The sequence below is a fragment of the Vicia villosa genome, linkage group LG3, assembly GCF_029867415.1.
Source record: "Vicia villosa cultivar HV-30 ecotype Madison, WI linkage group LG3, Vvil1.0, whole genome shotgun sequence".
Taxonomy (NCBI): Eukaryota; Viridiplantae; Streptophyta; class Magnoliopsida; order Fabales; family Fabaceae; genus Vicia; species Vicia villosa.
The window spans coordinates 136,353,345-136,425,433 of NC_081182.1; the positions used below are offsets into that span (position 1 = coordinate 136,353,345).

Consider the following 72,089-nt stretch of genomic DNA (forward strand, 5'->3'; position numbering starts at 1 on the left):
CTAGAGAATCTCACTTAACAGCTGTTAAGAGAATTCTAAGGTATCTGAAAGGTACTACTAATGTTGGTTTAGTCTACAGAAAATCTGAAGATTACAACTTAGTAGGATATTGTGATGCTGACTATGCTGGAGATAGAGTTGAAAGGAAAAGCACTTCTGGAAGTTGTCAATTTCTTGGAAGTCACCTGATCTCCTGGTACAGCAAGAAGCAAGCTACCATTGCCCTCTCAACAACAGAAGCAGAATATGTTGCTGCTGCTGGTTATAGCACACAGATGCTCTGGATGAAGAGTCAGTTAGAAGATTATCAGATATATGAGAGTAACATTCCTATCTTCTGTGATAATACTTCTGCTATATGTTTATCTAAGAATCCAATCTTACATTCCAAAGCTAAACATATTGAGATTAAACATCATTTCATTAGGGACTATGTTCAGAAGGGTGTTCTTTCTTTAAACTTTGTTGACACAGACCATCAATGGGCTGATATCTTTACAAAACCCCTTGCTGAAGATAAGTTTAAGTTCATTCTGAAGAATATCAGTATGGATTTATGCCCAGAATGAGAAGATGAGAAGTTCTGACGTATGGACAAGTTCTGAAATGTGTTTGGATTATCTTCATATAAGAAGTTCTGATTGTGATCATTTAGAAGTTCTGATTCTGTTATTACTAACGCTTCATTATCTAAGTTGATTCAGAATCTCTTTTAAAGTAAAACAGCTGTCACCAGTTGTTCCAGAAGATGAACACGTGTTCACTCTTTTTGGACAAGCATGCGTACAGTTGAGGAGATGCTGCCCTAGGTAACTGTGCAAATCTTTTCAAATTTCACATTATCTCTCCTAACGTCATCTCTCATTAAATGCACTTGATTCCATGTTTTCTGTAATCATATTCATTCAAACACGTATTGCATTTCATTTCAAATCCGTCACTTTATATACTCATCTTCACATTCATTTCATCTTTTTACATTCTCTCTCTTCATTCATCTCTCTCTCTTTCATTCATTGTTTGCAGAAACCCTTGTTCTTAACCGAACCTCAGAGAATCTTCATGCTTTCTTCATCAAGCACTCAAAGAAGAAAAATGTCATCTGCTCATCTTGTTCAACGCAAGTACAATTACACTCCTTTGAAGACATGTTCTATTCCATCAACAGAACTGGAAGTTCTTTGTGAATCATCGGTAGATTTTGAAAACCTAAGGATACATGGTTTCAATACAAATGCTGAAACGATGGAACAAGGTTGGTCAAACTATCTTGAAAGATTGTTTGGACCAATATATCCTGCATTAGTAAAGGATTTATGGGTTCATGCAACGGTTACTCCAACATCTATCATCTCTTTTGTATTAGGGCATGAGGTTGTGATAACTGAGAAGTTGATCAGAAAGCTGTACAATCTTGAGGATGAAAAAGGTATCACAGGTGCTCTTCTTGGAAGAGTTGATTGGGAAACAGTTGATACAGAAATCTCTACTGCTTCTGGTGTTGCATCTCATCAAACTGGTTCGTCGAAGCCGTTCTACAGAGTTTGGGCTGAGATTATTCTAGGATCTCTCTATCATAGAAAGCGATCCTTTACCTCTACTTATATAAATCAGGATCAGAAGTTTGCTCTTTTCTGCATTGGAAAAGGAAATGAAGTTAATATCTCAAGCATTCTTTTTCAACATTTGAAAACAAATATTGAAGAATCACGAGATGAAGAACGCAAGAAGTATCCAGATTTCAAGAAGAATGCCATTCCTCTTGCCAGAATGATTTCAGAAATTCTGATAGAAAGTGACATGTTGGAACTTCTGAGAACTGTTGGTACGCCAAAGTTCTTTTGTGTCATTCAAGGACACATTCTGAATGCTTTTGACCTACAAAGGATGTGTCTGATTGAGAAGGTAACTTCTGTTCCCAGAATATTTCCAGATATCTTGACGAGAAGAGTTCCTGTTGAAGGTTTTGCTCCTTTGTTCAACGGAGAGCTTGACAAGGCTGTTAAGCGTTATTTGACGGCTTCTGTCAAAGCTCAATCTTCTGTTGATCCTGCATGGATTCGAGGAAGAGTTATTCCTTCTCTGGCTGAGTTGCAGAAGAAGGAACTGAAGAAGAAAGAAGCAAGATTGAAGAGAAAAGCTTCAGAAGAAGAAGCTAAGCAAGCTAAGAAGCAAAAGATCACTTATGATCCTTACAAGGTAAATTCCAAAGAATTTCAAAAGAAGTGCATCAGGGAATCTTTTCGTGCTTTAAGAGCTGCTAGTTCCTCTCAGAAAAAGCCTCCTCCTTCTGAACTTCAAAATTCCCTCACCATCCCAAACAGTTTCCAACCACCTCCTTCTACCCCTATTCTGAACCCTGAACCACTAAATGCCATTCCCCCAACACCTTCTGATATTCCATCTTCATCTACCCTCACCACAGAATCTCCACCTTCTTTAACACATTCTTTACCATCCAGAAAATCCAACCCTTACTCCCTTCTGTACCCTGACTATCGCTTCACTTTTAACCCTCCTGAACCCACCATTCCTATTGACTTTGCTTTGTTCCATTTAAAGTTCAGAAATAGGATGGAAATTCTGAGAGCTGCTCATGACTCCAAGCTGGATCATGTTGCTACTCGAGGTTTATGGAATCACTTCAGAAAGGATTTTCAGAATGATGCACTGAACATCCAGAAGAGATGTGTTGCTGAAGCATCTGGATCTTCTGGTTACTGCTTAGATCTTGATGATGGTAAGTACTATCATCCAATCAGAAATTGGAGATCTCTTGAGGATAAAATGTTTGTGGATGAGTTGGAGATTTCAAGAAGAATGCCATTCCTCTTGCCAGAATGATTTCAGAAATTCTGATAGAAAGTGACATGTTGGAACTTCTGAGAATTGTTGGTACGCCAAAGTTCTTTTGTGTCATTCAAGGACACATTCTGAATGCTTTTGACCTACAAAGGATGTGTCTTATTGAGAAGGTAACTTCTGTTCCCAGAATATTTCCAGGTATCTTGACGAGAAGAGTTCCTGTTGAAGGTTTTGCTCCTTTGTTCAACGGAGAGCTTGACAAGGCTGTTAAGCGTTATTTGACGGCTTCTGTCAAAGCTCAATCTTCTGTTGATCCTGCATGGATTCGAGGAAGAGTTATTCCTTCTCTGGCTGAGTTGCAGAAGAAGGAACTGAAGAAGAAAGAAGCAAGATTGAAGAGAAAAGCTTCAGAAGAAGAAGCTAAGCAAGCTAAGAAGCAAAAGATCACTTATGATCCTTACAAGGTAAATTCCAAAGAATTTCAAAAGAAGTGCATCAGGGAATCTTTTCGTGCTTTAAGAGCTGCTAGTTCCTCTCAGAAAAAGCCTCCTCCTTCTGAACTTCAAAATTCCCTCACCATCCCAAACAGTTTCCAACCACCTCCTTCTACCCCTATTCTGAACCCTGAACCACTAAATGCCATTCCCCCAACACCTTATGATATTCCATCTTCATCTACCCTCACCACAGAATCTCCACCTTCTTTAACACATTCTTTACCATCCAGAAAATCCAACCCTTACTCCCTTCTGTACCCTGACTATCGCTTCACTTTTAACCCTCCTGAACCCACCATTCCTATTGACTTTGCTTTGTTCCATTTAAAGTTCAGAAATAGGATGGAAATTCTGAGAGCTGCTCATGACTCCAAGCTGGATCATGTTGCTACTCGAGGTTTATGGAATCACTTCAGAAAGGATTTTCAGAATGATGCACTGAACATCCAGAAGAGATGTGTTGCTGAAGCATCTGGATCTTCTGGTTACTGCTTAGATCTTGATGATGGTAAGTACTATCATCCAATCATAAATTGGAGATCTCTTGAGGATAAAATGTTTGTGGATGAGTTGGAAGATGAACCATGCCTAACTATGGCTGTACGGAAGCCTCAATATCCTTCAATTGATATTGATATCCTTCAATATTCTGTTCTGACTGGAGATTTCCAATGGCTATTCAACTGGCTAAGGGTGAATCCTTCTAAGAAGGCACCTAACTTGGTCATTCCTAAAGTTGTCTACCCTTCAGAAGTTGTTGCTCCCATTCCTTCAAAGAATCTGGATGAGATTCTTCAAGCTCTAGAGAATGAAGATTCTGTGATCCCTGGTCCAGAATATGCTGAAGATGCTTCTGTGTCAGACTCTGATGTTGAGATGGAAGATGCTGAGAATCATCCTTCTAAGGAAAGTCCTGTTCAGGAAACTCAAGAAGATGTTCTCACATTGGATGCTGCTACTGGTAATGCTATCCCTCTGAATGATAGTTGTGCATCTTCTTCTGCTGAACCCTCCGTTCTTTTGAACACTATCAAAGCCCTTCAACAGAATCAAGATGTTCTAGCTTCTCGCTTAGATAAGCATGATGAAGCACATGAAGAGTTCAGAACCTTCATGAAGAAACAGACTGAAAGCACCTCTGAGATACACGACCTTCTGGCCAAGATAGTTTTTAAACTAGGCTAGTCGTAGTCCTTTGGTCTTAGTTGTCTCTTTGTTCTTGCATCTGTTTTTTTTCTTCATCTTCTTCTGTATCTTCTAATAATTTTCTGATGAAATCAATGAATATTATCTTCTTCTCTCATATTGTTTGTTTTCATCTGAATCTTTTATGCTTTTTGATGTTATGACAAAAAGGGGGAGAAAATGTGATAAATGACTTGATTAATTATATCAGTTCTTGGGAGTAAGTCTCCACATTTCTAACAGAATATGCAATTTCTATGTCTTTGAGATTTTTGCAGGATTGAAGACATTCTGAAAAAGCTCAACATGAGAAGCAAAGACATGGGGAAAAGCAATTCTATATAGAAACATGCTCATGGAATTTAAAGCAAGCTTAGAGCTATAAAGCTTCAAGATCAGAAGAAAGAAGGAAGAATGTTTTGATATTCTCGTGGCATAATATGCTCTAACACATTCTTATCCCTTATATGTTCTGATGCAATTTATGTGTTCTGACACATACTATATGCTCTGATACATATCTTATGTTCTGATTCATTCATGCTCTGACTTTTGTCGTTTAGTTTGTTCTGAAACATTTCAGGATGTAGAGATGCTCTAATGATGCTCGGGTACATTCAACAATGTTCTGATACAATCTAGCATGCAATGATTCAAGAAGAAATTCAAAGCTCTAAAGCTGTCCTATGGAAGCAAGAAGCAGAAGCTCTGCATGTTCTGAAGTTCTAAGCATATGTGATCGTCTCAACTGAAATGGAAAATACTCAAGGAAGTCCTTTATTTATAAGTTTCTTCCAGTATTTATTTCAGGGGGAGATTATTCATCTCAGGGGGAGATTGTTAATCTCGGGGGGAGACATATTCACACATTATGTTTGTATGCTTATGCAATAACTGTGTAATTGTCTTTAGCCGTCTGATATTCTGATTGCAAATTCATATCATTTATATATGTTTTTGTCATCATCAAAAAGGGGGGGATTGTTAGAACAAGATTTGTTCTAATCAATATTCTTAGTTTTGATGATAACAATGTATATGAATTTTGCTTGAGACAATGTGGTACTCTAATCCTATGCAATTTCCATTTCAGGAAATATATATAGAGTATGCACAAAATCAGCGTAAGAAGCACTGACTCATAAGGTTCAGCATGCAACATCAGAACATGCCCTGGCAAGACATTAGAAGATGGTCAAGCAGAATCAGAACATGGTCTATTGAAGCATCAGAAGAACTTGAGATCAGAAGCAGAAGCACTGAAGTTCTCATGGTATCACGCTAGAAGCACTTCAAGGTCTGAAGACAAGAAGATGCTCTGCACCAAGCTGCTATGACTCTGATATATTCAAACGTTGTATCTACTAAGATCATATCAGAAGCAAGTACAAGATGGCAGGCTATGCTGACTGACAAAAGGAACGTTAGAAGCTATTAAAGGCAAAGTCAGTTAAAGCAGGAAAAACAAGGCTCGAGGTAGTTGACAAAAGAGTGAAACATTAAATGCAAGGCTGTACGGATCACGCAACGCATTAAATGCTCCCAACGGTCATCTTCTCAAACGCCTATAAATAGAAGTTCTGATGAGAAGCTGAATACAACACTTTCCGCAAACATACAGAAACGCTGTCAAATTCAAAAGCACTCAAACTTCATCTTCAACCTCACTTCATTACTGTTGTAATATCTTACTGAGATTAAGCTTAAACTTTAAGAGAAATATCACAGTTGTAATTATAGCTTTTTAAGAAGCATTGTAAAACTCTTGTAAGAATTTGTTTACATTCATTTGTAAAGAACTAGAGGAGATTAAGTTGTGATCGGATTCTCTAGAAAGTCTTAGAGGGTATATAAGCATCGTGTTCCTAGAGTGATCAGGTTGTGATCAGAATACTCTAGAAGACTTAGAGGGTATCTAAGTGGAAAACCATTGTAATCAAGATTGATTAGTGGATTAAATCCTCAGGTGAGGTAAATCACTCTAAGGGGGTGGACTGGATAGTTTCGTTAACAACGAACCAGGATAAAAATATTGTGTTCTTTGTTTTTATCTTAAGAGTTTTTAATGTCACACTTATTCAAACCCCCCCTTTCTAAGTGTTTTTCTATCCTTCACTTTTCACAATAAACCAGATGAAAATCTTTCTTTATAAAGTTTGTCCCTTGGATACTCGTTTCCGCTCAAAAAATGTAATGAACGCAATCGAATGCCACAAGAATTAGGAGATGAAGAAGGAATAATTAGACGTATGTCCTTTTATTCTGAGTACTATGACGCCTATTGTATAGCTTGTCATTTGAATTCTCACTTCCATCCATGGAATTTAATTCGATTCTATTCAAACACTTTTTGCAATAAAAGGGATGAAAAAGGACGAGATGGGCGTATGTCCTACCCTTCTCCCTAGTATTTGGGTGCCTGTTGTATAGTTGGCCTTTCAAATTCTTGTCTCCCACCTAAAATCAAACTTAACCAATCAAACCTCCTTTTTTACCCTTAGCGCGGCTCCCAAAACCTTTTCTTAAACGAATGATACTTTCTCAATTTCAAAGCGAAGCTCAAACTAGCGCTTTATTCTTCTCATGTGTAAGTAGCTAACAACATTGTCCCTTGAGTGTGATTAAATGCATTTTATTTGTCTCCAACCTTATTTTTCATTTTATTTCTTTATTGTTTTAAAAATAGCAATTCATATTCATACTTTTTTTATTTTGTTTTTTTCTTTTTTAAAATGAAATCATGTAGATCAGAAAATGAACCAATTGAATACAAAATTGCTATAATCCAATGTAACTTCGAATTCCCAATTAACTACGTCAACGAGAATTCTTAGGATGATTGTGAACTTCCCCATGAGCTAGCAAGGTTTCAAAAACATGATAGGTTTGGGAATCGAAGATGAAAGTGAAAGATAAAAGTTTGTTGAACTCTTGCAAGAATATTTGGATGTGTTTGCATGGTCATATCAGTATATGCCAGGATTAGATACAGAGATAGTTGAGCATAAGTTACCATTAAAGCCAAAGTGTGCCCTAGTTAAGCAAAAGTTGAGAAGGATTAGGCCTGACATGTCGCTCAAGATTAAAGAAGAGGTCAAGAGGATATTCGATGCAGGATTCTTAGGTGTAGCAAAGTATCTGCAATGGGTTGCCAACATCGTTCCTGTTCCAAAATAAAGATGAAAAAGTGTGAATGTGTGTTAATTAACGAGATCTAAACAAAGCAAGTCTAAAAGATGATTTCCCTTTGCCTCATATTGATGTATTGATAGATAACACTGTTCAATTTTCACTCTTTTCCTCTATGGGTGTTTTCTCCGGTTATAATCAAATCAAGATGGCCCCTGAAGACATAGAAAAAATGTTTATTATCTCATGGGGAACTTTTTGCTACAAGGTGATGTTGTTTGACTTGAAGAATCTTGGGGAATCTTATCAAAGGGCAATGTTACCTCTCTTTCATGACATGATGCATAAAGATATAGAGGCTTGTTAGACAAAGGCAATGATCTAGAGGAGGGTGAATAGATCCCCAATAAAAATTTTGATTTAAAATTAAGTTTTTAAAAATATTTTCTATGGAAAGCGAAGGTTATTTCGGATCGACACTTTTTCTGTTTTGAACCATTATCAAAAGATTCAGATATGTGTCTTAAACTATAATGCTGTGATTTAAATGTACCACAAATAACGAGAAAACAAATCAATTAGTTTTTCTAAAATACGTTTGAATAATTTTTCACTTTGATAATCAATTTCCAATGAAATAAGAAACAAAAAACTAACCAAGACAATTTATCAAACACTTGGTTTGCAATAAACATCAAGTTGAATTTCCTTTGTGTTAAAGATATGAAAAACCAATTACAATTTGAATAGATTGCAATTTTCTTACAAAAAATTTAAAACGCTTCAACAAAAAAGGATCAAGATAGAATTTTATTCAACAATTACCGAATCATTTTGGGGGATGGGGCGAATGTGATGTTTTGGCTTGATAATTAGAATTCTCACTACTGTATCAAAGATTTATTTCCGGACTTGTTCGCGCTTAGCTCTGAAAAACTCGCGTTGGTAAAGAGCTTTGGTTTTAGACAGGGGAAGGATAGGCGTGGGGGAATTTTGGTATTCCTGTAACAGCTCAAGATGCGGCTGCCGCCAGTATGCAGGCCCTGCGACAGTCTCTAGATGGCTTTACATTTGGTGTTGGCTCGGATATTGCGATGTGGAGTCCTAGCGTTGAGGATGGCTATAGCGTTAGTAGTGGTTATAACATTCTAGTTTCGCAACAGACACAACAACAAGTTTTGTCTTTGGGTAACAAGGAGGAGGATATTTTCGGTCAACTGTGGAAAGTTTTGGTTCCTTACCAGATCAAGGCTTTTGGATGGCGGATATTTTTTTATAGAATTGCGACAAAGAGCAACATGCTTCTTAGAGGTATTATATATTCTGCTTCTGACCTTGTTTGCCCGTTTTGCGAGATTTTAGACGAGTCTTTGTATCACCTCTTGTTTTCTTGTTCGGTATCGAGGGAGGTGTGGAGTCGGATAACGCTGTGGATTTGTTTTGTTAATAGGATGGAGGTTAATATTGGGGAGCATTTTCTGAAGTGGAATGAATTTTTCAAGATGAAGAAAGTTAGATTTGGTAACAAAAGAGTTGTTTGGTTGGCATTTTGTTGATCCTTATGGAGGGCGAGAAATGGTTTGATATTTCATAATAAAGCTCGATATTTATCGGACATTATTTGGGATATTAAAGTGGTAGCCTGTAAATGGTCTTTTATTGGGAATATTTCTTATACTAAATGTAACTTTTACAAATTCTGCAAAGACCGTTTGTTGTATTTAGGTTAAGTTTTATTTGGATAGCAGTATCTCTGGTCTGGACTAATTTCTTGTGTTGGACTTGAGTACCCCTAATACTCCAGTTTGATTATATTATTTCTGGCATAAAATAAACAAAAATGAAAATTTATTAATATATTTTAAAAACATCACTTTAAAAGTGGTTATAAACATCTAAAGAGGTTGGACCAGCTTTTCAATTATTTATGTCTTTATGTAATAATAACAATTGGATGTCACACTTGCAACTTGACAATTTTGTTTAATTTATCTAATAATAATAATAATACTTTAATTTAAGTTTAATTATAAATTTTTATAAAATTTTTATTGGTGTTGTGGTCTCATGTCAATTTGTGTCTATCTATATGTCACTGTTGAATAGAGAAGCATAACGACCTTAAGTCTTAACATCATAGTCAAGTAATAACAATTTAAATGTAATCATGCAATGATATATATTACGACCTTCTATCAACTAGTCTCTTTATCAAGTAGTATTTCATTCTCAAAGTATTAGAGTTCCACACGTACAAGCAACAAAATAATGTAACCGAACAATTTATTTCGGAAGAGAAAATTGATAAAAGGAGTAATTTAATGTTTTAAAATACATAAATGAATAATCAAATGGCTATTAACTATAAAACTATAGAACCATGAAAGATACTAAGTAACTAGAAATAAACCATGCTAAATGATCATATACGCGGATAAGTTTTAATATAGGTAAAAATATATAATAGCTCATATTACTTAAAACACTAAAGCAACAAAATGTAATTGGGTAAAAGAAATTAGAACAATGTTTGTTTAATGTAGAAACGAATGATGGATCAACATATGTTAAATCTCATGAATTTTAAATTAGTTCACCCCCATATCAAACATAACACTTTTTGAATGTTGGTCTTATTTTTATTTACTATTGCAAAAAATATATATCACTTCATTTCATTTAGAAAAAGGATTTCATCATGATTACACTCCTACGGAAAACACATATGAAAACGATTGTGAAACACATATAATGACGGATATACGTCTGGTCCATTGTTAGATTGTGTGTGATTGTGTGTATGTTGGTTTCTACAACAGGCGCGTGACCGGAGTGATAAGCTAGCTAGCACATTACATATAACAATGGTTGAGGAAAACAATCGCTGTGATATAATTTATAAGTCTTGAGTTCGATTCCCAACAATGCCATTATTGAGTTTTAATATTCTAGATAACGTTCTACTTGTAACAACGATTGAATTAGACAATCTCAAATAATTTTTTGAATTTAAGGTTGCTATATTTTCTCAAAGGATATCCCTTTATTCTATAACATATAACCTCAACCTTTTTCAAAAATGTTGGTGTAGTTTTAGCCAAACCACCATCCAACCCCACAGGTCTTGGTCAAACCATAAATTATATTAATGCAAAATTACTTACTGATACAAAATAATTCAGAAGTTTAACTGATAAATTACTTTATTTAATTCACTGCCCGCCTTACATGATCTTTTTTGTCTGCATGCTAAGTCACTACCTCTCCAAACCCACATAAAGACATATGCAAGAAGTTATATGGATTTTGTGATACATCAAGATTGCTTATGCATTATGACTATTATTCAACCAAAATTCAGATCTAAACCTCATATGTTTTACAAATTCAAATTAGGGTGTAGGGTCGGTCCTGACTTTTTAGAGGTCCAAGACAAATAATAAAAATAGTATTTTGAGGCCTATCACACGGGTTCAATCCTTACTATAAGTAGTTTTGGTATTTTAATTAAATACCTAATGAAAAACATAAAAACAAAGCCTTAAGTCTCGAACCAGAGACCTCAACATGAAAGGCAAAAATGCTTGGCCCTCTAGGAGGTTCATCTTAGCGAGTAGAGTGATATATAGCTTTGGAGGCATTCTAGTGATGGGTCTCTTTCGGTGGCATTGGCCTATTAAGTCCTTGGTGTTATTTTTCAGACAACGAACCCTCCTTTAGTTAGGGACTTTCTACCTCTTCCTCTTATTTGAGATAGTTGGACTCTCCCTTTAAAGTGGTGAACTTCTCCTGGAAGCTTCTTTTGGATAGGTTCCCCTCTAGAGAAAACATCTTCAAAATGAAGGTTATCATTGATCTAGAGGCTTGAATCGGCCTCCCAATTGTTCGTCACTTGTAGTCTTTCCTCTATTGTCTAGTATATGATCGTTGGGTGGTTAGGGGTTTAAGTGGCTCTTCTTATGGACATCAGAACTCTTTTTGAATTATTCATCTCTTTAAAAGCTTAGTCTAAGTCTAGGAGAGTCTTTGATGTGATTTTTCATGCTAAAGTATGGTCCATTTGGTTAGCGTTGAAAGAGAAATACTTGTTTGGTAAGACAACAAACGTAAAAGAGTTGGAAGAGAAGAGTGTTTTTTATTACTTGAAGTTGTTGTTGTAGTCTGTTACATGTGAACGTCTTCTCTTTCCCCGTCTAACTTCATAATCATATCCACTGTCATGACCAATAAAAATGGCTATTAATTATAAAATTATAAACCATGAAAGATATTGAGTAACAAAAACTAAACCATACTAAATGATCATGAGGGTAAGTTTAAATATATATATCAATTCATTTAGAAAAGGATTTCGTTATGGTTACACTACTACGGAAAATACATATGATAACAGTTGTGAAACACATATAATGACGGATCTATATCCGTTGTTAAGTCGAGTGTGATTTTATTTAGGCTGGTTTTCACAATATGCGTGTCACGGTGATGATAAGCTAGCTAGCGCGTTACGTATATAACAATGATTGAGAAAAACAACCGTTGTGATATTATTTATAGGTTCTAGGTGCGATTCCCAACAACGTCATTATTAGGTTTTAATATTCTAGGTAGCGCTCTACTTATAACAATAGTTGAATTAGACAATCTCAAATACTTTCTTGGATTTAAGGTTGCTAGATCTTTTCAAGGGATAACCCTTTGTCCTAGAAAGTATAACCTCAACCTCTTGCAAAATGTTGATGTAGTTTCTGCCAATCCACTATCCACTCCCATGGGTCTTGGTCAAACCATAAATTGTATTGATGCAAAATTGCTTAATGATACAAAACAATTCAGAAGTTTAATTGGTAAGTTGCTTTATTTAATTCACTCCCCCCGCCTTACATGATTTTTTTGTCTGTGGGCTAAGTCACTACCTCTCCCAACCCACATAAACACATATGTAAGAAATTATATGGATTTTGTGACACATCAAGATTGCTTCTGCATTAGGACTATTATTCAGCCAAAATTCATATCTCAACATCACTTGTTTTACAAATTCAGAGTCGGAACATGCTCTTAAATAAGAATATCAATAACTAGTTTATGTTTTTGTCTTGACTCATCTATAATATATTAGAAAAGTAAGAAAGAACTTATGGTATCGATATCTTCATCCGAGGCAGAATACAAAGCACTAGCAAGAATGTCTTTTCAAGCCCAATGGTTCCTGTATCTGCTGCAAGATTTCTCTATCCTACGCAAAAAAATTATTATCTTCTTTGATAACATAAGTGTCATTTAAATCGACACTGATTCGATTTTTCATGAGTGAATAAAAATATTAAATCGGAGTGTCATGTTGTACACGATAATGGGCGAGCATGAGGCATTCATCTCATGCTTGTTGATTCATCCAACCAATTAGTTGACATCTTTACCAAGCTGATAATCTTGGTTCTTCTTAAATTTAGCTCACAAACTTAGGTTGATAGACATACACTCTATTTTGAGGTGGTGTGAAGGGGGTGCTAAGATCTCTTGGGTGAGGTTGTCGGATGTCTATATGTCTAGGAATGATGGGTGCTTACGGGTTAGAGATCTTTGATTAGAAAATCTTTCCCTCTTACTCAAATGGACATGGAGACTTCTTATGGGCGTCTCTGGTTTGTGGTTCGACATTCTTTCTTCTAGGTATGGTGTATCCCTTGTCTCATCCATATATGGCGGAAAGTCCTTAGGTCTTTAGTCTTGTTCATCTTGGTGGAAAAGGGTATCGCTCCTTGAATAAAAAAATGATGATCCCCCAATTAGGTTTGAGTTATGTTTTGTTAACAAGGTGAGAACATGTCTCCAAACTTCCTTTTGAAATGATCCTTGGCTACTAAATACTCCTCTTAAAGCCAGATTCCCAGGTCTCTTCTCTATTTCTAAGGTTTGGAAATGGGATTGTTAGTGAAGTGGGAAAATGGGAGAATTTCATGGGATCTTAGGTGGAGAAGATCATTTTTCATCCGGGAAGGACCTATGGTTTTATCCTTTTCTTGGCCTTCTAAGTGGTTCATCTTAGTGAGGAGAGTGGTATGTGGGTTTGGAGGCATTCTTGTGATGGGTCTTTTTTAGTGGCATTGGCCTATTAAGTTCTTTGTGTTATTCTTTAGACGTCGGACCCTCCTTTAGTTAGGGACTTTCTATCTATTTCTTTTATTTGGGATAGTTGGGCTCCCTTTAAATTGGTGATCTTCTCCTGGCAGCTTATTTTGGATAGGTTCCCCTCTATAGAAACCCTATTCAAAAGGGAGGTTATCATTGATCTTGAGGCTATCTATTGTATCATATGTAGGGACTGGCTTGAATCGGCCTCCCACTTATTTGTCACTTGTAGTCTGTCCTTTATTGTCTAGTATATAATCTTTGGGTGGTTAGGGGTTCAGGTGCTCTTCTTAGGGACATCACGACTCTTTGAATTATTCATCTCTTCAAGGAAACATGAAATTCTAAGAGAGTCTTTGCTATGATTTAGCTTGCTAAAGTGTGATCCACTTGGTTAGCGTAGAACGACAAGTACTTGTCTAGTAAGACAACAACCGTAAAAGAATTGGAAGAGAAGAGTGCCTTTTTGGCTTGGAATTGGTTTTGTAGTCGTTTACCTATCAACTCCTTCTCTTTCTCACTCAGGCTTCAGAATCATATCCAGTGTCTTAACCAATAGCAGAGCAAGTGGTCCGGCCTGCTTCAGAGTTGTTTAGTGGTTCTTGGTTTAACTGTGCTGCTTTTAGCCTATTGATAGTGGATTTGGAGGTCTGAGATCTAGCAGGTATTTCGTTGGGTGGACATTCGTTATGCGATTGCTGTTTTAAGACTTTTTCATGTCACTTGAGTTCTCATTGTGTTGTTTATTTTTGGGCATTTTTGTTTTTGTTTTTTCTATTTAGCTTTTGTTTGTTGTTTTGATATTTATTGTGTCAGTTGAACTTTTGCATTCATATTCAAAGTTGGATTTTTTTTCTTTTATTATATATTTACATTATTTTACTAATAAGAAAACTCCAATTTAAAAGAAGATATTAAACTTCAATATATAACTAGCTTGTTAATGAATTTGTTAGAGATTTTTTCTCTTAATATAATTAGGCCTATATAATAAGATGACCATCTTATATAAAAACTAAACATTTTAGTATACAAATGTTTCATTCACATTTCATTTCATTTTGTTATTCACCATACAATTTGCCAAGTAGTGCTAACAATTTAGTTTCATTTTTATTTTTTTATCTCTAAAAAACATAAAGTTAAAACTAGTCATACTAAATTTTGAGGAGTCAATGTATCAAATGTATCTACCATCATATCATTAATTTTATTTATTCAAACTTACAAAATCTTCATTTCCAATAAAACTATTTCAACACATTCTGTTCACTACCATACATTCACACGCCTAAAATACTCACATAACTTGTATATGATATTTGTTTTTGTTAATGCATATCCATTTCAATTTAAATCCATTTGATGTTAACTCTTCTCCCTCCTTCTAACACATAAATAGACACAAACCTTATCAAAAAAAATTGCAAACATCTTCCATTAACAAAAGAAAAGACACACCCTTGTTGTGAGTACAACTATACCATGAAATTTATCATCATATTTGTTTTGATATTCCATACTCTTTCCATGAATCTTGCACATGGGAAGAAGGTTAATATTGATCACAAGGAAATAATTGTAAAGAGTGGTTGTGATTTGTTTAAGGGAAGATGGGTTTATGATGAATCATACCCTTTATATGAAACTTCACAGTGTCCTTTTATTGAGAAAGAATTTGATTGTCAGAGTAATGGTAGACCAGATCAATTCTATCTCAAGTATAGATGGCAGCCAACAGGATGTAACTTGCCTAGGTACACATTTTTCATTTAGTTACTTTTATTATTTTTAGTCATGTATATTTTATTCATGTTATTTTATACACAATAGTGAGAGAGATTTAGGGTTCGATCCGGAGTTCCATTCTGTCAATGACGTCCAATTTAGTAATATTGATTTTGTTAATTATTTTAAGATTTGCTTGACACATTTTATGAATGTTATTCATTGTTTAATCTTAAAATATATTGTATAAGCTTTTAATTAGATTTGGTTTAATCGTAACAAATGTAAGATCTAATGTTGTAGCCCAACTTGTAAGCACTCAAAAATTTGTTGTACTCGTGCATTCGATATTTTTTTATTATTAGATCAAAATCAAATGATTAAAATGTTAAATTAAATATTTTTTATTCAATATAAATTAAAATTATATTTAAATTTAGACCATTTGATCTTAATCCAACGATTAGAAAAATGTTGAATGCGGTTAATTGTAACCGCAGTGGGTCTGATTTTCTTAGGATGTTCAATTGAGAGATTAGAAAATCAATCTTTGATCTATGAAGGGAAATGTACTTGTTTATGAACAAAATTTAAGAAGTTTCACTAGCAATCATATAGACATCAATTACAAAATTGTGTCACTTTTCTCTCCAAGTATGGTTTTTACTATACCAAATTAATGTAACACGTTTGAGAAATAATTGAATTGTTTAATTATGAAGTTAAGGTTTTAACCTAGTGGATGTGGATGTTTTTTCAAAGAATAAGGGGTTGTAAATGGTTAGCTACTTAAATAAAACTCTATCTTGAGAAATAAGCTATTTGTTAAATCTATCTTTAAAATTTGAACTCAATTTATTTTTTGTTAGGATGTCTTTTTAATGGTTGTCATACTCCAAACAATTAGTTAAAGGTTGTAATTAGACTTAAATACACGTATTTCCTTGACCTACCAATATGACTTATATGTGAAGAAGTTGAAATTGAGATGATCATATTGTGAAGTAACTTTCAATCATTTTGTCTACAAAGAAGGATTACTTGTCATAGTAGAATCAAACAAAAAGTTCATTTAATGATGATTTAGACTATGCAACTTTATTTGGATCCACTTGTGATTTTGAATTTATTTTATTTTATAGATTCAATGGTGAAGATTTCTTAAGAAGACATAGAGGGAAGAGTCTTTTGTTTGTGGGAGACTCCTTGAGTTTGAATCAATGGCAATCACTCACTTGCATGCTTCACATAGGTGTTCCACAAACTCACTATACCTTAGTGAGAATTGGTGATCTCTCCATTTTCACCTTTACGGTTAATCTCTATTCTTTTTTTAATCTCCTATTTGGTTTTTGTCTTATTCAATACTATAACTAAATCTATCATAATTCTAGTAATCAAAATTCAAAAAAAAAAAAAAATATATATATATATATATATATATATATATATATATATATATATATATATATATATTTAGATATATCTCATAACACATAAAATATCATTGCTCAGAAACCATAAAATAATTTCTTTTTGGTTAAATATACAAAACCTCTTGTAATGTAGACGAAATTTATTTTTTTCATGTAAATTTTTTTTCAAACACTCCTTAAATTATAAAAATACTATGTCTTTTGCCTCCTAAATATAAAATTTATCTCTATAATATTTTTTTGTTTGATTTCTCCCATAGATTTGGTGTTTAAATTGCACACTTACGAGTAATCTAAACAAAAAAATATTAGAGAAACTAAAAAAAAAATATTACCAGGAAATAAAGTGAATTTCGCCTATATTATTTTTTTTATTAATGATAAAACTATAAAAGTAACTTATAACTTATAGTTTTTGTATGACATGATTTGCAGAGCTATAATGTTAAGGTGATGTTCTCTCGCAATGCATTTTTGGTGGACATTGTTGGTGAAAATATTGGTAGAGTTTTGAAACTAGATTCTATTCAAGCTGCCCAAACATGGAAAGGAATTGATGTCTTGATTTTTGACTCTTGGCATTGGTGGCTTCACACCGGAAGAAAACAACCGTAATTAAAACTTATTCCTTCTTTTTTTTTTTTAATCTTTCTAGTACATACTTTGTATATATTCTTTTAGCACTTTTATTTTGTTCATGCAGATGGGATTTTATTCAAGAAGGGAATAATAGATTTAGAGATATGGATCGTTTGGTTGCATATGAGAAAGGACTGAAAACATGGGCCAATTGGATTGATACAAATATTGACATTAATAAAACAAGAGTGTTCTTTCAAGGAGTCTCTCCGGATCATGTTAAGTAAGTATTTTTTGATATTAAGTTGACTATGAGATGAAAAATAAAAATTATGATTTTTAAAATAGTTTTAAATTGCAATTATAAATGGTGTGATTCTGACTATTGTGATTGATGTGATACCTACCGCAAAGTATTGCTTTGTAAAATTTAAGAACTCATAAAAATTACAGTTAAGAGACGGTTAAAGTAAAAAAAAAAAAATATTATTCATTACATTGTTGGAAATTTAAAGTTTTGGAATTCTAAAATTTTAATTTTTAATAAGAATTCAACGTTGTATTTAAGGATGTGAAAGACATATTAACGCACAACCTAAAATTTAATATTATTAAATTAAATTAAATTGTGGTCAAATAGAAATTAATAAAATATTTGTCATAATCAATCTCCGAAGAAATATGACTATTTATTTTTAAATTGTAGCTAATCAATATAGAATTTTCAAAAATTTAAGACAACTCTCGAAGACATGTGATTTTTAATTGCAATATTTTTAATTACATCGCAATTGCACTCCGATTTGATTTTAAAAACTTCTCAAGGGCAGTGTCAATTTGAAAGCAATTTAATAAAATAGCTCAATTATGAAAATCTTCATTTTCTAATTATTTGCAGCTCAGAGCAATGGGGAACACCAACAGAAAGTGCAAAATTTTGTGAAGGACAAGAGAAACCATTATTAGGAACCATGTATCCAGGAGGCCCACACCCAGCAGAATTGGTTTTACAGAGAGTTCTAAGTACCATGAAAAAGCCTATAAATTTGCTTGATATTACAACTTTGTCACAGCTCAGAAAAGATGGTCACCCATCAGTTTATGGACATGGAGGACATAGGGACATGGATTGCAGCCATTGGTGCCTAGCTGGTGTTCCTGATACTTGGAATCAACTTTTATATGCAGCTTTAATTCAAAATTGATTAATGTATATTTTGAATCAATATTTGTAAAGATTATTGAATAAGTTATCTTATTGCAAAGAGTGGAATTTTAAGTTGGAATTAGAAAAGTTGGCAGAGCATTGAAGATTTTATAAGAATTTTTTATTTTTGTTTAAATATGTTTTTGTCCTTATAAGCTAATAAATTTTATATTTGATCTCTATTAAAGAAATAGATATGTTTTGATCCTTGCAAAATTATTATGGACGTTGTTTTAATCTCTAATATTAAATTAATGTGTATCTTTGAATGATTTTTATGCAGATATGTTTAGAACGTTATAAAAAGTTTTTTTTTAAAAAATAAATCAAAATTTAATTTCTAAGACGAAATTTTCATTACTTTTATCTTTACCTTTTAAAATTTTAAAAATTTAAATTTAATTCTCATTTTAAAATATTTTAAAATTTGATAAATAAATATTCTTCAGTATTCTAAATCAAAGTCGTCCTTGATTCAAGGAAATCAGGCTGATGGTCCATGGTCTCAAAAAATGAGGAGCTTAAAATTAGAAAAATAAAATTAAAAATTATAATAATTAATAAATAATATATACAAAATTGTTTTCAAATATAAAAAACTAAGTGGGGGTAGTTGAGTGAAAGTTGGTGAAATTGGAAACCCAGTAGTTGTGAGTTCGATTCTTGGTTTAAGCTTTATACTTAGCATTACATTTTTGTTTTACTAAAATAAGCTTTTTATATAATTTTACATTTTTACTCTTTAAAAAATTTGTATTAATATCACATTTTCATTTTATTAAAAATACAACTTGTATTAATATAATTAAAAATATCATATATGTACCTTTCAATTTTTTTAAAAATAAATTTTAAATAATATATATATTTAATTCATATTTAAAGATTCAATATCAACAAATTCATTTATCATTAATTTTATATGATAAAATATAATATATTATTATTTGTGTCTAAATCTATCATTTTTTTACTTTATTTTATAAAAAATATTATTAAATTTTATTTTATAATAATAAATTAAAATTTAAAAAATTCAATATTATTTTTGTGTAAGCGGATCTTCAACAACTATTTATGTCTAACAATCTGTAACTCAATACTTTGATTTGATTTAATTGCATTGATGTCAATATAAAATTGACATATTCTTCAATACATTTTCATATTTTCTCGTATTTTTTTTTATAAGCAAGAATGATTATATATAAGGAGTACAAGGGGTACTCAACCCAACAACAAGAAGCGACCAAAAGAAAATTACAACGAAACCGCAAAAATGCAAGCCAAAGGAACGACTATCCAAAACAATCTATTACAACAAGGATCCCCCTTAGTCCTAGAACAAAACCAGTCCCGAGCTAAAGATTTAGCCAACTCCACGAATTCCCAGACCCCTTTGAGACCGCCCTAAAAAAGATTATCGTTCCGCACTAGCCAAATCGCACAAACCACATCAAACCAAAAAATAGAACCGAAGGACTTGGTCACCTTGCTACTAAGGAGGCGCATGAGATCCTCAAAATGGTTGGAACCCGACACGAAGGGCGCAAATAGACCAAGACCAATCCACAAAGAAACCTGATGCCACACCTGAACCGCTACCGAGCAATTGAAAAAAAGATGAATGAGGTTTTCTTCCGAACCTAAGTAAATCGGGCAAACCCAATTCTGCAGACCCGAAATGATTCCTCTTTTCGCTAATTGATCCTGAGTTTGCAACCTATTATGAAATATTCTCCAAGCGAAAACTTTGATTTTACTATGAACTTGAGACTTCCTTAACCGACTGAAAACAGATTCCATATGAGAAAAGGAACCTGCGGGTGAAAGGCCATAAAGCCTAGCAGTCGCGGCTTTCACCGAGAAATTGCCTGCATCCCTCCACCATATAAAAGAGTCCGGCCGCAGAGGAATATGAGTACAAGAAAATTAGATTGAAACCAATCAAATAGCACGGGTATTTTAGTTGGATTTCAGTTGTTTACTTTTTAAGTAATTTCTTGATACAAATGCGTGTAACACAACGGTATATTCGTGCGAACGCACGAGTATTTTCTATAATTAAATAAATAATTTAAATAATAAATAAATATATAAAATATAAATAAATAAATAAATAATGGTGAAATTACAATGTATCACACCAAGTGAAAGCACGAGTAACTCATCAGTAATGTGTGAACGCACGAGTAATGATTTATTATCTCTTTTAAAAAATATCAATTATTTTGGTTATGCATTTTTTTGTAAAACTGAATTATTATCTCTTTTAAATCGATTTATTATCTGTTTTAGTTTAACATACAATATTTTTTTAGATAATATATGAAAATTTTTGGATATTTGTTTGTCTCATTTATTAAATTTTATAAATCTTTTTAATATTACAAGTACAACTCTATCCAAAGTAACAACAAGTACAACTCTATCAACCCTAAAAAAAAAAATTTTCTCTTAGCAATAGAAATTTTTTAAAACTTATACAACTATCTTGCAGTTTATTTTTTTTCTTCTTTTTTCCAATAATATTTTGATATTTTTCAATTTCTTTGAATTCTCATGATAAACTAGTGACATATCCGCGGTCCACACCATAACTCGTACAGACGCACGGGTAACCATTCACAAATTCGCGCAAACACACGGATTATTTTATTTTTTGTACAACATTAAAGTTCATTTTTTTTATCATTATGTTTTTGGACTTCAGAACATCCATTCAATTGCCTATTATTCTTATTCATGTTTAGTAAGTAGAATCTAAACAATATTTACTGCATTATTTTTTTATTAATATTATACCATATCCTATAAATAAATACTACTTTTGAATTTTTTTTATCAATTTAATAGTTTTGTTTAAACAATATAATTTTTATATTTCAATTTCATATATATATATATATATATATATATATATATATATATATATATATATATATATATATATATATATATATATTTTGATTTTTTTACTTATAGTACTATATGTATTTGATAAACCCGGTCCATCTCACACCAAAATTGTGCGGGCGCAAGGGGTTTCCCATTAGTTTTTTAATACATTCTATAGATTATTAGCTAACCTCAGGAAAAATCAAAAATATTTCTAAATATCTAAAATATATTTTTGGATATATCTTATTTATACACAATTCATGTATTTTTAAACCACGCTTGATTCTAAGAATAAATTTATTTGCCGAAGAGTCATCGAAAATATATTTTTAGAATATACGGAACCATAAAGAAAATAAAAAATTAGAAGAGAATTTAAAGTTAAATAAACCTATAATTTAGTTTTAACTAGGGGTGGCAAAACGGGTCAGGCCCGCCGGGGCGATTCGTTTGACCCGCCATTTTGGGCGGGCTGGGCTGAGGTTTTCGGCTCGGTACCTTAAGTAGGCCCGCCCCGCCTAACCCGCTTAAAAAACCGGGCCGAGGCGGGCGGGGCGGGTTTTGCCCGCGGGCTTTTTGTTAAAAAGATTTTTTTTTATTTAGAATTAAAACAACTTTAACTATAAAAATAACACTCTTCTCTTAGAATTATATTGATTGAATTGTATTCTAAATTATTATACATACAAATTGAATTATAATTGTAACGTTCTTTCTATAACTTTCTAATACATGTGTTGATTGGAAAAACTTGAAATAAAAGAAAAGTTGTATAACATGCATAATTATTACATTGTTAATACATTAGTTCACATGTTTTCTTTATAAATAGATGTTGATTTTAAGAAAAGGAGGAATTTGATGAGTCTATAAGTGTGACAAATTTTAGATTTAACTATTAAGGAATCGGTTAATATAAAAGTTTATATGAAGTAATTAGTGAGAAAGTTAGGTGTTGATATTCTATGCAGTACTATTTTATGCACCGTGATGTATTATGCGGTGTAATTGTTATCCCTGTCTATTTTATGTAAATGCTTAATTGAGTTTTTTAGTAGTTAGTTTTTAAATAAGATTAAAGTGATATGTATTATTTATTTATTTTGATACGCTTTTTTATTGTGGTTGAGTTTATTTTGTTATTTTTTTGTTATAATTGATCTTTATTTGTTTTATTTTTTGAACTGTTTGGACTTAAGATATGTTGAAGTTTTATTGTGCGTTTTTTAAAAATATATTTTATCAACCTTTTTGGTTATAATTAATTTTTTTGTAAATTATGTGGTAAATCAAATTATAAAATAAATAAATAAATAAAAATTGGCGGGCCGGCCCGCCAACCCGCCAACTCGTTAGTAAACGGGGCGGGCATGACTTTTGAGCTCGGACACCTAAGTAGGCCCGCCCCGCCCCACCCCGCTTTTGGACGGGCTTAAATGGGACGGGCCTAAACGGGGCGGGCCGCCCACTTTGCCACCCCTAGTTTTAACAATTGAATCAAATGAGATATGCACATGTTGTGCAGATTACACAATCATATAAAACTATATTATATTTTCAGACTTCAGGGATATGATATCTATAAGGAATATGCATTGAAGTAAAGAAAAGAACTAATTGAACTTCTTTATTTGATATAAAATGCCAATTATTATAATTATTTATGGGTGACAAAACAGATAGATTGAATGATATGGATTGGATTGTTAATGAATGGATCAAAATAATTTATTAGTCCATTAACAATTCATTAAAATTTATTTAAAAATATCCAATCCAATCTATATGTTAAGTAAAAAATTTATCAAATTCATCCATTAAACATCATTTTAATAGATGGATATCCATCCATCTAAAAAATAATTTAAATATATTCAAATATTTTGCAATAATATTTTTTTTTTTACGTTTTCAAATTAAAATCGATATTTCATATTTCAGAAAAACAAACTTGTTTTTTCAAAAAAAATCGATTTTTCATTATCACGAAAAAAAATTGAATTTCCGTATTTTCGGAAAAAATTGTTTTTTTATATTTTTGAAAAAACACGATTTTTCGAAGAAAACAACTAGATTTTTTCATTTTTAAGAAAAAACTCATTTCTTTTGTGTTTCCAGAAAATCGGGTTTTTCATAATTCCTCTTTTTTTTTTTTTTTTAAACTCATTTTTTTAAGTTTTTCGAAAAAACCTGATATTTTCGCATATCCGAAAACTCAATTTTTCATTTTTTCAAAAAAACTCAACTTTTTCTTACTTTCGAAAAACTCGATTTTTTTGTTATTTTCAAAAAAACTTGGTTTTTTTTCATGTTTTGCAAAAACTCAATTTTTTTTCCGGAAAAACGCGATATTTTCATATTTCCGAAAAATTCGGTTTTTTCGTATTTTCCAAAAAATCAATTTTTAATATTTTCTTAAAACTCGATTTTTTATTTTTCCAGAAAAATCGATTTTGTGTATTTCTGAAAAACTCGAATTTTTGTATTTCTGAACAATATTATAGATCATCAAAATGTGTTGGATAAATTGGATCCATCCATGTATATTAAAGGATGGATTTAATCCAATACACTATTTTTTTATAAGATGAATGAATTAAATGTATTTTTTAATGTATAAGATGAATTTTGTCTTAATATATTCAACTGTCACCCTTATGATTATCTACTATCAAAAGCATCAAAGGGGAAAAAGCAAACTTATATTAGCCACCAGTGAAATCAAGAGGAATATGAAGCAAGTTTTCTAAACATGATAGTATCCGAAATTATAATTCAAGGATTAGAGTAAATAATTGTTGAAATAAAGCAAAATTATGAAAATAGGTCAAAGCTATATGAAATAGAAGTAGACAAGAATATTGTTGAATTTCTTTTATTATTATTATTATTATTATTATTATTATTATTATTATTATTATTATTATTATTATTATTATTATTATTATTATTATTATTATTATTATTGTTATTGTTGTGAAAAACGATACCAAGAACAAATTATAATAGGGAATTAGGGAAGAGAATAAGAACACAAGAATTGGTTATAACTGCTATTCTTTTACTTTCTCTTAAAACAAGATTACAAGTTTACAAGAATAACAAATAACCTCTCTCACCCTAAATTAGGATTTGCAGCTTAGCAATGATGAGAGACTAGTATGCTATTTATAATAAAACCTAACATACTAACTAATGGGCTTTTTCAGCAAGGCCCATTACACAAGCCAACTTAATAAACAAGCTAACTTAACAAATTAGGGTTTAAACACTAAAACCTAATTTAACATGCTAACAACCCTAGCATCTTCGACATCTGCATGCTAAACCCATCTTTGACTACAGCATGCACACTTCGACACCAGCATGTGAACAATCCTTCGACTTCATGCTTAACTCTATCGAACTGTCGAACCAAGAAGCTACCCTTCGACAATACTAGAGTTCGATCCAATATCTCACAAATCTCCACCTTGGACCTAACTCTACAACGTCAAGGAACAGACTAGCTTTCTTCATGCAGCTTTATCAACTGCATACAGTGGAAAAACTTGTAACTCGGCAATGTCTTTGTGATCATATCAGCAGGATTGTCTTCAGTCGAAACCTTCAGCACTTGGACTTCTCCACGCTCGATTACTCCTCTGACGAAATGCAGCCTCACATCAATGTGCTTAGTTCGCTCATGATAGGCTGAATTCTTTGACAGGTGTATTGCACTTTGACTATCACATTTAACAGTGATACCTCGACCTTGAAGTTTCAGCTCCTTCGCAAAACCTTCAAGCCACAATGCTTCTTTCACAGCTTCAGTGAGAGCAATATATTCCGCTTCAGTGGTTGATAGAGCAACAACCTTCTGAAGAGTTGCTTTCCAACTAATTACTGTGCCAAACATAGTGAAAACATATCCAGAAATAGACTTTCTAGAATCCATACAACCTGCATAATCAGAGTCGACATATCCTTCTATTGCTGCTTTACTATCTTCACCCAAGGCTCCACCATAAATTAAGACTCTGTTTAGAGATCCATTTATGTACCTTAAAATCCACTTCAATGCTTGCCAGTGAGCCTTTCCAGGATTCGCCATGTACCTGCTTACAAGACTTACTGCGTATGCTATGTCGGGTCTAGTACAGACCATAGCATACATCAAAGAACCAACTATATTAGCATATGGGATGCTATTCATATAGGCTCTTTCGACATCAGTACTGGGACACTGATCAATACTCAGCTTGAATTGAGGGTTTGTTGGAGTCACAACTGGCTTCGAATTCGACATACCAAACTTTTCAAGAATCTTCCGTAGATATGCCTCTTGAGATAGGCATAACTTCGACTTCTTTCTATCTCTTCGAATGTCAATTCCAAGAATCCTGGAAGCAGCTCCCAGATCCTTCATATCGAACTCCTTATTGAGTTCAGCCTTCACCCTCATCACATCTTCAACACTGTTGCTAGCTATGAGAATATCATCCACATAAAGCAACAAAATAACAAATGAATTTCCAGGTCGAAATCTGAAGTAAACGCAGTGGTCGAACTGACTTCTAATGAAACTTATGCGTGCCATGAACTTGTCGAATCTCCTATTCCACTGTCGAGGAGATTGTTTCAGCCCATACAAAGATATCTTTAACTTGCATACATAATCTTCCTTCCCCTTTTCGACATACCCTTCAGGTTGCCTCATCAGGATCGTTTCATCTAGATCACCATACAAGAACGCAGTCTTCACATCCATCTGTTCCAGTTCAAGATCGAACTGTGCCACCATGGCAAGCAACATTCGAATGGACCTATGCTTCACAACAGGAGAAAACACATCATTGAAGTCGACACCTTCTTTCTGAGTGAAACCCCTTGCAACTAACCTTGCCTTGTATCTTTTCGACGTCACTCCTTCAATTCCTTCCTTAACTTTGAAAATCCATTTACAGCTGACTAACCTTGTGATCGGAAAATAGCAAGTGTACTACTTTTGTTACCGATGTAGTTATTAAAATGGAGTTGAATCCAAGTATCGATCACAAGGACTGCGAATAACGTATAAGCCAGTACTAAATTTCAATTGAACAAAAAAGCTATTGTTGGGTTTTTGATTTGCTTGATGAAACTACTAACTGTTTATAATTAAAAACGATAAGTAAATGATGATTTGGTTCACAAATGAGAAAGCATGCTAAGGTTGATGTATAAATCTTATGTAACCCCTTGAAAACACCGTTGTTCATGAAAAGATGTGACCACAATCGAGTATCAATTCTATAAAATAGTTTTCCCTAATTCCTTAGTGGAGAACTTCTTAATACTTAAAAGTCAATTTCAATTCCTCAATAATTGATTTTAGTATTAAGGCATTATGCATCGTGTTCTAGAATGGATGATCACTATGGTGAAATCCTTATTCCTAAGCGATTTACCGGTAATGTTTTGATTCAAAACGCATTAGAGTGGTGTGTCAAGCCTAACCCTAATCATAGATCAACAAAATATTTTCCAATACAATGAAGCATGAAAATCTTTGAATCATAAACTCAAATTATAAAAACATCAAATTCATCACAACGGTTTTAACAAGTCATTACATGAAAAGATTTAGGGACATCACCCTAGCATGAAATAGTTTAGCTACTCATAATGTTTAAGAAAATAACAAGAGTAATTGAAGTCATTACAAGAAATTAGTGGTTGATATGATCTCCAATCGCTAGTGCTCTTGAAGATCTTCTTCCAAAACCCTTGACTCTTCTTTCTCTGTAATTCTCTATGCTCAATGATCCCAGATGCCCCATTCCTTCCTCCTGTTAGGTTTTAGTAGTGTTGGCAGTCATCCCTCGTATCCGAAAGGTCCAAATTACCCTTAATGAGTTCAAGGCTTTCAAAATAATAAAAGTTGGAAATCTGCCCGCGCCTACCAACACGGACCGTGTGCAGGAACACGGGTGCCCGTGTTGGTCAACTGCTTCAGCTCCACAAATTCACTTTCTGCGCAGCTTTTCACACGGACCGTGTGCAGGAACACGGGTGCCCGTGTGAAACCTCTGTTTTCTATCCAAAAACCAACTTTCCAGCCATCTTTTGACACGGCCGTGTGCACACACACGGGTGCCCGTGTTGACCTCAGTTTTGGCTCTTTTGGCTTCTTTTCTCGCTTGTGCGCGCCATAACTTCGACCTCTCCCGTGCATTAACCTGACCACACACAAACTAACAACCAACGCATAAAACGGCACTTGAATAATACTCAGAACACACTAATCATGCAACAACATCACACAATCGAAAAACAAGAAACTTACTTGAAAAACATATGACAATGCCACTTAGTATTACCAAGATTGCGAATTTCGGTCGGAAAAAGATGCGGAAACTTACTAGAAATGGTGACCGATCACAACCCCACACTTATCTCATTGCTTGTCCTCAAGCGATGTATCGAGGCAAAACAGAGGTCACCACGAGATTCTTTTCTCCACAACACAATCAGGTTTTTCGCAAGATTCCTTCACTTAGCAATCGAGTTTCTGATTTCCTTCTTCAAACTATCAACTGCATTCTCACTTTCGAGCACGTTTTCACCTGCAAGCTTTTCACACTCTCACCAAATCTCTCCGGGTTAAAATGTCTACACTCACAGTATCAAGGCATGCATATTACTTTCAACTTTGAATAAATTCTCAAATCACTACACACACGGATTGCACACACTTCATAAGGTCTTAGGGTTGTATCGCGGCTTGGGTTTGGTGGGTAAACAAGAAACGGGATAACAAATGGTTTGGTGCTTGGCATTTATAATGGATTCACTTCTCTACTCAAACTGATTTGAATCGTAAAAGTGGGGTTTGGACCTTATCCGGTCTTTCTCAAAAGTGGGCAAAGGTAAAGATTATTCTTGCTTTGAATTTTTAAAACCTCTTCTTTTTTTTTTACAAGATCCATATTCATCTTTTCTCTTTTTTTTTCTTTTGAGATCTCATTTTTCTTGCCCTTTTTCAATAGTTTACAACCCCACACTTAGATCCTTTAGTGTCCTTCAAGTGATTTAACATGAATATCGAGCGATAACATGAACAATGAGAATGCGGGTGGTAAAAAGAATAACAACAATGAACAAAACACGCATTACGGCTCAAAAGGGGGTGACGATGGATATGATGCATACGGGATGGTTAGAAAGGCTCGGGGTTACAAAAAAAACTTGCCTCAGTGTGCGCTTTCGTAGTGTGCTTGTGTTATGAGAGCGTACGCAAAATCAAAGTGAATAGTGCCATACCTGACTGGACTCTCATGTGGAATTATGAATTTGGCTCTGAAATCTCACCGGGTCGGTTAAGCTTGCATGCTTCAAGGTGCTCTTGGTGTCCTGCAGTTTCCTTTCATCTAAAGTCTACCATACTCCTCTCTTGGTTTAGTGTCGACTTCTTGCGTCCTACCTTCTTTTCTTTGATTGTGTCAGCTTCCGTGGTGCCTGCGGAGATCAAGTGTGGAATGTGTTGTTCAACCACTATCTAGTCATTTTCCCCCCTCCGACTTGTATCCAACCTGGTAACACCATGGCAGCACTACAAACTTGAAATAAACACAATAACAGAAAGACAAAAGAAAATGGTTCAAATTAAACAAACTAAACTATGAATTCAAAACGGAAAGCAAAACAATAAAGCAACTAAAATAAGAACCTCCCCCACACTTGAACTAAACATTGTCCTCAATGTTTTAGAACCAGCCTTGGAGAGGTTTCTTACAGAGGTATTGCATTCCAATGATCACTTCCTAGCTTCCACTAGAGATGCTCTCTTTTATTTCCTGAAAATAAAACAAACAAACAGAAAAATTAACTATTAAAACCGTGGGTTGCCTCCCACGAAGCGCTTCGTTTAACGTCGCATGGCTCGACGGTCCATTAACCTTTGTTATGGAGGGTATTTCCTTTTCCAAACCTTGTTGCTTGCCACTTCCGCAACCGCGAACTCATGAAGATGAAAAGCCTGGATAACTTTTCTCTTCAATTTGCTTCCCACATTTTTCTCTACTTCTTTAGCTTTCTTAGGACTTTTGACAGCTACATAAGTTGGTTCCATCATAGAGGCTATGCTAGAAACTTTTTCTTGGAGATTTTTAAGATTTTTGTCATCTTGTTCACCTTCCGTCATACCAGTTGAGGTTTTCTCATTCACATCTGACCTATGTTTCCTGACTCCTAACATCTTCAAGGTTACTTCTTCATCAAATGATTTCAGTGTTAGCGTCCCTTTTTCAATGTCAAAATTACAGCGGCCTGTTGACAAAAAGGGTCTCCCAAGAAGGATAGGAGTTTCTTCATCTTCCGGAATGTCCATGATGTGGAAGTCAACAGGGAAAACAAACTTATCAACTTCCACTAGTACATCTTCAGCTACCCCATAGGATTTCTTAACGGTGTGATCGGCGAACCTTAACTGTGTCTTACTTTCACTAATCTTTTCTAATTCAAGCTTTTTGAAAATGGATAAAGGCATTAAACTCACACTAGAACCAGAATCGAGGAGTACCTTTTTAAATGCTATATTCTTGATAGTGCATGGTATCGCCACCGCCCCAGGGTCTTTCCTCTTAATTGGGATCTTTCTTGCTGAAGAGACTATACCACACTTCTCGATTACAATTTTTGGTTCTCCTCCTAGTGATCTCTTTTTCGCCAACACCTCCTTCATAAATTTCTTATACAAAGGCATGTGTTCAAGTGCTTCAAAAAAAGGTAGATTCACCTCTAACCTTTTGAACAATTTAGTGAACTTCTTAAAGTCTTTCTCTTTTGAGTTCTTCTTTGTTACTCTTGAAGGGAAGGGTAGTTTAATTACCGGTTCAGCATCTTTTTTAATTTTTCCTTCAGCTGGTTTAACCGGTGGTATCACCACTTCTGGCTCTCTTGGGTTCTCTCTTATTTCCAAATCTACCTCTATCACCATAGGGTCATCTATCTCTTCTTTTTCTTTTTCCGATTCTAACACCTTTTTACTCCTTGTTGAAACAGCATTGATCTTCTCTAGATTTTTCTGATCTTTCACAGTTTCGTTCGGAAAGTTTCCTTGTGCATGTAGAGTGAGATGTTGTGCTATTTGACCCATTTGAACTTCAAGATTTTTAATTGAAGCTGTGGTGTTCCTGAGGTTGGCTCTTGTCTCTTCTTGAAACTGAGAGTTTTGGGTTGCCACTTTTTCAAGAGCTATCTCCCAATCTTCTTTCTTTGGTACCTGTTGTTGAAATTGTTGAGGATGATGTTGGAATTGTTGCTGATATGGAGGTTGTTGGTATGGTTGTTGTTGCGGACGATATTGTTGCCCCTGTGGTTGATATTGTTGAGTCTGAGGTTGATATGGTTGTTGGCCTTGAACCGGCTTCTGGACGTTTCCTTGCTGGTCTTTCCATGAGAAGTTCGGATGATTTTTCCACCCCGGATTATATGTGTTGGCATAAGGATTATTCTGCCTCAACATATGAATATGCTCAACCTGTTCTTGAGTTGCCACACAATGCATAGCAAAGTGCGGTCCACCACATATTTCACAAAGAACCGCTTTAACTGGTTCCACCTGTGCCACTGTCTGAGTTCCAATATTCATCTTTTTTAACCTTCTCTCTACCTCTGCAGCAATCTGATCCTCCATCTTAACAACCTGCTCTGGCAACTTCAAATCAATTTTGCCCTCCGGTTGGCTCATGGTTCGATCATACAACTCAAGATGCTCATTAGCAGCAATTGCCTCTATGATCCTTTTCATAACAGTGGCTGTAGCAAAATTGGTTGAACCACCCGCAGCGGTATCAATAAGCTGCTTTGTCTTAAGTCGCAAACCATTCACGAAATTCTGCATCTGCTCGGTAGCGTCCATGTTATGAGTAGGACATGCAGTCAAACACCTTTTGAACCTCTTGTATGCATCCCCCAATGATTCCCCTTCTTTTTGTTTGACATTGACAATATCGTATCTTTTTCGGATAAACACCGACGCAGGAAAATATTCATTGAGGAATGCCGTTTCCATCTCTTGCCATGTCGTGATACTTGCAGCCGGAAGTGAGTAAAACCACTCCTCTGCGTCATCAGTAAGTGTAAACGGAAACATAACAAGTCTCTTGGCCTCCTCTGAATGACCTTCGATCTTCAACGAAGTTGTCGTAGTGAGAAATCTCTGAAGATGCTTATTTGCATCCTCGTTAATTCTTCCGGAGAACGGCTTGCTCTCTAACTGGCGAATGGTGGATGGATGCAATTGAAAATGTGCCACATTCACAGGTTGATTAACAATAGTCATCCGGTTGGGGTGAGCATTTGCCCCTCCATAGTCCCCTAACAATCTTTCTGCAGGAGGTTGATTTCCAGCCATGTTAACTGGTTCCTGAACTACCTCCCTGTCAAAGTCAGAGTCGCTGTGCTCCGAATGCACAGACACTTCGTCGTCGCTTTCCTGATGTGGAACACTAAGACTTGCACTTGGTGCTGCCAGTCTTTCAATTCTTGCCTTGCGGCGTCTCTCGTGCAGAGCTCTTTCTGGTTCTGTGTCAAAGGAAAATTTAGCTGAGGTCTGACCTCGCATAAACAGTTAGACAACAGTTAGAACAGATACAACTGCAATGAAATTAAAATAACGGATAAAAATAAAATTTTGGTCGCAGAGCAACAAAATTTCAATTGACTTAAAGTTCGGCTTATAGTTTGGCAGTCCCCGGCAACGGCGCCAAAAACTTGATCGGAAAATAGCAAGTGTACTACTTTTGTTACCGATGTAGTTATTAAAATGGAGTTGAATCCAAGTATCGATCACAAGGACTGCGAATAACGTATAAGCCAGTACTAAATTTCAATTGAACAAAAAAGCTATTGTTGGGTTTTTGATTTGCTTGATGAAACTACTAACTGTTTATAATTAAAAACGATAAGTAAATGATGATTTGGTTCACAAATGAGAAAGCATGCTAAGGTTGATGTATAAATCTTATGTAACCCCTTGAAAACACCGTTGTTCATGAAAAGATGTGACCACAATCGAGTATCAATTCTATAAAATAGTTTTCCCTAATTCCTTAGTGGAGAACTTCTTAATACTTAAAAGTCAATTTCAATTCCTCAATAATTGATTTTAGTATTAAGGCATTATGCATCGTGTTCTAGAATGGATGATCACTATGGTGAAATCCTTATTCCTAAGCGATTTACCGGTAATGTTTTGATTCAAAACGCATTAGAGTGGTGTGTCAAGCCTAACCCTAATCATAGATCAACAAAATATTTTCCAATACAATGAAGCATGAAAATCTTTGAATCATAAACTCAAATTATAAAAACATCAAATTCATCACAACGGTTTTAACAAGTCATTACATGAAAAGATTTAGGGACATCACCCTAGCATGAAATAGTTTAGCTACTCATAATGTTTAAGAAAATAACAAGAGTAATTGAAGTCATTACAAGAAATTAGTGGTTGATATGATCTCCAATCGCTAGTGCTCTTGAAGATCTTCTTCCAAAACCCTTGACTCTTCTTTCTCTGTAATTCTCTATGCTCAATGATCCCAGATGCCCCATTCCTTCCTCCTGTTAGGTTTTAGTAGTGTTGGCAGTCATCCCTCGTATCCGAAAGGTCCAAATTACCCTTAATGAGTTCAAGGCTTTCAAAATAATAAAAGTTGGAAATCTGCCCGCGCCTACCAACACGGACCGTGTGCAGGAACACGGGTGCCCGTGTTGGTCAACTGCTTCAGCTCCACAAATTCACTTTCTGCGCAGCTTTTCACACGGACCGTGTGCAGGAACACGGGTGCCCGTGTGAAACCTCTGTTTTCTATCCAAAAACCAACTTTCCAGCCATCTTTTGACACGGCCGTGTGCACACACACGGGTGCCCGTGTTGACCTCAGTTTTGGCTCTTTTGGCTTCTTTTCTCGCTTGTGCGCGCCATAACTTCGACCTCTCCCGTGCATTAACCTGACCACACACAAACTAACAACCAACGCATAAAACGGCACTTGAATAATACTCAGAACACACTAATCATGCAACAACATCACACAATCGAAAAACAAGAAACTTACTTGAAAAACATATGACAATGCCACTTAGTATTACCAAGATTGCGAATTTCGGTCGGAAAAAGATGCGGAAACTTACTAGAAATGGTGACCGATCACCTTGCCCCAACAGGTTTATTGATCAGTTCCCAAGTATGATTATCATGAAGAGATTTTATCTCATCATCCATGGCCTTCAGCCATTCAGTCTTATTTCGACTCCTCATAACTTCCTTATAGTCTCTGGGTTCTTCATCTAGAACCTCACTTGCAGAGATTAAGGCATAAGCTATAAGATCTGCATATCCAAGTCTTTGAGGTGGCTTGATGACTCTTCTCGACCTATCTCTCGACAATAGGTAGTTATCGTCAGTTTCCTCAACTTCAGCATCTTCTGCTTCTTCTTCGACTTCATCTGGGATATGCAATTCAGCATCAACATGCTCCACCTCAACAGGAATCTCTACCTGTTCCAGCTCTTCGTCAGATGTTTCTGTACTTCGACCAACATCATCAGTTTTCTTAAAAGCCATTTCAGCTTCATTGAAAACTACATCTCGACTGGTGATACACCTCCTGTGACCTGGCTCTAGGCACCATAGCCTATAAGCTTTGACTCCTTCAGGGTATCCCATGAACATGCATTTCAGAGCTCTAGGTTCGACCTTGTATTGCCTAATGTGAGCATAGGCTACGCAGCCAAATACTCTCAGTTTGTCGAGATCTGGTGGATGTCCCGACCAAACTTCTTCAGGTGTCTTCATATCTAACGCTGTCGAAGGACATCTGTTTATCAGATATGTTGCTGTCGAAACAGCCTCAGCCCAGAACACCTTTGTTAACCCCGCACTAGTCAACATGCATCTGACTCTCTCCAAAATAGTTCGATTAAACCTTTCAGCCAAACCGTTTTGCTGTGGAGTACCTGCAGTAGTTCTATGCCTTGCAATACCAGAGGCAGCACAAAAACTGTCGAATGCCTCATTGCAAAATTCAAGGCCATTGTCGGTTCTCAACCTCTTGACCTTTCTGCTAGTCTGATTTTCAACCAGAGTCTTCCAACTTTTGAAATTCTCAAAAAGTTTCATCCTTAGTCTTCTGGATGAATACCCATAATTTTCTGGAATAATCATCTACTATGGATAGAAAATACCTTGCTCCTGAATGTGATGGACACCTTGCAGGCCCCCAAAGATCAGCATGGATGTAATCAAGGGATCCATGTGTTCTTTGTTTGCCTTTGTTGAACTTCACTCTGCAAGATTTTCCAAGTACACAGGGTTCACAAAACTTCAGCTTTTCGATTTTGTCTCCACCAAGCAGATTTTGTTTCCCTAATTCGACCAAACCTCTTTCACTGACATGGCCCAATCTCATGTGCCAGATTTCTGTTTTCGACAAAGGTTTCGTGGATGCAACATTTGTCGAACCACTTACAACTTCAGCCTCAAGGGTATACAAGCCTTGTTTCTTCACGCCTCTCAAGACTTCCTTCGAACCCTTCATGACTCTTAGGATACTTTTCTCTCCTTGGAAAACATATCCTTTCTTGTCGAATTCACCAAGAGAAAGCAGATTTCTCTTCAAATCAGGAACATACCTGACTTCAGTTAACAACCTTATTGACTCATCATGGAGCTTGAATCTCACAGATCCAACACCTGCAATCTTGCAAGCCTTGTTGTTTCCCAGCAATACTGATCCACTATCTTGATCACATAATTCCTCGAACAAGTCTTTGTTTGGAGTCATGTGCCAAGTGCAACCTGAATCCATAATCCACTCCTTCTTAGAGTCATTGCTTGAAACCACAAGAACATCAGATGATTCGAAATCATCTTGAACAATGGCAGCGTTGCCATTATCCTTACCTCCATGATATTTCAAGCGTTCAGGGCACACCTTTCTTGTGTGACCCTCCTTCTTACAATGGTAGCATCGAATGCCAGATGCTTCGCCACTGTAAGTCTTCGACTGGCTTTTGCCTTTCTTCTTGTCGAACTTACCATCCTTTCGTAAGAGTTTTCCTTTAACGGCCAAACCTTCGCCAACAGTCGAAGGTTTATGCTCTTTTCGTTCATTCAAGTCCTTAGAGTACAAGGCTGATTGAACTTCTTCAAACGTCAGGGACTCCCTTCCATACAAGAGAGTTTCTTTGAAGTGAGCATGTGATCGAGGCAAAGAACACAATAGTAACAGCGCTTGATCTTCATCATCGATCTTCACATCAATATTTTCAAGATCAAGAATCAGCTTGTTGAACATATCCAACTGCTCAGCCAATACTTTGTCTTCAATCATCTTGAATGAATACAAAGCTTGCTTCAGGTAGAGTCGATTTACCAGCGATTTGGTCATATACAAACTTTCAAGTTTCACCCATAACCCTGATGCCGTCGTCTCCTTTGATACCTGCCGGAGAACCTTATCACCAAGGCTCAACAAAATTGCGTTGTGTGCTTTCTCGATCATATTTGTCTTCTCCGCTGCCGTCAATTCTGCATTCATGGCTGCCTCTCCCTTCAACGCTTCCAAACAACCCTGCTGAACCAGTAGGGCTTTCATCTTCAAGCGCCACACACCGAAATCATTCACTCCGGTGAACTTTTCAATCTCATACTTTGTTGAAGGCATCTTCTCCACGCTCACCGCACCAATTTGTTGTGAAAAACGATACCAAGAACAAATTATAATAGGGAATTAGGGAAGAGAATAAGAACACAAGAATTGGTTATAACTGCTATTCTTTTACTTTCTCTTAAAACAAGATTACAAGTTTACAAGAATAACAAATAACCTCTCTCACCCTAAATTAGGATTTGCAGCTTAGCAATGATGAGAGACTAGTATGCTATTTATAATAAAACCTAACATACTAACTAATGGGCTTTTTCAGCAAGGCCCATTACACAAGCCAACTTAATAAACAAGCTAACTTAACAAATTAGGGTTTAAACACTAAAACCTAATTTAACATGCTAACAACCCTAGCATCTTCGACATCTGCATGCTAAACCCATCTTTGACTACAGCATGCACACTTCGACACCAGCATGTGAACAATCCTTCGACTTCATGCTTAACTCTGTCGAACTGTCGAACCAAGAAGCTACCCTTCGACAATACTAGAGTTCGATCCAATATCTCACAATTATTATTATTATTATTATTATTATTATTATTATTATTATTATTATTATTATTATTATTATTATTATTATTATTATTATTATTATTATTATTATTATTATTATTATTATTATTATTATTATTATTATTATTATTATTATTATTACTTCGGCCATATACATGTTTCATTTATTGAAAAGGAGACAAATAGAACAGGCAAGAAACAAATAGATTTAAGTAAATAATTGGCATTTAACTTCTAGAAATATTACACCATTAAGTATCTCATCCTTTCCTATTCATTAGTTTAATGAAGTATGTTACAATTGCACAATTATTTCCACACCCTTCATCTTCTCATTGATCTGTTACAAACTAAACCCCCTTAGCTAACTACTATTATATATACAAACCCTTAACAACTTTTCTCAAAGAAATCCATACAAATCATATACCATAACATTTTTCTTCAAATACTACAATGGCTTCCACGCACAAACTTTTTGTTCTTGTAGCCCTTGTGATCATCTCACTCATATCATCAACATCAATAGTGGAGTCCAGAAAACTCTCAAACCCTTCCAACTTGCCGAGCCTTGAAGCAAGATTGAAGGTGAATGGCACCGAGCCTTCAAATTGTTGGGAATCACTTTTCAAGCTACAAGCATGTAGTGGTGAGATTATAACATTTTTCATAAATGGTGAAACCTACTTAGGCAACGAATGTTGCAAGGCAATTAGGATTATTGGACATGATTGTTGGCCTAAAGTTGTTGCTTCACTTGGATTCACTAATTTAGAGACTTATACATTGGAAGGATATTGTGATGATGTTGAGAATGTTCATTCACAAACATTAACACTAGTTGAGCCTAAGGAGAATATTGTTCCATGATGGAATAAGATATATTATGTAACTTTGGCCTTTGGTGATTTTCCATAACACGTAATAACAAGGTTACAATTTTATTTAGATGCATTCTTTCTTATGCTTTTGTTTTGATATGTAACAAGTTTTCAATAAATAATTTAAATTCATCGCAAACTGATATAAATGAACATGACTATATACACTAGTTACTAACACATTATGTTAAGATCTTGTATCATTCTTGTTGAATTTTATATTTGGCAAGCTGAATTCAAACTTTTTCTTGAAAGCCTAGATCATAAATTTTGGGAAACAATTGTAAAAGGTCTGATTTACCCTTTTCATCAAATAGATGATGAAGTAATAGATAAACTTTATTTTCTTTGGACAGAAGAATAAAAGAGAAAGATATACATAAATCTTAAAATCAGAAATTTCATAATAATGTTTTTAGATGATAGTACTTTTTTCTTTGTTCGTCATTGTAAAACAGCTAAAGAAATTTGGGATACTCTAAAAAAGATATATGAAGTGTCTCCAAGTATCAAACTAGAGAAGATGAACACACGAAACAAAGAAGAAGATGCAGACACTAGTCTTGGATGCTCTTTTATTTTTAGAAATATAGGAACCCATGATAAAAATTGTTTCACTAACAAATATCTATGAATTAAAAATTGGAAAATTAATCCAACTCTTAAATCTATAGATGGAAGCCATTATGAATTTTAAGAAAAAACAAGAAAGAAATAATAGAGAAGATGAACGAGCTGATTCGACTGCTTAGATATGAACAAATCCAAATAGAAGAATCATCGTCATCATCTTGCTCCTATCATATAACTTCGATTCAATCTTTTGAAAGAACGTACTCAGTCGTTGAACGATCAACATCAAACGAAGGATTCTCTTATTCAAAGAAAAAAAAAAAAGAGAAAAAAATATTTTCAACATTTGAACAAAGAAGAGGAGGAGAAACACAACAAATTTTGGGAGAGAGGGGCTAAACTCTCTCAAGAAACATATGTAAGTTTTTTCTAAGAAATTGCTTTCCTCAAAATGTAAAAATAACACATTATTTAAACAAAGTAAAGTATATAAAAGATGACATATAAATCATACACACAAATCCTCATTATCATAAAAAAGACATTATTAAGTAACGTACATAAAAGATGACATGTAAAGCATACACACTAATCTTCATTATCACAAATTCACAATCTTGCTGATGTGAACAACCCATATAAATCCTCATAGAAAATCTTCTTGAAAAGCTCCATCAAATCAACTTGAAAATGCATACACACAATAACAGAACCATCCCCATCAGGACTCAATAGAATAATTCCCCTATCATCTGGAGAGACATGTCCAATACCAAAGTAAAATGGTTTTCCCCACCCAAAATCAACTTTATATGCAGGAAAATTCAACCAACTTGTTATCCGAAGATTAGGATTCCCAAAATATGTAGCATTCTTACCTTCTCCACCTATAAACAATTTCCTTGCATCATCCAAATGCTCAAAACCTCTAATAACATCAATCTGTGATCTTATATACTCATTTGTTATCAACTCATTTGCTTCTCTTATCTTCATTGCAACATAACTCAAAGGCTTTGATGTGATTTCGCCGATAAACCCTTTTGCTGAAGTTTGAATCAAAGCATTCCCATAATAATTCTTAGGAAGATTTGGAATTATTCTATTTCTAATTTCAACATTGAATCTAACAACACTTTGTTGATTCTCTTCAAGATCGCGGGCCCTAGATGCACTTTTCCATATATGTGCACTAATTGCTTCAAAGCTACTATAAGGTCTTGACCCTTTCGGAATACAAAATTCATTAGCCTTTTTCTTCAACTTTTCAACTTCTTCTGCCGTGAGTTTCAACAATTCAGCTGTTATACTCTTTTTTCTTTCAATATTTGCGTCAGATCTTCCTAGAATGAGTGGTGGTGGCTTTAACTCTATGTGTTCGAAAAGCGGTTCCAAAGGAGTGTGTAAGAATTTGAGAAGCTTTCTATCTAAAAAGGGTATTTCATTAGAATTTAATGTTTCACCTCTTGCTATTTTGGCCCATGAATTCAAGAAGTTTGAAAAACCAGCACCATCAGATAAAGGGTGAGAGTAAGCAACTCCTATAGAAAATACAAAGCTATCATCTTTGTTAGAGAATCTTGTAACTTGAACAACAAGCAATGGAATTTCCTCCATGGGTTGACCATAATCGATTTTTGGAATAAGCTTTTTTGTAGAGTCAGAAGGTGAAAAGTCACCATATTCATCAACTGTTTTTGACGTTTCAGCTTCTGTCAAAACAGCTCCTTTTGCATTGAGATTCAATTCAAGTCGACCGCTTTTTGTATAACAATATCGACCAGCTATAGGATAATAATGAACAAGAATCTTGCTGATAGAGTTTTTTAAGGTTTCAATGATTCTGTTTTTATGGTTTTCTTTTGGTTTGTAAATGAAAATAAGTGGTGTGTGACTTAGGCGCACAACTTGATCTAAATCTGAGAGCCATAAATAACCATTAGGAGTTGCTTCGCTTGGTGTGACAGTATAAGAAGCTTTGATGGTAACCATTTTTGAATTCTTGGAATATTTGTTTTTCTATATGATCTTGTGATTCATTATTCATAGATTTTTCATCATAAAAGTCACCGTAGGGGAATTTTCTTGTAGCGTGCAAGGCCGGTTGATATCTCTTTATATTATCTTATATGTCACTAGTTTTTCTTTCTATATTCATTTCCATTTTCTATAATATTTTGCTTCGGTATTGTACTGATACTTATCAAATATTCTACTTTTGTATTTAATTAATTAGTTTTTTTTTCTCTTTTGTTTGGCTTGTACTAAAAAGATGATAGCTTGTAAATAAAATTTGTATATTAAGTTAGGTAGGATTGTAATTATGTCAATATTTGTAATATAAAAGTAGAGAATATATGTTAGATTGATATGACTACTATTGAGAAGCTTTCAGTGTAATGGTAATGGTTATCTGATGAGGTAAAAGTAGAACAATTTAAAAGTAGAACAATTTAATATTCAAGTCAGTGTACTAATAAGGTAAAATTTATGAAATATTGTGGAAATTTATTTTTGAAGGTAATAGACATTTAATCAAGACATCAGCTTTTAATGATGACAACTAAGGGCAACCAATAATAAGTCAGGCGCAACGTTTAAACGGATAAAGATGCAAATATAAGTATTATGGTTTGTTGAACTTGACTATCCGAAGAAGGCAAACAAAGTAGAAATTATACAAAGCCTCAAAATGGTTTCAACCAGTGTCAACATAAAGATAGTATCTGATAAAGGGCTTGCAGGAAAGGAGTTAATCTCCTGATTTAGTAAGTGAGTGAACTTATCTAAGCAAATGGATTTTTTTCGTAAAAGTATATGGCTATAAGCGCGCGCGCACACACACTTAAACCTATTTCAAATTTTTTATTTATCAAGAGCAGACATCTTTAAAAATGCATTGGAGTTGATCCAAATGACATGGGAACAATAGAAATAGCTAAAGGAAAAAATGTGACTTATCTAATCAATTGGGTCTTTGGTCTAATCGATTTGATTAGTTCAAACTTACGCCCCAAGCCATTAATTATATAACATCTTAATGATATGCATTGTCTAGATATAATTTATTTCCATTAAAAGTACTTACAATCTACCATTTTTCAAATTCTAATCGATTAGATAATGAGAAAAACACAAGAAAGGGGGTATAAATTGAGTTTTCAAAACTTTGCCCTTCTTTAGAAAAATATTCGTTTAGATAAACATTAACGCATGCAAGAAATAGAAAGATGACACATTCAGTTATCTAGGTTCCCCTTAGAAAGGGTTAGTCGTGTCCACCTACAAGGTGATTTTGCCTCACTATGCCAAATAAGTACATAGACAGCGCTTTCTTTGGCCATAGACAGCCCTTTAAAGCGCTGCCTAAACCAGCGCTGCTATAAGTAAAGGGAGCGCTTTAGATTAATGTATAAGCGCTGCTATATACCCCCTTTAGGCAGCGCTTTGACTTTAAAAGCGCTTTCTTATACACCCCTTTAGACAACACTTTAGAAAGTACCCCTTTAGCAGCGCTTTCACTTTATACAGCGCTTTTGGTCATTTTTTAGGCATCGCTTTAGACAGCGATGTCTATTTCCCACTTTGGGCAGCGCTTTCCCACTTTAGGCAGCGCTTTTCCCCTCTTCAGACAGCGCTTTTCCCCACTTCAGACAACATTTTTCTCTTTAAGCGCTGTCTAATGTTCACGAAAATTTTCAAATATAAAACTTATTTTCACTTACAGAAAGCGTTGCCAATATATACAATATATTTTCACCATATTTTGCACCAGATTTGGTAGCTTCAATCCAATAAATATGCACTAAATTTGCATATACAAAAAATCTACATATATATATATATATATATATATATATATATATATATATATATATATATATATATATATATATATATATATATATATATATATTGATGATATATACAACCGCAACTTGAAAATTCTAAAATGCTAAATTGATGTTAAATCTACATATTACTATCTTCGGGAATTTCTAAAAAACAACAACAATGAACTTTTTAGCTCTATCTTCTACATCTGCAACTATAACGTGAAACAAAATCAAAGGATCGAAATTCATACCATGATAAAATAAAACTTTATTCGAATTTATACTCAAAACTCTAAAGTTATACTCAAAATTCTCATAAATGAAAGAAAAATAATATACCTTATAAAATTCTCAACTCCATAATGAATTGACACCATTCCTCCATAAGTTTATCGAATTGGTCTTTTGAGTAATGAGCACACATGATTCGTCAAAGTACTACATAATAATATAAGATAGTATGTGATTTAGGTAAAACACTATTTTATTTTATGAGAAATATTAAAATAATTCCTAAGTTAGAAATTTATACCGTGGATGGAATCTCTATTCGATCAAAAAGAAGAGTTTCTTTCATAAACCTCAAGATGAAATAACAGCAATCTATACCATTACGCTGACTAGGACACAACACATGGAAAAAATACGGATATATATATATATATATATATATATATATATATATATATATATATATATATATATATATATATATATATATATATCAGGATATACCCCTTAACTTATTTTATCTAGTATCATCACTAACATAATCAAAATTGTGAAAATTTACCTGCACTCTTAACCATGTAATGTTGTTGGCTCTACTCTTTGGTACTTGAATATCTCTTTGTGATCGAAAAGCTTGTAGAAAGCTATAATAAAATATAAACGACTATTTAGAACAATCTCACATAGATAAATAAATATACACACGAATATTTAGAACAATTTCACTTACGTATATATCAATCATTATCTTCAAATCTGGGTATGTTATCCAATCATTATCTAACGAATCCAGATAATATACAACTTTTCTTATAGGATTAATCGCAACCAATAACTAGTGTCCACTATAAGATTAAACAAAGGTTAGATGGAAAGTTTGTACACAACGTCAAAAAACAAAAAATTATAACAGATAAAGTTAGGATGAAAATCTAACCCGTTGTCAATATTATATGGTAAAATGAACAAACTTTTTGTATCTTTCCTGGCCACAAATAAATCGAGTACATACGCTATGACATCATCTGATTTTGTTTTAATTAACCCATCATTGATAGTGTTGGGAGCTAAGAAAGCGAATCTTTCTTCCAATCCACGCAAGTGCATCACTTTGTCATACATAAACCTTAAATAAAAACATCATTGCCATAAGACTATATTCATTGAAATGAGTAAATAAATTTTTCATTTAATTAAACAAAGTTGATCGGAGTATACCTGATGTATATATCGATAACACCGAGGCCTAATTGCAAATGTTTAAAAAGTTGATCCATATCCTCTCTACCAATTGCTTCCATGTATTCAAAACCAAAAATGTCTTCCTTCATAGGTATAAGACGAGTACCACCATCTGGAATATCTTTTATTCCTAGATATGTCCGAAGGCATGTCCTATACTGAGAAATAGGTTTTTTGCTAGCCGTGGTCTTCTTAGCATCAACATTTTTTCGTGTGGAAATGTTGCTAAATACAGGCTCATCACCCCTACTGACTTGTTCAATCTCTTTAGCATGAATCAAAATATCATAAAATTAGTTAGGTGAAGTATAAGATCAATAATTAAAATTTTCTATGCATAAATATTATATAATTGTGTTAGACCTCTTTTTTTGATGCAACTGACTCAGTTTTCGCGTTATCCCCTTATCTTTTGATTTGGGTTTTGTAGGAGTCTAACATTACCATGAAAAAAATGTGCGTAAAATGTTAGTAAAAACTTTGAATACCCAAAGGTTCATAATGGTTTTAAGCATACCTCGTCATCTACGCGAATGAGGCTTGACAGCCATGCTGTCATACCCCAAAATTTGTCCGATCAAATCTACGTCTGTTAAATCTATCAAGGGTCAAAATTAAGAGTCATGGGGTTTGACATTCCTATTGTCAAACCTGCTCTCTTATAAACCAGGTTGAGTTAAAACAAGGGCGTAATTAACAGATGTTTAGGACCCAAACGTTGGGCCCAATTATTACAAGGGTTTTATCATTTTTTGGGGGTACTTTGGGTTTTACTAACATTTGTCTTGATTAATATTATTTTATTTTTATCATGACTAACTATTAGTATTTAGCATTATTAATTTTTATTATTATTATTAGGTAGTATTAGGATTAGTATTAGCTTTTAATTAATTAGGTTTATTATTTTTAAGTATGTTTTATTAATTATATATTATTAGGATTATTAGTATTAATTTAAATATTATTATTATTATTATAGATTAATATTTTTTATTACTAGGCTTATTAGATTATTAAACTTATTTGTCTTTTAAAATATACTAGTAGTCACGTTTAGAATATTCTAGGTAGTTATAGTTTCTTTAATTTTTTATTTAATAGAAATAAAAGAATCCAAAGTTAATAGTGTATCAAAATAAAATCAGTAGAATCTTAATGTCTCAGGATTAAGAAAAAGAAAATGTAAAATTAAATAGAATCGAAAATAGTATAACATCAAAATAATTCATCCATCTCCAATCTTCATAGTCCCAAAATGCAAAGAAATCAAATCATTTAACTACATTTGCTTCAATTTTCCCAAAACAATACAAAATCAAATTCAATCTTTCCAATTCCAATTACACCAAAATGGTCAACAACATTAAATCCCAGATTTGTTTATTTCAATATAAAAGGAGGACGAAAAACTGCAGCTAGGAGGCCGGAACCGATTTCAAAAAGAACAAAAAAAAAAACAAGGAAGAGGTCAAGATCGTTTTGATGGTTGGAGATTGTTTCAGGGCGTTTTAAACATCTCAATCGATTCTTTGGTGCTTCCTGAAGCTATTGCAATAACCATCGTCCATCGCAACGTCCAGAATCACTCTCGCAGAGGCCACGGTTTGCACCAAAAAGTTTTGAATTCAATCATGTTCATTCACCAATTATAAACCACATATGAATATATATTGTGAATCGTGATGATGTTTAGAAGCCTTATGTACTATTTAATTTGTGTTTAGCTGCAGGATAAAGATTGTGCCATAGCTAGGGTTTATGTTCTTGATTTTGGGGAAATTGTTTAGAAGCATTTTTAGGTTGAATTAAGTGGTTTATGGGGTTCAGGATGTTCCATATATTCGATCTGGGTTCCTATTTGTGATTTATTATGTTGGTGTTGTGAGGTTGGAATTTGTAGATCAATGGCTACGGAAACAAACCGTTGCCGTATCTCGGTATATCGCGAGGAAGAATACGCTCCAGGCAGCGCGCGTTTCCCTCTAAATTCAAATTACAGTTTCGGTTATGTTAATTTTGTATCCATTATATGTTGTACATCAGCGCGCAGCTCACTTGGTAATTCCCATCTTCATTTGACCCCCATTGCCTGGGTTCGATACCAGGCTAAGACAATATTTTTTACATTCATGTTATCAAGTAATCCAGTGCGCCTTGGTTATAAGAGCGTTCGATGCACCCTCACGTGGTAACCGTATGATCATCATCTAGCATGATCCAATGTTGCTGGAAGCACAGGCGCATCATGGGCCTCATCAATCTGACCACATTCAATAAAATCCTGGTTTTTCTTCTATTTACTTTTTATTCTCTTATTTTACTTATTTGTTTTTTGTTAGAACTTAGTAATTAATTTAAATTGGGTTTTGTTTAATTAGAATAGTTAGATTAATTATATAGTTAATTTAATTTAGGTTTAATTTAATTAATTTATTTAATTAGGATTAAAATAATAGAATTAGAATGAGGTTAATGACTAGGGTTAGGATATTTTCCCGATTATTTCGATTATATCGATTTAATTTATTTAATTAGTTTTAACTGTTAAAACACGAAAACCCTAGAAAGGTTATCAAGTACTAGGGTTTGCCCCAATCCCATTGGTTATCCTTAATTAATTTTCTCCTCAATCCGACTATACCTATTAGTCGCATTGGCGAGGAATAAATTTAATCGAATTAATTTATTTATTAATGCTAATTCATATAATTCTTGGCTAATTCTTTCCTCGATCCGACTAAATCTATTAGTCACATTGGCGAGAGATAAAATAATAAAACGCAATAGTGAAATTCATTATCATGTAATAATCAAACCTATTGATTATGAGAGATAATGATAAAACTAATAATTTAATTACACAAAAATTAAAATACACTTCATTTGCTGCTCGTGACGACCGAATCTATCGGTCAAGATGGCCAGCAATACATTATTTAATTCGTTAATTATAATGATCAAATCTATTGATCATCGCACCTAACGAAAACACATCAAACCAGGGTTGTACGCCCAAATCTTAAAACACTCATTCAAACTACGGATTTTCATCACCTCGATCAGGCAACTCAAAATGCCTTTCAAATCACAACTTCTAAAACTACGATAGGCCATTCAAAAAGCCTTCCAACCATATCATATCAAATTCAGAGGCGTACAACCCTGTGCCCGAACTACGTTGACTCTGATTCTCCCTAAGGAGATACGTAGGCACTTGGATAACCAAGGCGTGTCCTCTTCCTCAAAATTCTAATCAGGTTTAAATCTAATCATTTACCCTATTAACTTTCTGCCACCTTTCTTTATGTTTAGCCACAAACCTTGACTTTATAATGCAAACCTTAGGAAAGGGTTGAGGGTGCCTAACACCTTCCCTCGACCTGATTATAATAATCTTACCCCGATCTCTTAATTGCGTAGGGTTTCCTATTCGCCCTGGTAGAATAGGTGGCGACTCTAAATCTAATTTTTAGGGCAGGTTGCTACACATGCAACATACACACCTATTGCCTCTCCCAACAATGTTGCATCAGAAACATCGTCTAGTATTGCTAATAAAGCACCTCCCTCTAAAGCAATATCAATTGATTCTTTCAAATATCCAGTAGGGAGTGGTTGGTGGTGAAGTACTTCTCCCAAAGTATTATGCACTTTTTGTTAGAACAAGAAATGTTCTGATCAATATTCTTAGTTTTGATGATAACATTATGTATGAATTTTGTATAAGACAATGTGGTACTCTAATCCTTTACATTTTCCATTTCAGGAAATCTATAAAGAGTATGCACAAATCAGCGTTCAGAAGCATTGACTCTGAAATTTCTGGATGGCTTCATCAGAACATGCTCTGGCAAGACATCAGAAGATGGTCATGCAGAATTAGAACATGAACTAGAAAGCATCAGTAGAATGAAAGTCAGAAGAACAAGCTTTGAAGTTCTGATGGTATCACGCTCAAAGCTCATTAAAGTCAGAAGACAGAAGATGCTCTGCACCAAAGCTGATGGCTCTGATATTCAAACGTTTTTATCTACAAATATGAGTCCAGAAGAAAGTACAAGATGAAAGGCTGTAACGTCAAATCTCTGACTGACAAAAGGAACGTTAGAAGCTACTAAAGGCAAAGTGAGTAAAAGCAGCAAAAGTAAGGCTCGAGGTAGTTGACAAAAGTGTGAAACATTAAATGCAACGTTGTACTATTCATGCAAAGCATTAAATGCATCCCAACGTTCATTTCCTCTCAAGCGCCTATAAATAGAAGTTCTGTCCAGAAGCTGAACAACACTTGCGCAAAATATACAGAAACGCTGTCAAATTCAAAAGCTAAAGAACTTCATCTTTAACCTCACAAACTCTTTGTAATATTTAGTGAGTGTTAAGAATAGAACTTAAGAGAAATATCACAGTTGTGATTACAGCTTTATTAGAAGCATTCAAACTCTTGTAAACTTTTATTTTACATTGATTGTAAAAGGATTCCTAGAGTGATCAAGTTGTGATCTGTAGACTCTAGAAGACTTAAAGGTTATCTAAGTGGAAAACAATTGTAATCAGTTAGATTAGTGGATTAAATCCTTAGTTGAGGTAAATCACCTTATCAAGGGTGGACTGGAGTAGTTTGGTTAACAACGAACCAGGATAAAAATAATTTTGTTCATTGTTTTTATCTTCCAAGTTTTTGAAGTTACACTTATTCAATCCCCCCTTTCTAAGTGTTTTTCTATCCTTCAATTGGCATCAGAGCGCCGGGTGATGCTCAAAAGAAAGACTTCAAGAATCATCACAAGTCTAGAACCATATTGTTAAATGCTATCTCTCATGCTGAGTATGAGAAGATAACAAACAAAGAAACAGCTCATGATATCTTTGAATCCTTAAAGATGACTCATGAAGGTAATGCTCAAGTAAAGGAGACAAAGGCCTTAGCTCTAATCCAGAAGTATGAAGCATTCAAGATGGAGGAAGATGAGAACATTGAAGCAATGTTTTCAAGATTCCAGACTCTGACTGCTGGATTGAGAGTGCTAGATAAAGGTTACACCAAAGCTGATCATGTAAAGAAGATCATCAGAAGCTTACCCAGAAGATGGGGACCCATGGTGACTGCATTCAAGATTGCCAAGAATCTGAATGAAGTATCTCTTAAGGAGCTGATCAGTGCCCTAAGGAGTCATGAAATTGAGCTGGATGCAAATGAACCTCAGAAGAAAGGTAAGTCTATTGCATTAAAATCTAGTAATAAAAAATGCACTAACGCTTTTTAGGCTGAAGAAGAAGATTCTGAAGAGTCAGAATCAGAATCAGAAGAAGAAGAAGAAGATGATGAATTGTCTCTAATATCCAGAAGAGTAAATCAACTCTGGAAAAGAAAGCATATAAAGTTCAAGAACTTCAAAAAGCCTGAAAAAGGAGAATCTTCTGGACAAAGAAGATCTGACAAGAAGAAGGTGACGTGCTATGAATGTAAAGAGCCTGGACACTACAAGAATGAATGTCCAAAGCTTCAGAGGGAAAAGCCCAAGAAAAAGTTTGAAAAGAAGAAAAGCTTAATGGCTACTTGGGATGACTCGGATTCTTCTAATCAAGAGTCAGACTCTGAAGATGAGCAGGCAAACATAGCACTGATGGCCACTGTTGAAGAAGAATCAGAATCTACATCAGACTCAGATTCTGAAGAGGTATTTTCTGAAATTTCTAGAGATGAGTTAGTTTCCACCTTAAGTGAACTTCTGGAAATCAAGGCTAAACCTAGTATCAAATACAAAAAGCTGAAAAAGCTCTTTGCATTTGAAACTAAGAGACTTGAAATAGAAAATTCTGAACAGAAGGAAAAAGTTTTAAAACTATCTTCAAGTTTAGAAAAGTCTATTCCAAGAGTGAACAATATTATAAAGGAATATGACTTGAGTTTCAGAAAGTTTCTATCTAGAGGTATAGGCAGAAGTCAGCTAGCCTTTATGATATATGATGAAAGTGGAAACAAGAGAATTGGTATAGGCTTTGAGGGTGAAACCCCATATAAACTTGAAGATGTTGATGAGATGATTATCACATACAAACCTCTGTATGATCAGTTCAAGTATGGCCATTCTCATGATATTAGGCACACATCACATGCTAAGAGTTTCCACATAACACACACCAAGAAACAGGTTGCTACACAATCTAGAAAATCTTATGTTAAACCTCATGCTAAATCTCAGTTCAACCAGAACTTGAGAAGGACTAACCCAAAAGGACCCAAAAGAATGTGGGTACCTAAGGAAAAGATAATTCATGTTGCAGATCTCCTTCAAGGCTCAAAAGACAAAGGCAAACATGTCATGGTACCTGGACTCTGGGTGCTCATGACACATGACGGGAAGAAGGTCTTTGTTCCAAGACCTGGAACTTAAATCTGCTGGAGAAGTAAAGTTTGGAGGGAACCAGAAGGGCAAGATCATTGGCTCTGGAACCATATGCATTGGTAATTCTCCCTCTATAACTAATGTTCTTTTAGTAGATGGATTAGCTCATAACTTATTGTCCATAAGCCAATTAAGTGACAATGGTTATGACATAATCTTCAATCAAAAGTCTTGTAAAGCTATTAGTTAGAAGGATGGCTCAATCCTATTTACAGGCAAGAGAAAGAACAACATTTATAAGATTGATCTTTCAGATCTTAAGAATCAAAAGGTTACTTGCCTTATGTCTGTTAGTCAAGAGCAGTGGGTCTGGCACAGAAGATTAGGTCATGCTAGTTTGAGAAAGATTTCTCAGATTAACAAACTTAATCTGGTCAGAGGACTCCCTAATCTGAAATAAAAATCAGATGCTCTTTGCGAAGCATGTCAAAAAGGGAAGTTTTCAAAACCTGCATTCAAGTCTAAAAATGTTGTCTCTACATCTAGGCCCCTAGAACTTCTGCACATTGATCTTTTTGACCCAGTCAACACAGCATCAATCAGAGGGAAGAAATATGGATTAGTCATCGTAGACGACTATAGCAGATGGACATGTGTAAAGTTCTTGAAACACAAGGATGAGTCATATATTGTGTTCTTTGACTTCTGCACTCAGATTCAATCTGAGAAGGAATGCAAAATCATAAAGGTCAGAAGTGATCATGGGTGTGAATTTGAGAACAGATTCTTTGAAATTTATTTCAAAGAAAATGGTATTGACCATGATTTCTCTTGTCCTAGAACTCCACAGCAAAATGGAGTTGTAGAACGAAAGAATATGACTCTACAAGAAATGGCCAGAACCATGATCAATGAAACCAATATGGCTAAGCATTTCTGGGTAGAAGAAATTAACACTGCATGTTATAATTAGAATAGAATCTCCATAAGACCTATTATAAATAAGACTCCTTATGAATTGTGGAAGAACAGAAAGCCCAACATTTCTTATTTCCATCCATTTGGATGTGTACGCTATATTCTGAACACTAAAGCTCATTTGCATAAGTTTGATTCTAAAGCTCAGAAGTGTTTCCTAATTGGATATTCTGAACGCTCAAAAGGCTACAGAGTGTACAATACTGAAACTCTTGTAGTTGAAGAATCAATCAATATCATATTTGATGATAAGCTTGGTCTTGAAAAGCCAAAGCAGTTTGAGAATTTTGCAGATATAGAAATCTCTAACTCAGATAATGAAGAACCCAAGAGTAAAGAAGTATCAGAAGATCAAGTTGCAACTTCTTTAGAGAATCTCAGAATATATGAAGAGCCAACACCCAAAAGATCTTCTATACTCAACTCTTCTCATCCAAAAGATGTTATCATTGGAAAGAAATATGATCCTATCAGAACAAGATCATTCCTTAAGAACAATGCAGAATGTCAATTTGGTCTAGTATCTCTGATCGAGCCAACTTCTGTTGATCAAGCTCTGGAAGATGCTGACTGGATAATTGCCATGCAAGAAGAACTAAATCAGTTTACAAGGAATGATGTTTGGGATCTGGTTCCAAGACCAAAAGGATTTAAAATCATTGGAACAAAGTGGGTCTTCAGAAACAAGCTGAGTGAGAAAGGAGAAGTCGTAAGAAACAAAGCCAGACTAGTTGCTCAGGGATATAATCAGCTAGAAGGCATTGACTATACAGAAACCTTTGCACCAGTGGCCAGGTTAGAATCTATTCGCTTATTAATTTCTTTTGCCACTCAGAATAACATCACTCTGTATCAGATGGATGTTAAGAGTGCCTTCTTAAATGGTTATATAGATGAAGAAGTATATGTCCATCAACCTCCTGGTTTTGAAGACTCTAAGTCTCCAGAACATGTTTTCAAGTTAAAGAAATCATTATATGGCCCGAAGCAAGCTCCCAGAGCTTGGTATGAAAGATTAAGTTCTTTCCTTCTGGATAATGGTTTCACTAGAGGACAAGTGGATACTGTAACGCCCCGTTTTCGATATTTATTTTATTATGCAGTTATTTGGTGTATTTGGTGCTTAAACTGTTATTTTAATTATTATTATATTAGTTTAGTAATTAACTATAGTGTAGTAAGATGGTTAATTAATTATTTGGGCCAAGTAGGTGATTAGTAATTGGGAGGGTGTGTAGTAAGCCCATTAGCAGAATTAAGGATTAGTAAGAGATTAATAAAATAAAGAAAAATTAGAAGAAATAATTCTTTTGGCAAAGTTGTGAAGAACGTAGAAACAGAGAAAGAGACTAGGGCTAGAGAGAAGGAAGACTTCCACCATTGTTAAAGGATCAAAGCTCAATTCTAAGGTAAGGGGGGAGAATGGGTTCTTTAAATGGTGATTACAACATGGGGGGGGGGGGGTAGTGAGGGTTCCTTCCCCTCTTTAGGTTTTATGATTGATGAGTTTGATTTCTTCCTTGATGTATGAATTGGCTTGCATTGTATGTAATTCTTCTTGACTGATAATGTTGTGTGATTTTTGGACGAAAATTCTGGTTTGAATTGATGAATTATGATATAGATTTGGATGTTGGATGAGTTGTTGTTATGTTCATAAGAGGAACTGAATCTGAATGTATAACTGTCCAATTTGATGTGTAGGAATTGAGTTATTATCATGTAAAATTGATGTAGCATAACAGGTTAATGAATCTAGATGAGAGGTGTGAGTTAATAGGTGAAAATATGATGTTTTGGATCTGAAATCGCAGACTGGAAGTGATGAAAATGAGTGAGAACGAACTGGTGCGAGTACAGACTTGGAAAGATAGTTGATCGCGACTTTGCATGTCTATTAGTCGGGATAACTGCAAGTGCACAGTCGTGTCGTGTAGTTTTAAAAGATATCGAATCCACAGGGACTATAAATCGACCTACCGTTATCTAAGGTTACTATGTAAAGCTAAGGCTAATGATATTTGGGTTGTTAATAAGGGGAAACTAAAATCTTAAATCTAGGTAAAATATAAATACGTTGATATCGGTATGCAGTTCGTCTAACTTAGATGATCCGAAGTTCCATTGGCCAGATTCTAACTAAATCAAAGATCTTTACTAACTATGTTATTTAAAAGCCCTCCTCTCAAACTCTCGCTCTATTGATTCAGACTACGAACCTAACTCATAATGTACGCTCTCGCCATCCCACCAGATTTAGAAACGCTTTTTGAAAACATCATATTTAATAAAATGCTCGGTTCATGAAGACGTTACCTACTTAAATCTCCTAGTCTCAAACTCTCGCTCTGTTGACTCGGATCATGCTAGTATTCCCTAACGTACGCTCTCCCCATCCCGCGTCGGGTTTAAAAACACTTTTTGAAAGTAAATAAATTCTAATCAGTTTTAATACGCTTTCGCCAACCTTAAAACTAATGTCCTATGTCTGCTATCCAGTTAAAGATCTCAAACTTTCGTTCTATTGATTTTAACCTTTGACTTCCTTAAGACCTCAAACTTTCGCTTTATTGGTTTTAAGACTTACTAATTAAATTAGACATACAAACCAAAAACCAGTGATATTTAATAAAACATAATTAAGCCCATTTATTTTGGATCCCTTTTGTTAGATTACTTTACATACCGACATCTAAATAAATTAGCCAGGCATACTTAAAGAAACAAACATGAGATTATAATTATTAAACATGAAATTATAATTATTAACCATGAACATGCACATATTTAGATTTGTAATGATAAAACAATATTATAAGAACAAGAAACTAAAATAATTGCAAATAAATAAACCTGGAAGTAAAGCAGACAAAGCGAACTTGAATTAAATTACGAACAAAACAAATCTTGAAACTTGAATGAAGCTTTGAAATAATGTCGGCAAGATTGTGATCCAAGAGTACATAAATTATAGGCCTAAAACTAATGGTGTGGTAGTTCCTCAATATGAGAAACTACCACTTTTACAAAGTGATAATTTATGCCTAAAACTATGAGCAGCGCTTCCGCGCCTAAAACTTGGATGCCTTCAAATGAATGCTCAGACTCTTTATACAGTGAATGGAAGTGGAAGTTACTTTCAGCATCATGTGAGAAGTAGTGGAGATCATGGCGTGGGAAGTTGAGAAAATATAGGAAGACTTGGTTGGTGGAGTATAGAACGGAGACGTGGGCCTTCAAACTTAAATTATCTTTGAACGAGTCTTGAGACGTGGGTCTCAAAGTGGCTGGATTATTGGAGACGGACGTCTCCTTCATGTGACGTGTCCTATGAACGTGGGTGAACTTGGGAGACGGACGTCTCCTTTGATGACGTTGCCCTTGGACTTTGGAGACGGGCGTCTCCATGCAATTGGGCCTTTAGACGGGCGTCTCAGCTTCTTCATAGTGGGAGCTTCAGCTCCTTCGTGGGCTGGGCTTCCAAACTTGGTTCATCCTATTTGCACCCCTCACATTTGATTCATTCTATTTGCACCTCCACTTATAATATTTGCCTATTTTCTTCCTTTTAAGTTAATTTTATCTACATTTCATCTTCTTTTGACAAATAGTTCTCAAAACGAACATAAAACCTGAAACAATGAAAATACCAGCATAATACCGACATAAAGCAACATAATTAAGATAAAATAGGGAAATAATATATGTAAATCAAGCCTAATATGTGATACATTTTCGTGTTATCATCGATAGGTAATAGATATCAACACCAAGGATACCGTAACGACACAATGTTCAAAAACTCCCTCCTTATACAAACCAATTCGAATTATGCCATTATAACTTCAACCTATATCTCTCGTTTTTACTTTCACTCTTTTCATTCAAGTGCAATCACATTAAGCCTGTTATCCGTACACGCACATAGTAGGGAAATCGGTTAGCGACTATGATCCTTTTCTTTTCTTTAGCATGGGGTTCTGGTTTTTTTAATGGTGAAGCCCCATCTTTCCCAACTGCGGTTGCGGGGGATCGAACCGTAGTCCATCCTACCAGTGACCTCTAGGCCATCCAACAGTGGGTGCTAATTATTAAATCCTTATTGGCTTAACAACCGTTGGGCTAAATGACCGGGTGAGGGTCACCTAACTTAGAAGGCTATTCTTCAATTAAATCATTTAAAAACAGGATTATTCACTTATATTCATCGATTCCTTACGTAGTTTGTGCTTAAGATGGTGCTGAATGCTAATATAAACTACTTAAGAGCTACTTTGAAAACTTGAGCCTAAGGTCTCGACATAATGGGCATCCAAATTGATATCACATAATGAGGGGGTTTAGGGTGTCAGGACGGTATCGATGTTGTTGAAACATCTCCAAGTCTTTCTAACAATGCCTAAAGTGTGACAACCTCTATACTTTCAGAGTGTGTGTGCCATGCGTCAAAATTCAAATTTTTGTTGGAGGTTAAAATTTTCAAATTTTGGGGAAATTCGATAACAACAGAAAATCATATATAAAGACTTGACAACATAACTAGATAACAATAAAGCAACAAATGAAAGCGGTAAAGCTTCTCCCCCACACTTAAACCAAACATTGTCCTCAATGTTTCGATCCAAGGTGGAGAAGAAAATAAAGAACCTATATGGATGCTACCGGCGGGCTATCGCTACCAAATCCGCTCCGCGTCCGGAGGAAATACCTTCTCCTACCATGCTCATCAACTGTGTCACCACCAGCAGCAACACTCGTAGGAATGTGCGTGGAGACCTGCTCATCTTTGAGATGATCAACTATAGGTTTTTCGCTTAGATATGGCCGAGACATGACAAGCAATCCATATCTTTATTATCTGCAAGTTCAAATGATAAAAGGAAAACATTAAATAGAGAGCTCGTGGGTTGCCTCCCACACAGCGCTTTGTTTAACGTCGATAGCTCGAAGGCTTAAGAGTGCAAGCACTCATGGTGATTCTCTCGAGAATGACTCCTCGGTTGAACTTTTAGTAATCGTCGTTTTCCATGGCCACTTATCAAGCCATCTCACATATCCCTCACCTTTTCTTTTCTTTCTTCTGTGGGGCGGTTCATTCTTTTGAAATCGTGGTGGCGATTCTGGATCTATCCTAAGTATCAGTTTTTCGAGTTCGGGCTCGGTGATATTATCCACCACCTCAAAGGTTGACCTTACCCTCTTATAACTAATGATATCCTTAGTTTCATGGTCGTATAAATTTCTCTTTTTATGCAAGACTTCAAATAAGGGTTCATTAGTGTTGATATTTTCCAATACCTTCACATACATTATGGATGTGGAGTCTACCTTAGCTTCCACAAAACTTTGCGGGAAAGAAATCGGTGGGGTATAGGTAAGAGGAATAACAATAGGTGTTTCCCTCTCTACCTCTTCTACAACCTCCCTTTCAGATGGTGTTGATGGATTTTTCTCAATCTCCACTCTTTTCTCACTAGAAATCTCTTCAACCACATTATCACTCTCCTCAATCTCATTATCACTCTCCTCAGGAATTTCAATTTGTTCTTCACTAATGGTTATGTCAATATACTCCTCAAGTAAGTCTCCTAGTGGCTTTTGTTCAAGTTTGGCGATTTGAGTCTCTAATGCCATGTTGTGAGTCGCAAGGGACTCAACCATAGTGGTCAGTTGCCTAAGGGTTTCATTGTTTTGAAGATTTTGTTTGATAAGCTCTTGGTTTTGGACGGTTTGTGTCACTACAAAGTGCTCCATCATGGCTTCTAATCTAGAGTGAGTTAGCGTCTCGTCTGAATCCTCCATTGATGTTTCAAAGTTAAAATTATGGGATTCTTGAGGTCCTTCAAAGGGAGTTAGCGTTGCGTTTTGCGTTTCCTAAAAGTGCTTCGTCATCATAGATTCTAGCCTAGAGAGAGTTTGTGCTTCAATGAATTCCTCCATTAAGATTTCGAGGTTGGATTTATGATAATCTTGCGACTCCTCAAAATGTTGGGCGTGGTGATCGTAGAGGAAATTATGTTGAGGATAGGTTTGGTTGGAATTTTAAATTCTTGTGGTTCCTCAAAATGTTGGGATTGGTGATTGTAGAGGGAATTCGGTTGAGGATAAGCTAGTGTCGAATTGTAATCCCCAATTAATGTTTCGAGGTTTGGATTATAGAATTCTTGTGGTTCCTCGAAATATTGATTGTGGTGATCTGAGAGGAAATTCGGTTGAGGATAAGTTTGGTTGGAGTTATAAAATTCTTGCGACTCCTCATATTGTTGGAATTGGTAATTGGAGAGGTAATTCGGGTGAGAATGAGTTTGTGACGCATTGAAATTTTCCAACAGTATCTCGAGGTCGGATTTATGGGATTCTTGGTATCCCTCGAAATACTGTTGTTGGGAGTTGTAGAAAAAGTTTGGGTGATACATTGTAATTAATGAAAAAAATGCCTTAGTCTCTACTGTGTAACTAAAAGAGTTACGATATCGACTTAAATAGTCCCCGGCAACGGCGCCAAAAACTTGATCGCGACTTTGCGTGTCTATTAGTCGGGATAACTGCAAGTGCACAGTCGTGTCGTGTAGTTTTAAAAGATATCAAATCCACAGGGACTATAAATCGACCTACCGTTATCTAAGGTTATTATGTAAAGCTAAGGCTAATGATATTTGGGTTGTTAATAAGGGGAAACTAAAATCTTAAATCTAGGTAAAATATAAATGCGTTGATATCGGTATGCAGTTCGTCTAACTTAGATGATCCGAAGTTCCATTGGCCAGATTCTAACTAAATCAAAAATCTTTACTAACTATGTTATTTAAAAGTCCTCCTCTCAAACTCTCGCTCTATTGATTCAGACTACGAACCTAACTCATAATGTACGCTCTCGCCATCCCACCAGATTTAGAAACACTTTTTGAAAACATCATATTTAATAAAATGCTCGGTTCATGAAGACGTTACCTACTTAAATCTCCTAGTCTCAAACTCTCGCTCTGTTGACTCGGATCATGCTAGTATTCCCTAACGTACGCTCTCGCCATCTCGCGTCGGGTTTAAAAACACTTTTTGAAAGTAAATAAATTCTAATCAGTTTTAATATGCTTTCGCCATCCTTAAAACTAATGTCCTATGTCTGCTATCCAGTTAAAGATCTCAAACTTTCGCTCTATTGATTTTAACCTTTGACTTCCTTAAGACCTCAAACTTTCGCTCTATTGGTTTTAAGACTTACTAATTAAATTAGACATACAAACCAAAAACAAGTGATATTTGATAAAACATAATTAAGCCAATTTATTTCGGATCCCTTTTGTTAGATTACTTTACATACCGACATCTAAATAAATTAGCCAGACATACTTAAAGAAACAAACATGAAATTATAATTATTAAACATGAAATTATAATTATTAACCATGAACATGCGCATATTTAGATTTGTAATGATAAAACAATATTATAAGAATAAGAAACTAAAATAATTGCAAATAAATAAACCTGGAAGTAAAGCAGACAAAGCGAACTTGAATTAAATTACGAACAAAACAAATCTTGAAACTTGAATGAAGCTTTGAAATAATGTCGGCAAGATTGTGATCCAAGAGTACATAAATTGTAGGCCTAAAACTAATGGTGTGGTAGTTCCTCAATATGAGAAACTACCACTTTTACAAAGTGATAATTTATGCCTAAAACTATGAGCAGCGCTTTCGCGCCTAAAACTTGGATGCCTTCAAATGAATGCTCAGACTCTTTATATAGTGAATGGAAGTGGAAGTTACTTTCAGCATCATGTGAGAAGTAGTGGAGATCATGACGTGGGAAGTTGAGAAAATATAGGAAGACTTGGTTGGTGGAGTATAGAACGGAGACGTGGGCCTTCAAATTTAAATTATCTTTGAACGAGTCTTAAGACGTGGGTCTCAAAGTGGCTGGATTGTTGGAGACGGACGTCTCCTTCATGTGACGTGTCCTATGAACGTGGGTGAACTTGGGAGACAGACGTCTCCTTTGATGACGTGGCCCTTGGACTTTGGAGACGGGCGTCTCCATGCAATTGGGCCCTTAGACGGGCGTCTCAGCTTCTTCATAGTGGGAGCTTCAGCTCCTTCGTGGGTTGGGCTTCCAAACTTGGTCCATCCTATTTGCACCCCTCACATTTGATTCATTCTATTTGCACCTCCACTTATAATATTTGCCTATTTTCTTCTTTTTAAGTTGATTTTATCTACATTTCATCTTCTTTTGACAAATAGTTCTCAAAACGAACATAAAACCTGAAACAATGAAAATACCAGCATAATACCGACATAAAGCAACATAATTAAGATAAAATATGGAAATAATATATGTAAATCAAGCCTAATATGTGATACATTTTCGTGTTATCAACAGTGTTTCTGTCAGTTTGCGTATGATACGCGTATGGGTTGGGGCCATACGCGTATGAGGGATAAACCCAGGGGGCTATACGCGTATGATACGCAGCCCTGTCCCAGCATACTGCAACCTTCTAGTGGAATGCGTATGGAAGAGAGGTCATACGCGTATGAGGATGTGATACGCGTATGGGAGAGTTTTAGTGCAAATCTGATTCTGGTGATACGCGTATGGGCAAGGGGGTATACGCGTACGGCCTAGCTGTACGCGTATGGTTACGTTAGGGTGCAGAATTTCCCGTTTTGTGACGTTTTCTCCCGATTCTTGAGTAGTAGGAATACCTTTCTGAAATCTCTTGATTAATAGGACTTAAGCCGATATAGGAAGATTATAAAATTTATAATTTGGACATAAAATGTTGTGATAAGACTATGTTGACTATTGTGATTATTAACTATAAGAGATGAAATTATAATTGCGTGTTGTTGAACAAGTTGAGAGCCTAATGGCAATGAGTTGAAGGTTGATGCCTGGTGTTGTTGGTTTGTGTTAATTGGATGTCCATATTGCATACATATGTCGTTGGGGGCTTATGCCCTGTGGTTGGCCTGAATTGGCATTGTTGAAGGCTTATGCCTTGTTATTTCCTCTAATAAAATGGCAACTGTTGGGAGCTTATGCTCTGTTGGTACCACATGCATGTAGTGTTGATAGTTGCATTTCATTTCATTTAATTGATTGTAATGTCATGTATTGATGTTGTTGTATGGTTGACGGTGTGAGAATCCGTTTGTGATTGTGGTCTGTGTGTGGTGTAGATACTACTCCTTAAACATGTGATATTTCACCGTATATTTATTGAATGTAATTCTCACCCCTTTTCTGTTGTTGTGTCTGTGCTTCTTCGGGAGTACAAATAACCAGGTACCAGAGTAGTGCTTGGATTTTCGAGTGTTACCTGATCGAGTCTTAGGAGTCGCTCTAATACGTAACACGGGAATGTTGGGATGCGCTATGTTTTGTTTTCCTTTCAATTAATTGTCAAATTGTTACGTATCTTGATTTTGACTTTATTGTCGGACCTCCTGTTTAGTGGAGACGAATTATTTGTTGAGGCCTTGGTGCCATGAGTTCTGTAACGCCCGTTTTTAGTTTGCGTGTTTTATTTAATTATGTCGTGCTATGATATGTGTTTTGTTTTACTAAATTATGTGTTAATTGAGTGCTTGTGCGATATTGGTGTTATTTGTGGGGTTTTACCGTAAATAATATAAGTTAATAAATTAGGAGAGTTATTGGGCTTAAGGTAGCATTAGTAAGTGTAGGGTATGATTTAAGGCTCATTAGTAATGAGAAAGATAATAAGTTAAACAAAACAAGGGTTTTAGGGGTTTTAGACTTAGAAGCTCATTTTGGCAAAGTTGTGAAATAAAAGAAGAGTAGAGTGAAGAGAAAGAGGGGAATCTCAATATTGAAGCTAGAGTTGTCTTCAATCCAAACCTAAGGTAAGGGTGGGATTCTTTCATGCTAAAGAGATGTATGATGATGTTTTGGGTGGGATTTAATTGTATGTTGCATCCATGGAAGTTATGTGTAGAGATGTTAGGGTTTATGAACAAATGCTTGATTTGATGATTTGAAATGTGTTTAATTGATGTTTGATGATGTTATGATGTTATAAGACCCATAATATGTGTTGCATTTGTGGTTATGACATGTATTCTATTGCTGTTCATGATAATTGGTGTTTTCCATCTTGATTGGGTTGAGTTTAGGGGTTTTGGGATGGGTTTCGTATGCTGTTTTCTGTGTTTGGGATTTTTTATAAAAATCGCTAGTTCGCGCCGCGAACCCTTGTTGGCGCCACGAACTGCTTGGCAGAAACTTAGGATTATTTGATTCACTCAGTTCGCGCCGCGAATTTTGTTGGGGCCGCGAACCCTGTTTTGCAGAACTTTTCCTAAACTTTGAAATGATGTAACTTTTGAACCGTAACTCCTTTTTAAGTGCCGTTTGAACCTACGTGAAGCCCTAATTGATGTATTTCCATTGAATATGCTTAGTATAACTTTGAAAACTCTTGGAATCTTCTTGAATTGGATTTTGTTGACATTGGATATCCGGAATTAATTATGTCGTTTAAGTTGATCATGTCGTTTACGTAGATTATGTTGTTTGAGTCGATTATGTCGTTAAGTGTGATTGTGAATGTGCATCATTGAGTCACATTCATTGCATTGTTTGAGACGGCCCTAGTGGCAAATGTTTGAGACGACCCTTGTGGCGAATGTTTGAGACGGCCCAATGGCAATTGTTTGAGACGGGAGTTTTACTCCAATGGTACCACATGCATTTGCATTGTTCGAGTTGCATAAGTAAAGTCGTATGATGAGTCGTAATTGAATATTTGTGTGTGCGCAACATGAATGTTGTCTTGTGTCAATTTGATGGTTGTTTCGTTGAGCATATGTGATAAATGACTGTGTATTCCTTAATTGAGATTGATATTATTGTTGTCGGTAAGATGTTGAATGATGTGAATAGTAGTAAGTGATACATGTTGAGAAGTGGTGACCGATGTATGATTATTTCTCCGCTTTGAATATTATCATACACTTCTTTATAATGAATGATATCTCACCCCTTTTGTGTGAATGTTACCCTCCATTGGTAACGTGCAGGTAATGACGCGGAGTAGTCGTGTACCTATAGCTCGAGTCGGTGTGTGTCGATGCTCTGGTACGTAACACTCGGGGAACATTGGATTACTTGTTTACATTTTGTTTCTTGTGTTTATCCTTGTTAAACTTTGTCCTTATGTCATGCTAAGACTTTTTAGATGTATCGTGCCGTGTTTGGCCGTGATATTATGAGTTGTATTGTTGTTGAGATATGATTTTTCCTTGCGATGCAAGTATTTGATTGGCTGACAATGATTAATGATTTCGATATCGTTCTCCTACATGTGTGTTATGTATATAAGTAATTGAGCATGATATACGTATGTGATTTTGTTGTTTAAAATGTGATGCTCCAAATCGTTATGTTCTATTCGCTTGAAATTTTGTACTTTGATATTCCTGTTGATTGCGGGGTAGATTTGGGGTGTTACATTAGTGGTATCAGAGCAGGTCGGTCTTGTCTGGCCATGTGTCGTGTCGTAGTGTAGTCTAACAAGCGTATATTGTTGTTTGTGCTGATTGCTTTTGTGTTGTAGTGAAGACTTGTGATGGCTGGGAGGAATGATGCTGCGATAGCTGCTGCTTTGGAAGCAATGGCTCAAGCTTTGGAGAACCAACCGAATGGTGGAGAGAGTGCTGCTTCTCGGAGTTTGGCTACCTTCCAAAGAGAGAACCCTCCTGTGTTTAAGGGAACTTATGATCCTGATGGCGCATTGACATGGCTTAAGGAGATTGAGAGGATTTTCCGTGTCATGGACTGCACTCCTGAACAGAAGGTTCGGTATGGGACTCATATGCTAGCAGTTGAGGCAGATGATTGGTGGTTAGAGACCCGTAGGAGATTGGAAGCGAGTGGTGAGGAGATATCTTGGATTGTGTTTCGCGTGGAGTTCTTAAGGAAGTACTTTCCTGAAGATGTCCGTGGCAAGAAGGAAATTGAATTCCTTGAGCTAAGTCAAGGGAACAAATCTGTTGTGGAGTATGCTGCTAAATTTGGTGAGTTGGCAAAGTTTTACCAACACTATGATGGGCCGAATGGTGAGTTTTCCAAGTGCATTATGTTTGAGAATGGGTTGCGTCCGGAGATTAAGAAAGCAATTAGTTACCAGAAGATTCATATCTTTGCTGATTTGGTTGATTGTTGTCGGATCTATGAAGAGGACAACAATGCTCATTATCGTGTGATAACTGAGAAGAGGGGAAAGGGATATCAAGGTCGTGGTAAGCCTTATGAAGCTTCGAATGGAAAGGGAAAGCAGAAAGCGGTTGAGGGTAAGAGAACTAGTGGGGGAGATGCTCTTGCTGGTATTGTGTGCTTCAAGTGTGGCAAGGTTGGTCACAAGAGCACGTCGTGTAATGTTGATGCTAGAAGATGCTACCGTTGTGGGAAGTTTGGTCATGCATCGTCTGATTGTACGCATAAGGATATGGTGTGTTTCAACTGTGGTGAAGAAGGCCATATTGGAAGCAAGTGTCAGAAGCCAAGAAGGAACAATCTAGTGGGAAGGTGTTCGCCTTGTCGGGAACTCAGACCACTAGTGAGGATTCACTCATCAGAGGTACATGTTTCATTAATAGCATTCCTTTGATTACTATTATTGATACCGGTGCTACGCATTGCTTTATATCTGCTGATTGTGTTGATAGATTGGGTCTGGTGTTATCTGCTATGAACGGAGAAATGGTTGTCGATACTCCGGCTAAGGGATCGGTGACTACTTCTCTTGTGTGTCTTAAGTGTCCCATGTCAATTTTCGACAGAGACTTTCTTGTTGATTTTGTTTGCTTGCCATTGAGAGGTTTGGATGTGATTTTGGGATGAACTGGTTAGGGCATAACCATGTTCACATTAATTGTTTTGATAAGTCTGTGAGGTTTTCATCTCCTGAAGAGGAAAGCTTAGAATTGTTATCGGCCAGACAGTTTCGTTTGTTGATGAAAGAAGATGTTCAAGTGTTCGCGTTGGTTGCTTCGATGTCTGTCGAGAATCATGCTGTAATAGAAAAGGTTGAAGGTAGTATGTGAATTTCCTGAAGTTTTCCCTGATGAAATTCCCGGTGTGCCGCCTGAGAGAGAAGTTGAGTTCTCTATTGATCTTGTACCTGGTACTAGACCTGTGTCTATGGCACCGTACAAGCTGTCTGCTTTAGAGTTGTCTGAATTGAAGAAGCAATTGGAAGAGCTGCTTGAGAAGAGGTTCGTGAGACCTAGTGTGTCACCGTGGGGAGCTCCAGTGTTGTTGGTTACGAAGAAGGATGGAAGTATGAGGCTTTGTATTGATTATCGTCAACTGAATAAGGTGACAATCAAGAATAAGTATCCACTTCCAAGGATCGATGATTTGATGGACCAATTGGTTGGTGCTCGTGTGTTTAGTAAGATTGATCTGAGGTCGGGTTACCATCAGATTAAAGTGAAAGATGAGGACATGCAGAAGACGGCTTTCAGAACACGTTATGGACATTATGAATATTCAGTGATGCCCTTCGGCGTTACTAATGCACCTGGAGTATTTATGGAGTACATGAACCGCATTTTCCATGAGTATCAGGATCATTTTGTGGTGGTGTTCATTGATGACATTTTGATTTACTCTAAATCAGAATCAGATCATGCTGAGCATTTGAAGTTGGCATTGCAAGTCTTGAAAGAGAAGAAGTTGTATGCTAAGTTGTCCAAGTGTGAGTTTTGGTTGAAAGAGGTTAGTTTTCTGGGGCATGTTATCTCGAGTGATGGTATTGCCGTGGATCCGTCTAAAGTTAATGTCGTGCTGAGATGGGAAACTCCTAAGTCGGCTACCGAGGTTCGAAGCTTTTTGGGATTAGCCGGTTATTATAGAAGGTTCATTGAAGGTTTCTCTAAGTTAGCCCTTCCGTTGACTAAGTTGACTTGTAAGGGTAAAGCTTTCGTATGGGGTGTTTCCTGTGAAGAGAGCTTTGTTGATTTAAAGAAAAGGTTGACGTCGGCACCGATTTTGATATTGCCTAATCCAGAAGAACCGTTCGTGGTCTATTGTGATGCTTCAAAGATGGGTTTAGGAGGTGCGCTCATGCAAAATGGTAAGGTTGTTGCTTATGCATCAAGACAGTTGAGAGTTCATGAGAAGAACTATCCTACACATGATTTGGAACTTGCTGCTGTAGTGTTCGTATTGAAGATTTGGAGGCATTATCTTTATGGTTCTAGATTTGAAGTCTTTAGCGACCATAAGAGCTTAAAGTATTTGTTTGATCAGAAGGAATTAAATATGAGACAACGAAGGTGGTTAGAACTGTTGAAAGATTATGATTTCGGTTTGAATTATCATCTAGGAAAGGCCAATGTTGTTGCCAATGCTTTGAGTCGCAAGACTTTGCATATGTCGGCAATGATGGTTAAGGAGTTAGAATTAATTGAGCAATTTCGAGATATGAGTTTGGTATGTGAAGTGACCCCTAAGAGTGTTCGATTGGGTATGTTGAAGATTAACAATGATTTTCTGGATAGTGTTAGAGAAGCCCAGAAGTTGGATGTGAAATTGGTTAATTCGATGATTGGAGTCGATCAAGCTGAAAATGGTGTTTTCAAGTTAGATGTGCACAGTGTGTTGAGGTTCCGTGTTCGGATTTGTATTCCTGATGATGTGGATTTGAAAAGATCTATTCTCGAGGAAGGTCATAGGAGTAATCAGAGTATTCATCCCGGGGCTAAGAAGATGTACCAAGATTTGAAGAATTTGTTTTGGTGGCCTGGAATGAAGCGTGACATAGCTCAGTTTGTGTATGCATGTTTGACTTGTCAGAAGTTGAAGGTTGAACATCAGAAGCCTACTGGTTTAATGCAACCGTTAGAAGTTCCTGAATGGAAATGGGATAGTATTTCCATGGATTTTGTGACAAGTTTGTCGAATACCGTGAGAGGACATGATTCGATTTGGGTGATTGTTGATAGGCTTACGAAGTAGGCTCATTTCATATCTATTAACATCACTTATCCAGTTCCGAAGTTGGCGGAAATTTATGTCCGTGTGATTGTGAAGTTGCATGGTGTTCCTTTGTGTATTGTTTCGGATAGAGATCCGAGGTTCACTTCAGATTTTTGGAAGAGTTTGCAAGAGACGTTGGGTTCTAAGTTGAGGTTGAGTCCGGCGTATCATCCTCAGACCGATGGTCAAACGGAGAGAACGATTCAATCTTTGAACGATTCAAACGTCTCTTGTTGAGATCTTGTGTTCTTAAGCAGGGAGGTACGTGGGATACTTATCTTCCATTGATCGAGTTCACATACAACAATAGTTACCATACGAGTATTGGAATGGCACCTTTTGAGGCATTGTATGGTCGGAGATGTAGGACTCCGTTATGTTGGCATGAATCTGGCGAGAGTGTAGTACTTGGACCTGAGATTGTGCGAGAGACTACCGAGAAGGTTAAGTTGACTCGGGAGAAGATGAAGGCTTCTCAGAGTAGGCAGAAGAGTTACCATGATAAGAGGAGGAAGGATTTGGAATTCCAAGCTGGTGATCATGTACTTTTAAGAGTTACGCCAACGACTGGTGTGGGAAGAGCCTTGAAGTCGAAGAAGCTAACTCCTCGTTTTATCGGACCATATCAGATTTCCGAGAGAGTTGGTAATGTGGCGTATAGAGTGGCCCTACCGCCTAATCTTTTGAATTTGACGTGTTTCATGTGTCGCAACTTCGGAAGTATGTTTCGGATCCTTCGCATGTGATTCATATGGACGATGTGCAAGTGCGGGATAATCTCACGGTGGAGACTATGCCTATAAGGATTGAGGATCGCGAGATAAAGACGCTTAGAGGAAAAGAGATTGCTTTGGTGAAGGTCGTTTGGTCGGGTGCTACCGGCGAAAGTTTGACGTGGGAGTTGAAGAGCAAGATGCGCGAGTCGTATCCTGAGCTGTTTGTCTGAGGTAATTTTCGAGGACGAAAATATTCTATGTGGGGGAGAGTTGTAACGCCCGTTTTTAGTTTGTGTGTTTTATTTAATTATGTCGTGCTATGATATGTGTTTTGTTTTACTAAATTATGTGTTAATTGAGTGCTTGTGCGATATTGGTGTTATTTGTGGGGTTTTATCGTAAATAATATAAGTTAATAAATTGGGAGAGTTATTGGGCTTAAGGTAGCATTAGTAAGTGTAGGGTGTGATTTAAGGCCCATTAGTAATGAGAAAGATAGTAAGTTAAACAAAATAAGGGTTTTAGGGGTTTTAGACTTAGAAGCTCATTTTGGCAAAGTTGTGAAAGAAGAGAAGAGTAGAGTGAAGAGAAAGAGGGGAATCTCAATATTGAAGCTAGAGTTGTCTTCAAACCAAACCTAAGGTAAGGGTGGGATTCTTTCATGCTAAAGGGATGTATGATGATGTTTTGGGTGGGATTTAATTGTATGTTGCATCCATGGAAGTTGTGTGTAGAGATGTTAGGGTTAATGAACAAATGCTTGATTTGATGATTTGAAATGTGTTTAATTGAAGTTTGATGATGTTATGATGCTATAAGACCCATAATATGTGTTGCATTTGTGGTTATGACATGTATTCTATTGCTGTTCGTGATGGTTGGTGTTTTCCATCTTGATTGGGTTGAGTTTAGGGGTTTTGGAATGGGTTTCGTATGCTGTTTTCTGTGTTTGGGATTTTCTGAAAATCGCCAGTTCGCGCCGCGAACCTTGTTGGCGCCGCGAACCTCTTTGCAGAAACTTGAGAAAATTGGATTTGCTCAGTTCACGCCGCGAACTGCTTGGCAGAAACTTAGGATTATTTGATTCACTCAGTTCGCGCCGCGAATTTTGTTGGCACCGCGAACCATGTTTTGCAGAACTTTTCGTAAACTTTGAAATGATGTAACTTTTGAACCGTAACTCCTTTTTAAGTGCCGTTTGAACCTACGTGAAGCCCTAATTGATGTCTTTCCATTGAATATGCTTAGTATAATTTTGAAAACTCTTGGAATCTTCTTGAATTGGATTTTGTTGACATTGGATATCCGGAATTGATTATGTCGTTTAAGTTAATCATGTCGTTTACGTAGATTATGTTGTTTGAGTCGATTATGTCGTTAAGTGTGATTGTGAATGTGCATCATTGAGTCACATTCATTGCATTGTTTGAGACGGCCCTAGTGGCAAATGTTTGAGACGGCCCTTGTGGCGAATGTTTGAGACGGCCCAATGGCAATTGTTTGAGACGGGAGTTTTACTCCAATGGTACCACATGCATTTGCATTGTAAGTAAAGTCGTATGATGAGTCGTAATTGAATATTTGTGTGTGCGCAACATGAATGTTGTCTTGTGTCGATTTGATGGTTGTTTCGTTGAGCATATGTGATAAATGACTGTGTATTCCTTAATTGAGATTGATATTATTGTTGTCGGTAAGATGTTGAATGATGTGAATAGTAGTAAGTGATACATGTTGAGAAGTGGTGACCGATGTATGATTATTTCTCCGCTTTGAATATTATCATACACTTCTTTATAATGAATGATATCTCACCCCTTCTGTTTGAATGTTACCCTCCGTTGGTAACATGCAGGTAATGACGCAGAGTAGTCGTGTACCTATAGCTCGAGTCAGTGTGTGTCGATTCTCTGATACGTAACACTCGGGGAACGTTGGATTACTTGTTTATGTTTTGTTTCTTGTGTTTATCCTTGTTAAACATTTTCCTTATGTTATGCTGAGACTTTTTGGATGTATCGTGCCGTGTTTGGCCGTGATATAATGAGTTGTATTGTTGTTGACATATGATTTTTCGGCTGCGATGAAAGTATTTGATTGGGTGACAATGATTAATGATTTCGATATCGTTCTCCTACATGTGTGTTATGTATCTAAGTAATTGAGCATGATATACGTATGTGATTTTGTTGTTTAAAATGTGACGCTCCGAATCGTTATGTTCTATTCGCTTGAAATTTTGTACTCTGATATTCCTGTTGATTGCGGGGTAGATTTGGAGTGTTACAAGTTCTAATAAACTATTTCAAATTTCCGCTGTGTTATTAAATTTTGTTTTAATGAAATTTATTGAACAAAGAGATGTTTTGTGAATTGTTTCAGAAGAGGTGACATCCTACTTGTATTACTCTGATTATTTACGTATTTATAATTATATATTTTCGTATGGGAAAGTGGGGTGTTACAATTGGTATCAGAGCAGGTCGGTCTGTCCGACCAAGTAGTAGAGTCGCTAACAAATCGAGTATTGTTAATCTCGTTATCTAACTGTGTTTCTGTTGCAGTGTTTAATTGAAATGGCTGGAAGGAACGATGCTGCAATTGCTGCTGCTTTGGAGGCTATGGATCAAGCTCTGGAACATCAACCTAATACTGGTGAGAATGCTGGGTCTCGCAGTTTGGCTACCTTCAAGAGGGAGAACCCGTCGGTCTTAAAGGGCAAGCATGACCCCGATGGAGCATTAGAGTGGTTGAAGGAGATCGAGAGAATCTTTCATGTAATGGATTGTACTCAGGCACATAAAGTTCGCTATGGGACACATATGCTAGCAGTCGAAGATGACTACTGGTGGCTAGCAACACGTCAGAGACTAGAAGCTGCAGGTGAAGAGATCACTTGGGATGTGTTCCGGAGGGAATTTCTGAGGAAGTACTACCCTGAGAGTGTCCGTGGTAAGAAGGAAATTGAGTTCCACGAACTGAAACAAGGGAACATATCAGTGACCGATTATGCTGCGAAGTTCACTGAATTGGCAAAATTTTACCCATACTATGATGGAGAAGGTGCAGAGTTTTCAAAGTGCGTTAAGTTTGAAAATGGGTTACGCTCTGAGATCAAGAAGGCTATAGGGTATCAGCAGATTTGCATTTTTCCTAACTTGGTAGACAGCTGTAGAACTTTTGAGGAAGATAATGATGCTCACTATAAGATTGTCAGTGATAGAAGAGGCAGGCAGAATCAGCAACGTGGCAAGCCTTATGACGCTCCAGCTGGCAAGGGCAAACAGAGAGCTGCTCCGGGCCATAGAGCAAGTGGGGGAGGTGCTCCTGCTCCGATTGTGTGTTTTAAGTGTGGAAAGGCTGGTCACAAGAGTACTTACTGCATTGATGAAGTTAAGAAGTGTTTCCGTTGTGGCAAGACTGGTCATATGATGTCTGAATGTAGACATAAAGAAGTGGTTTGTTTTAATTGCGGAGAAGAAGGACACATTGGAAGTCAATGTCAGAAACCAAAGAAAGCACAAGCTGGTGGTAAGGTGTTCGCGTTGGCTGGTACTCAGACAAGCACCAAAGACAGACTCATTAGAGGTACTTGTTTCATCAATAGTGTGCTTTTAATTACTATTATCGATACTGGTGCTACTCATTGTTTTATTGCTGCTGAATGTGTTGAAAGATTGGGTCTTGTGCTATCTTCGATGAATGGCGAGATGGTAGTTGAGGTTCCAGCTAAAGGGTCTGTGACTACATCTCTTATTTGTTTAAAGTGTCCGTTGTCGATCTTCGACAGGGACTTTGCTGTTGATTTAGTGTGTCTACCATTAGCTGGGCTAGACGTAATTTTGGGAATGAACTGGTTAGAAGGTAATTATGCTCACATAAATTGTTATAACACGACTATGAGATTTTCAACTGCCAAAGAGGAAGAAGCTAGTTTAGTGTCGTCTAAGCAGGTACGACAGTTGTTGAAAGAAGAAGTAGAGATGTTCTCGTTAATGGCAACATTGTCAGTCAAAAATCAGAATATCATTGATGAGTTACCGGTAGTACGTGAATTTCCTGAGGTTTTTCCTGATGAAATTCCTGACGTGCCTCCAGAAAGAGGAATTGAGTTTACGATTGATCTTGTACCGGGTACCAGGCCTGTCTCTATGGCACCGTACAGGATGACTGCATCTGAACTGATGGAACTGAAGAAGCAATTAGAAGACTTACTTGAGAAGAAGTTTGTCAGACCAAGTGTATCACCGTGGGGAGCTCGAGTGTTGTTAGTAAAGAAAAAGGATGGAAGCATGAGACTTTGTGTAGATTATAGACAGCTGAATAAAGTAACCATTAAGATTAAATACCCGCTACCGAGAATAGATGATTTGATGGACCAATTGGTGGGTGCAAGTGTTTTTAGAAAGATTGATCTAAGGTCGGGTTACCATCAGATTAGGGTTTAAGATGAAGATGTTCATAAGACAGTGTTCAGAACACAATATAGACATTATGAATATTCGGTGATGCCCTTTGGCGTTACGAACGCGCCAGGAGTATTCATGGAGTATATGAACCGTATTTTCCATGAGTATTTAGATCAGTTTGTCGTGGTGTTCATAGACGACATCTTAATATATTCTAAATCAGAGCAAGAGCATTCAGATCATTTGAGGACGGTATTGCAAGTGTTGAAAGAAAGGAAGTTGTATGCGAAGTTGTCCAAGTGTGAATTTTGGTTGCGAGAAGTCAGTTTTCTGGGACATGTCATATCTGGTAGTGGCATTGCTGTAGATCCATCTAATGTAGATGCTGTGTTACAATGGGATACTCCAAAGTCAGCTACTGAGATCAGAAGTTTCATGGGTTTAGCCGGTTACTATAGGCGATTTATTGAAGGGTTTTCTAAGTTGGCACTTCCGTTAACTAAGTTGACGTGTAAGGGTAAAGTGTTCATATGGGATGCACCATGTGAAGAAAGTTTTGTAGAATTGAAGAAGAGGTTGACGACAGCTCCGATTTTGACATTACCAAACCCAGGAGAACCTTTTGTGGTTTATTGCGATGCTTCTCTGATGGGCTTAGGTGGTGTACTTATGCAGAACGGTAAGGTGATTGCTTATGCGTCGAGGCAACTGAGAATTCATGAAAAGAACTACCCTACACATGATTTGGAACTCGCTGTTGTTGCTTTCGTACTAAAGATTTTGAGGCATCATCTCTACGGTTCTAGATTTGAAGTTTATAGTGACCATAAGAGTTTGAAGTACCTTTTTGACCAGAAGGAGCTGAAAATGAGACAACGGAGATGGTTAGAATTGCTGAAGGATTATGATTTCGGATTGAACTATCATCCCGGTAAGGCAAATGTTGTGGCTGATGATTTAAGCCGAAAGACCTTGCACATGTCAGCTATGATGGTTAAAAAGTTAGAATTGATCGAGCAGTTCCGAGATATGAGCTTGAT

The 72,089-nt window shown here is 35.8% G+C and overlaps 3 protein-coding genes across 3 annotated transcripts; 2 read left to right on the plus strand and 1 right to left on the minus strand.

The window, feature by feature from the left end:
- The first annotated feature begins 15,090 nt into the window (after positions 1-15,090).
- Positions 15,091-18,837, plus strand: LOC131662444 (protein trichome birefringence-like 43). The gene is made up of 5 exons (XM_058932221.1): positions 15,091-15,508; positions 16,622-16,793; positions 17,351-17,526; positions 17,619-17,777; positions 18,393-18,837. Exons 1-5 carry the CDS (start codon positions 15,237-15,239, stop codon positions 18,697-18,699), a joined length of 1,086 nt encoding a protein of 361 aa, XP_058788204.1. The 5' UTR covers positions 15,091-15,236; the 3' UTR covers positions 18,700-18,837.
- An 18,437-nt stretch (positions 18,838-37,274) lies between these two features.
- LOC131659018 (egg cell-secreted protein 1.2-like) lies at positions 37,275-37,688 on the plus strand. Its single transcript, XM_058928263.1, has one exon. It carries the CDS (start codon positions 37,275-37,277, stop codon positions 37,686-37,688), a length of 414 nt encoding a protein of 137 aa, XP_058784246.1.
- Positions 37,689-38,793: 1,105 nt separating this feature from the next.
- On the minus strand, positions 38,794-40,427 carry LOC131656710 (hydroxycinnamoyl-CoA:piscidic acid hydroxycinnamoyltransferase-like). Its single transcript, XM_058926343.1, has one exon. The coding sequence runs from the start codon at positions 40,262-40,264 to the stop codon at positions 38,882-38,884; it is 1,383 nt and encodes a 460-aa protein (XP_058782326.1). The 5' UTR covers positions 40,265-40,427; the 3' UTR covers positions 38,794-38,881.
- Between the last annotated feature and the right edge of the window lie 31,662 nt (positions 40,428-72,089).

Bases quoted from the DNA above. Each gene is read 5' to 3' on its own strand.
- LOC131659018 (XM_058928263.1), top strand. From the start codon at position 37,275: ATGGCTTCCACGCACAAACTTTTTGTTCTTGTAGCCCTTGTGATCATC.
- LOC131662444 (XM_058932221.1), top strand. From the start codon at position 15,237: ATGAAATTTATCATCATATTTGTTTTGATATTCCATACTCTTTCCATG. The intron at 17,527-17,618 runs GTAATTAAAACT...TTGTTCATGCAG, and splicing joins CACACCGGAAGAAAACAACC to ATGGGATTTTATTCAAGAAG. The intron at 17,778-18,392 runs GTAAGTATTTTT...AATTATTTGCAG, and splicing joins GTCTCTCCGGATCATGTTAA to CTCAGAGCAATGGGGAACAC.
- LOC131656710 (XM_058926343.1), bottom strand. From the start codon at position 40,264: ATGGTTACCATCAAAGCTTCTTATACTGTCACACCAAGCGAAGCAACT.